The sequence below is a fragment of the Hyalella azteca genome, unplaced genomic scaffold, assembly GCF_000764305.2.
Source record: "Hyalella azteca isolate HAZT.00-mixed unplaced genomic scaffold, Hazt_2.0.2 contig11575, whole genome shotgun sequence".
Taxonomy (NCBI): domain Eukaryota; kingdom Metazoa; phylum Arthropoda; class Malacostraca; order Amphipoda; family Hyalellidae; genus Hyalella; species Hyalella azteca.
Window position 1 is genome coordinate 194935 of NW_025941568.1, and position 71736 is coordinate 266670.

Below are 71736 nucleotides of genomic sequence, written 5' to 3' on the forward strand. Positions count from 1 at the left end.
AACTAAAGTTCTGTAATCAATGGAGTCTGAAATGACAACATCGTTCAATTTAAAATTTTTAGCTATAAGAGTAAGATCGTCATTTGTCAATATGAGGAGCATTCATTCGTCATTCCTGAGGAGCTGTAAGAAAAAATTCGTTGTTTTTTATGTAAAAGAATTTTTTTCAATTAAAAGAAATGCAATACTTGATTTTTGGAAATACGATGCTAAAATTAATGATCCGTATAAGAATTCAATAGACGTTATGATTTCAGAATTATCTTCAAAAAGTTTGTTGTCGTTCGTTTGATCAGAAGTTTTCATTCGTTTGGTCAGAAGTTTTCGTTCGTTTGATCAGAAACAGAAAAGGTTTTTGTTTGTTTGATCAGAAACAACATAATTGTTCATTCTCTTACACTAAGTATACGAATGATTAGTTAATTTGTATACAATCGTATACAAATTAAGTATACGATTGATCAACCCAGTACCCACCCACTGTGCAGAGAGTGGATATATATATAGCAAGATCTTTGGCGACGCTTCAGTAGCCAAATTTTTGCCTTCAGAAGATCTTGCCGACACATTTAGATTGAAATTCTTGCATTTAATATATTTCTCAGTCTTCGGCCAACTATTTAGAAAAAAAGTAAGGTTTCCGGTACGTTGGATGGATTACGATGCAGGTAACACGTGCCTGCAACCTTTTAAATAAGTTTGTGGCTTGTAAATAGTTCGTCATTACTCAGCGTAAATGGCTTTTCATTAAAAATTACCCGGCGACACATCTTTAAAATGGCCGGCAACGCTTTGGGCTTAAAAATCCATATATTGGCGACGCTGCATCCACCCTCTGCATAGTGGGTACTCACTAGATTATGCACCGGCAGCGGGAAAGAAGCTAGGTACCTATTTAATTCAGTAGCACGTTAGCCAACGTGGTATGTAGTTCTGTTGGTCTGAACTCTGAATTGCGTGTTTAGTGTTGCATGATGGAAAACTGCTTTGCAGCGTAGTTATAATTACTAAATGAAGTTTAGTTCATTGCGGTCAACTTAAGAGACAAATTTTCAACTAACTAATACTTTTTTATATGTCTAATTTTAATTGTTGAGTGAAAGGTGCAGGTTTACAACTTCCAAGTGATTAGGTACTTTATAGAAACTGAGCAAGTTAGCGTACGTGTTTTAAGCCTTTAAGAAGTTCATTTTTTGCCTCAAATAACGATGTTGGATAGAAAAAGTGGTCTTGGTGGATCGAAATAATATATGAACCTTTGAAATTAGAATTCCATCCTGCCCCAAATAACTAATTTTACCATAAAAACAGTCTGATTGGCAATCGTACAGCAAGTGTCAACTGAACATGTGATGATGCAGCATGACCGCTCTAATGTGACCGCAACTACATTTTGTTTACATTTTTTTGGCGGGAACTCATTGCAACCAATTTCTGGACAAGCTTTACTGCATCCTGATCCATCTAACGTACTGGAAACCTTACTTTTTTTCTAAAGAGTGTGCCAAAGACTGACATATATATTAAATGCAAGAATTACAATCTAAATGTGTCGGCCACTGTGCAGAGAGTGGATGAATATTGCAAGATCTTTGGTGACGCTTCAGTAGCCAAATTTTCGCCTTCAGAAGATCTTGCTGACACATTTAGATTGAAATTCTTGCATTTAATATATTTCTCAGTCTTCAGCCAACTATTTAGAAAAAAAGTAAGGTTTCCGGTACGTTGGATGGATTACGATGCAGCGAAGCTTGTCCGGAAATCAGTTGTGATCATAGTGGCAAAGCAGAGAGTTTTTTAGACTCTGTCTCAAGTTCATTTTTGAGTCCTATAAGTAGACCAGTAAAGTATCATGGATACCCCACTATGCAGAGTGTGCAAGCAACGTCGCCAAGATACGAGTTTCCAGCCAACAACGTCGCCGGCATTACTCGATAGTTCTCGCCGTCGCCGCCAGAAGCCTTCAGGATGCGTCGCCGAGTAATTTTTCAACAATGAAGCTGCTAAAAGTTCAAAGAGTATATCCCCCACTCCCCAGGAACTACAGCAGTCAATGTGGCTTCCGCATCGCAACCGATTCCGCCATTTGCAGATTGTGATGCAGCTGTACATTCTCATCCGACAAACCGGAAAACAAAAAGTNTGAGGCAGCTCATTGGTGTTTTGTTCTTTCGTTTTTCTTCCGTTCTGCTTTTGCGGAAAACGTCGCCTCACAGAAAGCATCGTTGGCAGCATAGCCTAAGCTTCTGGAAGGTTGACTGCGTCGCCGAAGCTTCGGGAAGATCGGTAAATGGCGTCGGCAAGATCTTCAAAGAAGTAAATTTGTCTGCTAATTTGTCTCCGAATATCTTTCAAATCTTTATCACTCTCTGCATAGTGGTGGATACCAGCCTTATCTTACAACTTACATAAGAAATTGGTTTAAGTCTTGAGTAAATGAGGAAATTAAAAATGAATTGATTCTAAAAAAATCTCTGGTTTGTCACCATAGTGGCAAAGCAGAGAGTTTTTTAGACTCTCCCTCAAGGCTCAAGGCTCAAGTTCATTTTGGAGTCCTATAGTATAAGTAGACCAGTAAAGTATCCTGGATACCAGCATATCATGCATAAGAAATTGGTTTAAATCTTCAGAAAATTATGAAATTAAAAGTGAACTGATTCTTAAAAATCTCTGGTTTGTCACTATGTTTGTCACTATGAACTTAAAAAATTGGTTAAAATCTTAAGTAAATGAAGAAATAAAAAATGAACCGATTCTAAAAATTCTCTGGTTTGTCGCTATGCAGTGGGCTAGGGGCTACGTAACCTGCTTCTGCTAGGGGCCCTAGCCCTTAGGGTACTAAGGGTATCCAGTGGCAGTAGGTAGCTAGCCTACAACTTAGTACCTAGTACAAGACAAATATTTATATGTACTTGATAATTATCATCATGGTGGCAGGGAATTATTGTGAGTACTTATGCGTTTGCAAGAGCATCGCCCGGTCCGGCTCAGCGGGGGGGGGGGTAGGAAGGGAAATAGGATTTCAAGTGGATGCATTCAAATTCAAATTCGGTCCACCACGCCCCACGGCCAGTGTAGCGGTCAGCTGACTTTCTTCAGAAGTGCAAAAGCTTTTGCCGGTGAAGGTGTTTTACGATCGGTCCGTAAAGAAGCGTTGATCGGTTCAAAATGACATAAGAACAGGTTCTTTTGAATAACCTATGGATTGCCACCATGATTATCATACATAGAGATTGATTGAAATTTTTGATCAAATTATTATCAGGAAATTAGGTATAAGTGAATTAGTTAGTTTCTAAAAAAATCTCTCGTTTGCAACCAAATTGCAACTAGGTACGATTCTTCTTATCAAAAACATATGTTATCTGAAGATCATTTAGTTGCAAAACAGTATAAGTATTGCATAACCTAATTTCAAGAAAAGACAATTTAGACAAAGAATGTTTAGACAACATTTGATACGAGGCAACTCTGGGGCTTTCTCTAGCGTCAACAAAATAACTCATGCACAAACGTAATGTATCTGATGCAAAACTCAAGCCAGGGGCCAGGGCACGCCCATGAAATATACGCAATTACGCATCACCGGAACGGGCGACCTTTTAACGGAGTTCCAACTGCCACAATTCGATGTCCGTTAATTGATTGCAGGCCACTAAAATGACATTCTAAGCAATGTAGTATTCAAAAAAGTTACATACAACACCAGGAGTTCAAGATGTATGTAAATTATCAACTTATCATTCATCATATTATTCTCTCCATAAATTGATTGATATAGCAATGTATCCGTTTACAAATTGTCAAATTGCTGAGTATTTATCGGGTGAGAAATAACTTGAGCAATTTGGAAATTTTAAATAACCTAGGTTTGGAGTTCCCAACGGTACGGCGGTTGTCTTGATATAACATCCTTTAATATTAGGAATAAAAATGCATGTGCTCAAAATAAAATCAGAATTTTGCGAGCAAGAGTTTTTATATAGGAAATGCATTACAATTTGTCTGAGACTAATATCAAGACGGTTGCTTCTGAATCGCGAAAAAGCTTGAAACTTTGAGAGTGTGCATTAGATCTATCAATAAAATGAAACTTATCCTCTAAATTAGCATAAAATATCATAGCATAGTGATGTCGGCACTGAAGAGTAGGCCTGATGCCTATTCTTTTACTTTTCGTGCCTGGTTCACAGAATATCTAAAATCGTGTCATTTGACCGGATCTTTTCTGAACTAACGATAGTTTGAAATTGCTCCTAGACTTACACCGGGTTTGATATGGCGCTAGGCATTTCAAATCTGAACATATTCAAATATTCAAATCTGAATCTACTTCAAACTATCGCCAGTCATGAAAAGATCCGATCAAATGATACGAGTTTAGATCTATGAACAAGGCACGAAAAGGAAAAGAATCGGCGACAGGCCACATCAGGCCTACATTTCAGCGCCGACATCATTATGTTATGTTATGTTATATATATTTCCATAGCTTTATCTAGTTTGTTCTTGAACGCGTTCATACTCTGAGCGCCAACGATGTAATCGGTCAGACTGTTCCAAATGTCGGCGACTCGAAGCGAGAAGAAATGTTGTCGCGTGGATAAGTTGCAGCGCAGTTTTTTATTTTATAGCCGTGGCCCCTTGTGTTGGTTTTTGTTTCAAATTCTAGTAATTCTTCGGAGACCTTGTAAACACCATGAGTATACTTGTATACTTCAATGAGGTCTCCACGCAGACGTCGATAACTGAGGCTTGGAAGCTTCATAATTTTTAATCTTTCTTCATAGGACTTATCCTTCAAGCCTGGAATTGCCCTTGTTGCACGTCTATGAACACTCTCTATTAAATTTTAGTCCTTTTCAAATCTCGGTGACCACACAACTATGTGCAAGACTATGGAATGAAAACGACATTTTCAATCAATTGCTTGTGCACACTGAAATGTTGTAGCGATAGCTTGCGTAATATCTTTTGCCTAAATGAGTTTTTGTAGCACATCATGCTTACTGAAATAACAATATTCATGTGTAACGGTGTAAGCATTACAACGGAATTGTTCTCAAGCGTGATAACTAGAAAAGTTATTCGTTTAAATACCTTGGTTGAGCATCAGAGACTGTGAAAAAATAATCGAAAGATTTATTTTTTCGTATTTCATGCCAGTATAAAAATTCCTCTCTTGTTGGTAAATAATCTTCAAATTGACCATTTCTTCAGATTGGAATATATTCTCCCCGTCCATTGGCTATCCATCCTAGTTCACAAATACAATTGTGCACGATGCGCACCATCGTACGTCGATATAACTCCAATAAGAAACTAGAGGAGCATAAGAGAAGTTAGCAAACCGGAGATCAACTAGCACATCTTCCTCATTAGACAGTTTTAGAAACACAGAATATTTTACAAAAAATAAAAGTATGAATGTCGATTTCAGCTCTCATCGAAACTAAATTATAAATAGGTAGGTTAGTCTGCTTGTTGTCATTTTCATTTGTATTGTGGCTTGTATATTTAGGCTTGAATGTCGCTTCTGTGAATCCCAAATGAGCGTCATAGATAGTAATTGTCTTCTAGAATTTTGCTCCTGACATTTTATGTTGATTTCTGTTGAATTTCTGCGACATTTGCATCAAATTCTCAGTAAAGCAAAGGCGAAAATGAGACACGAATTTATTTGTACATAAAATTCAACAGCAACCTACAGAAATGGTCGCTGATGTGCAAGAAAATAACAACAACTATCATTGGCTGAAAATTATCAACTAAATTATAATACATGGTCTATTCAACTGAATGGATACACAAGATTCTATACAAAATTTTCACACAACAAAAATTTTACGGATGTAAAATACGAGAGAAATAAATGAAAAATATTCTGCACACGGTGAATGTATGTACAACTTCTTTATTATACAAGCGGATATACAAGGGCGGTACGAACTATAAGATCTACCGAACAAATATAGATTAGATTCATGTACACGCTGTATATCTATATCGTTTTAAAATGAACGTCAGCGTTTCAGAGACGACAAACATCATGATTTAACTGAACATACGACGTCACAACAGAAATAATAACAGTAATTGAGGGAAATGGGAAAAAGAATATCGTAGGTGGCGGAAAGACGGTGCCGCCATCTTGAACCAAACAGTGACTCGGCCGCATTGCAAATACGTGGCTTGTTTTTTTTTTTAAATTGATTTTAAGACTTCGGGTGTGAAGAGATCACACCTCCCAGTCTTTTTAACTGAGCCTTTGTCTCTTGCCACTCGTTGTTTCACAGTTTATTTTTACCTCACTCTCACCAGCCGGTGTTTTTTGTGTGAAAGAAGAGACAAAAGAATGAGTTACTGGGCCTGTGTCTTCGGCGTAGACCGTGTGCCTACGTCTTCGGCGTAGACCACGTGCCTACGTCTTCGGCGTAGACCACGTGCCTACGTCTTCGACACAGACCGCGTGCCTACGTCTTTGGTGTAGACCGCGTGCCTACGTCTTCGGCGTAGACCGCGTGCCTTAGACTTATATTTTGGGCGCTGCTCAGATATGTCCGGAATACAAAACTGCGCTGCATGCGAGCGACGCAGACTTAAGTTGATGACGTAAAGTTCACAATATCAAAATTAGGTGACGGATGAACAGCAATAATGGCTTGATGATCACTAGCGCTTGAGAAAAACTTATGTGGCACCGTAAGTCTCAAATTCTGGGGCCATACTTTCAAAACTCGCCAAGTGAACGTAAGTACTTACGACCTCTTTTCTTGACTATGATTGGTGGATTTTGCTCGATAGGCCGCAATGATTGGCGGATGAACTTACGATCTCTTTTAGTGTCTGTGATTGGTGGATTTTGCTCGATAGGCCGCAATTATTGGCTGATGAACTTACGATCTCTTAACTTTTTTTGAAAGTATAGGCCCAGGATGGTATTCAAGCTGTGGAAATGCTCTAGTCGAACTGGTAACTACTCAACCAAGGTCATGACCGTCCGCTACCGACCTATTCTACAGCACGGATATGAGATAAGGCACAGTTAAAGAAGGCTCCTACATCCAGCAGAAGTCGAGGAGAAGTAGGGTTTCATACACGGGTAACAGTTGTCATACTAGGTAAATTAACGTTCAAAGTTACGTTCAGTAGGTGAGGTAAGAGACACTAATAAATGATTATTATGCTGACGAGAAACATTCTATAATTATAGCAGTAGGATCTGGAAAGAAGACGTTATTTTATGAAAAATATGATAAAAATAACTACCGAATGTCCCATTCGTGATGCGTGGGGTAGAGGCTATGTCCGGACAATAGCACCTCAATACACATATATTTCTTTACCGTCGGCAGGCTTCAATCTCAGTCAACTATGTACGACAGGCAAAATGTCGGTCTGCTTGAAAACTAATGTTCTAATTATACGAGGAATTCAATTTCCTCGTTTGGAATGAACAACGTTAAAATCGAGCATTAATGTAATGTGAAAGAAAAAGAGGAAATGGGTGACGAAATTCATAACTAAAAATGGATCTATGATATGTTTTCTGAAGTGTCTTGAGATATGCAATAAGGTAGGGCGCTGGTTGGGCAGACAGGCATAGAGGCGCTACACTGCGCATTGATGTGCAAGATTTCTAATGAATTGTCGACAAAGAAGTTTCTCTTCAAACACCGTTGCCAGAATTTCTAAGAACAACATTAATTACAGATTTGTTACATTCATAACAAATCTACAATTTCTAACGGATTGATTTTCAATATTTGAATTCGGCAAGTGAATTTAGAATAATTAATCAATCAATTTTCTTCTCTGAAAACACGAAAATACCTAAAATTTTAGAAATTTTCATTTTCCAGAAATTCTATCTATAGTTTACTAACGCTAATAAAATAAATTTATTTTCATTTGTTGTCTCGGCAGAACAATCCTCTACCAGTTATCCGGACGACAACAGAAAACTGAAGTTCATGGTGCAACATTTCAAACTAACCAACAAAAATGCAAGCTAAAGTTAAGTTAAATCAAACAAACGTAGGAGTTAATTTAGTAAATCATCATTTGCCATCAAAAATAAGTAAAGAAACGGATTTTCTACTGTGGTACGGAATTTTGAATCTCAAGTCAGGAGTAACATTTAAGTTTAGGACCGATAGAGAACAACACAACATTCAACAGCGTGCAGGGAACATACGATAAGGTTCCACATGATCAGTATTTTGAAAAAAAAAAACAATACCAAAAAAATGAGAAAAAAATTAATCATGAAATTGCAATCCAAGTATATTATTTCGAAGAGGTAGTCCGGAAAAAATTACTCTTGGAATGAACCAGTTCATTATCTATAATTTGTAACAACCACCAGCAGAGCGTCTCTCGTCGCTATTCACCCTTAATTTTGGCGAAGAGCATGACGAAAACGTATGCAATTGGCGATAAAAGCGTTATTATCGTCACATCAGCGATATTAAATACAGTTACAGCCGTGCCAGAGAAGACAAGCGGAAAAATATTATGCATGAGTAACTGGAAAAAAAACCGCGCTTCGATCACAATGATTGCTTGCCTGTAGCCATACGAGAATTCTCATGCGGTGAGAACTGAAAACGGTTATGGCCCAGAAAACGATGGAGCTTCGTAATGAATGCTAATAATGCAATGAGTGGCACATAAGAACGATAGGATTCGCATCGTACAGGGATACTGAAGGTCTACAGATTGCTATGTGCAGGAATCTTTACCTCCAGTTACATGGAGTATTGAGGGAGCTCGTAGACCGGTAATGAATGATAACAATTCAATGGATTGGGTGGCACATAAGAAGAACGATTCGCATCGTACAGGGATACTGAAGGTATACAGATTAATATGTGCAGGAATCTTTGCCTCCAGTTACACGGAGTTATTGAGTGAGCTCGTAGGCCGTGCACAATATACATAGGTTAAACGAGCATTTAATTGAACAATTACACAATTAGGATATCGTACAAATGAGCTTAAGAGTATAAATCTAGAGAAAATATTTCTTTCTGGCTACGTATTTTCTAATTAGGCTAACGAGAGGGAATGTCTATGCCGTTATATTAGCGCAGTACACGAGTTGGCATGAGAATATACAGCCGTGGTACTGAAAACATTGCAGGTACGAGAACAGGACATAGAGAAAACAACGACAACAGTGAAGACAGTTCTATGACGAACGGACAATAAAACTTGTCCACAAAAATTTTGACTTTCCCAAGTGATTCATTTGAGTAGCACAAATAGTCGAGGAACGTGGCAATACAGCGAGCGAGGAACCAAATTAGAAATTAGGATTGACTCGTTGCAACTGCGGCTCATTAATTAAAATCACCAATAAAACAGAGGCAAAAAGTAACTTCCCCAAATGATTGTTGTGGTGGTGCCTGCATCTTGGTAATAGTCATAGTCACAAAAAAAAACAACCAACTACCTACTAACAAAAAATAACTACCAAAAAATAACTACCAACTCTGCATCAGTTGGGACCGATTCATCGATAGGTAGGAGCCAATATGAACTCTGAATAGTAGAATAATTATATAATAAATTTACGCATTCTGAACATTAATAAACGGGAGCAGTTTGGTTGCGAACGAGTTTCGAACTTGCTGCACGTGATAAATGGTATTTTGTCAGCTTGTAATATTTGAATGTAAGGACATTCCTACACTGTCAATGCTTAAGTATAATTTGAATAATAAATTACCCACGCAGAGAAAATTGTCACAGAAATAACCCTTGCAACAAAAACTGTGAAATATTAAATAATAGCCGCGGTTATAACCATCAACAGCGAAATTATAATCGTTAATTCAATTCAACATGGAGCTTTAATTTTCACCCGTAGATTTGGCCTGGGACAGCGAGGCGCCATTTAATTTGCCGCCGAAACAAAAAATTACGCTAACACTTGAGGCACTGCCAGAACGCTGATCTAGAGCCTCAGAACCTGTACAGATTTAGGAAAGTCTACGGTCCAGTCTTTCTTTTCATGGTGGGGCTACTTGGAGAGCTGAATGTGCTGACATTGTGTACGCGAGGGATCTGCTATTCTCACATGACACCTAAAGGAGCGTAGCCAATATGAGTCGAACGGGTGTATCATTACTAGTTCAATTCCATCCCCATTCATGACAGCCTTGAAGCATATAAAAAACTATATACTTTGCCGATATAATGCATCCTGAACTTAGTGACTTACAAGGTGTTTTTGTAATAAAACATCTTTCCAAGTGACAATTTTTTCTATGTCGAGGTTGTGGATATGACGTGGCAGACGAAAATTTTCAGTGGAATGGAAATTATTGAAACAAAGCGATACCTAATAACGACGTGAGACGGAGATTTGTTAACCAAACCTGACGATCGTAAACTGAAACACGAATGTACGATCGTCGTACAACTTACGACAATTGTTACACCCGTTAACTCCCCCAATGAATTACTGGGCCGTTTGCAAGCGCTATGTGTACACTGTTAGAAAAATTATCGTTAACGGTATTACCGGCGTTTCAGTGGCCGGTCGGCAGGTGAAAAGAAACACTGTGTCGCCGTTTTTATTCTAATTTAACACTAGAAATCCGTAAAACATCTGATGAAAACGGCGAAACAGTTTATTTTCACGGGGCGACCGGCCACCAGAACGCCAGTGGGACCGTTTTTTCACCGTTTTCTCTAACAGTGTACGACACGAGTCGCACCACAAGAATGCGAGCCTCCCGAAAGACAGGCCTTAAAGGTAGATTAAAGAAGAATACTACTTGGAAAAGCTCGACTCGTCTTCCCTTCTCATTAAAATATCACACGTAAACGTACATCACGGTTTCGATGCCCCATTGACTTTATAAAGAAATGGAGGCAACTGAGCAGCAACCGATGATGGATCTGTTTCATACTTGGAATCTTTGGCATAAGTTTGGAGAGCTGAAGAGGCGGGCGTGGAGGCAGCTCACACCGCAGACACCTGCGCCTCATCTTCGTCTTCTGTAAATATAAAAAAATAACTACCAACTAGAAAAAAACCAACTAACTACCAAGTAACAAAAGCCAACTAACAAAAAAACCAACATACAAAAAAAAAAAACTAACTACCAACTAACAAAAAATAACTACCAAAAAATAACTACCAACTCTGCATCAGTTGGGACCGATTCATCGATAGGTAGGAGCCAATAGGAACTCGGAATAGTAGATTCATGACATGATAAATTTACGCATTCTGAACAACTGAATGCAAATATGACCGAAGGTGTCGAATAGTAAAAATTCAGTCACAGTAATATATTCACGAGTTTGTTACGCATTCTGAACAACTGAAAAATGAATTTAAAAGCAAAGAAAACGCCAAGAAAATTCACCATATCGATTTGAAAATATCGATATGGTGAAAATACGTTTTCAATATCGATATGGTGAATTTTCTTGGCGTTTTCTTTGCTTTTAAATTCCTTGTGAACTTGCGATATAAGCAGACTAATAATTTCAGAACTGAAAAATGAATACAAATATGGCCGAAGGTTTCGAATAGTAAGAATAGTAAGAAAGAGCATATGTTTAGTCTTAAAATGCCTCGTACCCTACGGAACAACTGATATCTAGAATCGATTTTAAATCTACCGTCCGTTGAAAAGATCTGATCTAAAGGCCAGTCTAGTCAAGAAAAGCACAAGAATCGGCGACAGGCCTATCCAGGCCTACTCTTTAATGCCGAAGATACTATACTATACTAAGAATTCAGTCAGAGTAATATATTCACGAGTTAGCCACCATTTCTAACCATGTTGTGGAGCAGTAGCAGTTCTGTGTGGAGGCTGCGGGGCAGTGTTGTGGTAGTACTGCACCGCAGCGTCCTGGGACATGGCACGCCCCATCTGCTGCAGTTGACGCATCTGAGTGTGCGGGTAGTCTGGTGGCGCTACAGCGCTCACGCCCCGACGCCGCGGGGGACAACCTGGTCCATGAAAACGTCATCATCACCAATACTTAATATAATATATACTGTGGGATGAAACAATGAATTTTAGCGATGATCGGAAGAATTCTTCAGTATTAGAAGACATAGAAAACATGGGCTAGCCGCTAGCGTATCATGATTTACATTCAACACAAAATGAATAACGAATAATTTTCAAACTCCATGTAATATTCGACAGTTACCGAACCGTGGTCAATAATTTTGCGATGCACATTTGAACAAATCTAAAAATTTAGAGCGACACTAATAAATTAAAAAATATATGTAACTGCACTCCATGCGAAAAAGACCAAGAAAAAGAAGACTTAAGCATATAAGAATATAATGAAATCGTATGATCAGCCAACACAAGCACAAAAAAAAAAATTCAAGACAATGCCAACGATATATAATCTGAATAAGCGTAAAATGATTAACATGGTTGGTGGCCTACGGATAAGCGTAAAATAAGGGCGTTCAATAGCAAACATTTTCAAGTGTACGACACGCAAGAACAGAACACGACCGATTAAGAAAAACAAAAAGGCTGAACCATACAAGTAACCAGAACGAAGTTGGTCATGAGAATCAAGGAACGAATGATTGAACGGAGCAAAATTAGACGAAGTGAAAGGAAATTATCGTGAATAGACAAAATAACGGACATACAATAGAGATTAAAGAATTATTTAGGAAACGTAGGCCGTAGCTTACGTCGCACTAATGTCCTAGCTCACCTGTGGAGGATTTGTAGCGAGAGGAAGAGGAGGAAGAACCTGAGGTCTCAGAAGTCCTAGCTTACCTGGAGGATATGTAGCGAGAGGAAGAGGAGGAAGAACCTGAGGTCTCAGAAGTCCTAGCTTACCCGGAGGATTTGTAGCGAGAGGAAGAGGAGGAAGAACCTGAGGTCTCAGAAGTCCTAGCTTACCCGGAGGATTTGTAGCGAGAGGAAGAGGAGGAAGAACAGCTACAGCATTCAGGAAAGGCGGCCTTTCTCTCCGTGCATCTGAGAAGACCCGTGCATTGTTCACTAAAAGTTCGTAATAATTACCAGGCTTATCGTCCATTGTAGCTTAATACGTTCAAAACATTTCATCCACCACGTTATATGAACAAGCAACGACAAAACTGCTAAACAAGCAACAAAATAAAGCAAACTTGAAGTTTACAATTACAATTCCCACTGAAAATCAATCAAGATAAACAATAAATATTAATACTTGGAAAATTCTAGACATGAAGAAAAAAAATGTATGATGAAAAAGAATACACAAAAATATACAAACATAAAACGGTGGTTTTCTGCACGTCACATTAAGTATTTTAACGAGAATCAAGTTGTACCGAGATAAGTTTAAAGAAAAAGATAATAAAATAATTTCGAAGTATTGACTGAAAAATTCTGTAAAATCAAATCGCGATTTCAACATTAAAATTGTACCAAAACAAACAACGGACGTGACACTGTTACGCAGTGAGAAAATCATAATCATTCCATAAAGAAAGTTTCTACTTGAGCTATACATTATATAAGAAATATATACTTGAGCTATAGAAGATTATATAAGAAATGCAGCGTGTATGGCTGAGTCGCTTCTTTGGTATCCTGATCTGGGCAAGTCATTCATAACAAAATATACAGACAAACACAAATATACAGACAAAACATAGCATACCAGGTGCTACTATACTAGGTGCATGATAACTATTAAAAAGTAGATTTTTTGGTTACAGGAGAATATTTGACAGGAGTATGAACAAACATACATGGATTGAATACGACATACCAAGCGAACAATAAATAAAGTAGGGTTAACATACGACATGTATACAGATGCCAACACACTGTTTGCACGACATGTACTGATGATAACACACTTGTCGTATAATAAGGTACATGTATTGGTCCCAAAACAAGGAGCAAACAACGCCTGTACCAGTGATGCAGGTATCAGCACCAGTATAGGTACCAGATGCAGGTATCAGTACCAGCACAGTACCAGATGCAGGTACCAGTACTACACCAACGATGCAGGTACCACTATAGCACAACTCACCAGGTTGCTGCGAGTATCTCCTGTGATGTGGGGGCGGTGAGGGGGGCGGTAGGAAGGGAGCGGTGGAGTGCGTTGGGTCGTCCAGGGAGTTGGAGCTCTGGCAGTCATACTGCGTCGAGATGCCAGAGTCTGTCTCGCACTGACTTACTGCCGCACTCTCTCCTGTCATCGAGCCTAGATAGTATATCATAGTGTTATATTACTATAGTCTATGTGTTAGTACAGCATAGTTATATTACTATGGTATACTGGCAGTCATACTGCGTCGAGATGCCAGAGTCTGTCTCGCACTGACTTACTGCTGCGCTCTCGCCTGTCATCGAGCCTAGATAGTATATCATAGTGTTATATTACTATAGTCTATGTGTTAGTATATCATACATAAAGTTATATTAATATGGTATAATGGTATTATATGCTGCGTCGAGATGCCAGAGTCTGTCTCGCACTGACTTACTGCCGCGCTCTCTCCTGTCATCGAGCCTGGACATGTTAGTCTATGCGTTAGTGCATCATAGTTTTATAAATATGGTATACTGGTATTATGCAATACAATAGCCGGTACAATTATATTGTTGCATATATGAATTACGGATTAGAAAGGATTAGCTCTAAAAAGTAGTCGTTCTACAAAAGAAATAAAGGTGAAAAGAGTGTAATTAATAAGTAAAAAATTAATATAACTACAAAAGCAAATCGAAACAAATAGTTAGGTGTAATTTTACAGTCATTTTCAGTGGTTACAAGCATTCAACAGAATCCATTACCTACAGCTAACGCCATCTATGTAAAAAATTAGAACTTACAAAAGCTATAACAGCTAAAAAGATTTGTTAATACATATTACATATTAGTAATATTTTACTGGTCACATAGTCTAAAATTCAAAGGCAAAACTGTAGATTACAAGATATAATTTCTGTAAATTGTTTCAGCATGCAAAGTCATCCTGTTCTGGGCCTATACTTTCAATAAAAGTTAAGAGATCGTAAGTTCATCAGCCAATCATTGACGGCCTTTCAAGCAAAATCCACCAATCATAGGCAAGAAAATAGAGCGTAAGTACTTACGTTCACTTAGCGAGTTTTGAAAGTATGGCCCCTGGAGCTCTTATTGATCGAAGCAGTAAACATTGCCTACCACTTTATCTTCGAAATTACCAGGTTGAAGAAGTTCAAGAACATATCAATATTAATTCCAATTATTTCTAATTAAATTGGGAGGATATACATAAAAAATTATTTTAGAGTAGGGAAATAGTAAACTATTATTCGCCTCACATTTAGAAATTTGAAATGAAGGACCTGCCGGGGTGGAAAATTGGCCCGTGAAATCAAGAGCGGAGAATTTCAAAATTAAAATAATTGATTCAATTAATTAATTTATTAATAACTAAAAATAATTGATGAATAGAAAAAAAGAGTTAAAATAATGATTTACAAAAAACGATCCCAAGTGAAGCACATCGAACGGTTCAAGCTTCTATCTTCGATTTGAACAATCCCGACACTGAGGCATCATATTTGTACGAAAATAAAAATGTTAGCTTAAACAAAATTATAATCACCTTATCACAATCCTGACAGCAAACAGAAAGTCGCATTGTTCTTGAGTTATTAGAGAAGTGGTTTTGCGTAGCATAAATCGATGAATTACGTAGCTAGATTTGAGGACTTGAAAGCTTTGTTAAAAGCACGAGACAAACTTTCAAATACATTCAACAGCGACTACGCAAAAAATCTCATCCCACGTATTTATTTATTTATTAATACGTAATTAATATTAATAATATTAATAAAAATTAATATTATTTATTAATCCCACGTTAGCGCTCGATTCAAGCTAACAAATTAATATTAAAAACAGCCCCCATGCAGTGATATTTATATACGACTACGGAGATCAAGATCAAGGCTAATTGTAAAGCTTACATAACGTATTCTCGAGAACTGAGAGACTAGAGTATTGTTCTGTAGAGAAGTTGGTTTCATAAGTTTAGCCGCAATAAATTCAGTAGCGAAAAGAATACTTATACGTTGAGTTAAAAAAAAAATCTGGCTTTTAAAAAAGCCTTTAAAAACCCCACGATTGAGCTGTGATATTTCAATATACGATAAAATGTTAGAAGTTCAGCCTATATTATTTATCAGCCGATAAATATTCCTATCGCACGTAAACTTTATCATAACAAATGATATAGAAAAACCTTGTACATATATGAAAGTGTTATTTCTTGCAGCGCAATCTACATTAATTTCTATTAAAACTTGACCAGTTGGTTAACGTCCCGGAAAAGTATAAAAATGAATGAAACATCAACTACTGCATTGCACAGCAATTCTTCCACGATGAAAAAACTGATCAGAAATACGTACGAAGATCCTGTTGAGTTTCGTGGGCCATAACTTGATTCAATTTACAGTTAGAAGCCACATTTCCGAACTCAAACGTGTAATTGTCAGGCTCTTCATCGGCGATGAAAACATTTTCCGGCATCGGGCTCGCACAAAAACTTGGAAATTCGTCAGCTGAACTGTTTTGTTTGGCAGGCTCGGTATTGCAATGCATTAACTTGCGTCCTTCGTAGTTATTCGAGTAGCGAAAGTTTCCATCAACGCTGTCACGAAAACTCGGTTCAAAGCTATGGCTGGGACAGCGATTACGATGTCCGATGTCTTCCGACAGACTGTTCTGAGACGTACGAGAGCAGCGAATGTTTCCATCAACGCTGTCACGAAAGCTCGGTTCAAAGCTATGGCTGGGACAGCGATTACGATGACTGATGTCTTCCGACAGACTGTTCTGAGACGTACGAGAGTGGTACTTATTCCTGACTCTGGTAGTGATGGATAGCAGATGAGAAGAAAAATATCGTTTCGGTGCGCTTTGTCTCCGTTTAACTTTTGACCCATTACCTCCCAGTTCTCCCTTCGTGTTCAGCTTTCCAATAGGTACTACTGATTGGTCTCGGGACACAGTCATGTTCTTGGCAATATTTCGCTCAGAGTTACAGTCATCTTCTTCTTCTTCATCCACGGAAGAAAATTCGGAAGTTGACCGAAGGTTCCCAAGAGATTTGCGATCGGTTATCACATTCTTCATCGTCCCTGTTTCAGTGACCAAAAGAGAGTGTTGTGGACACGGTGAATTGAGTACGTTACCAACATTATCAACGATAGAAATCTCCCTGAAGGGGAATTGTTCGGGTATTTTATTCGACAACATCGAATCATATTTACTACGACTTGCCTTATCTAACCCATTTCCATAGATAACGTGACTACCTTCTAGAATTGTATTAAAACTCGAATTATCTCCGCATAAATTTGAAATGCATCCATCAGAGGCAGCAGAATGCTTAATCATGGAATCATTTGCACATAAACTGACACCAGAGTCACCATATGAAGACGACACATCATATTCGCTATTAAAAATCGTTGCGCTTGCAAACGGCTCAGACAGTACAGAAGTTACGGCACGATCAGTGGTACTGTAAACGTATTTAAGAGACGCGTCCGCTGGTGAAGAAAAGTATAAGTGAACACCGCCATCGCAAGAAGAAAATTCGACGTCCGCATGGTTACCAACACCCTCAGCCTCACCTCCGGCAGAGAAACATTCAGGAAGAGTGGAAAATTCAAATCTGGAAGTCTCAAGAGTCGAGCACGGGATATCGCGAGTAGGAGGGAAGCATGAGAGCCCAAGCTTATAATCATTGCAATTAACTTTGTTGCTACTGAGCTTTGGTTCAATAACATCATTGGAATAACAATTTCGTTCAGTCCGCGTTGACGCACGAGAAATAATAGGTTTACGAGAGAAATGCGATCGGTTTGTAAGATTGTTTTTGGTTGTGTGAGCAGTTCGACGTTTTTTAACAGACTCTTTGGGTTCCGAACTCGCATCGTCATCAGAAGAACAACCACATAACTTGTCATCAATCATGCGTAAAGATGATGCTAATAACTCCTTAATTTTCGCTCTGAACTTCAACTTTCCACTAAATTTAGAACTTGAGAACTCATTGGTTCCGTCCTTAGGGAAAATTTCGAAGGATTCACTACTAACACAGAGAGACTTGGAATGACAACACGGCTGGTCAGACTTGTGTGACTTAGGTGTACGTTCTGCGTCAGTAAAATCAAGTGAAGTCGATCTAATGAAGTTATTATGAACCGATTTGGGGGCAATTTCGTCGCTTAGAATGCAAGGTACCGGTAACGAGAAAAAAGAGCCTCCAAAATTAGGCAGGAAATATGTGTGTTCCTCATCGGTGTCGATGTTCCTCGGTGAAGAGCGAACACTAGCGGACGGTAAAGAGCCAACACTAGCGGACGGTGAAGAGCGAACACTAGCGGACGGTAAAGAGCCAACACTAGCGGACGGTAAAGAGCCATCACCAGCGGACGGTAAAGAGCCATCACTAGCGGACGGTAAAGAGCCATCACTAGCGGACGGTAAAGAGCCAACACTAGCGGACGGTAAAGAGCCAACACTAGCGGACGGTAAAGAGCCATCATTATCAAGGTTTAAATAAGGCATAGCGGGACCATATACCAATGGGCAACATGTTTCACTGCAGCAAAGCGACGGAGCTTCAGAGCATAACACAGGTTCAGCACAAATAAATTTGGTTATGGACTCGCTAGTGAAGGGAATTATCTCTAAATTAGATCTCTCATCATCGGAAGGTATGACAAGTTTCTGAAAACAATGAAAGGAGTTAAGACTAGAAACAGTATTAGACTTATTTGTGAGGTATTGATCAAACAAATTAGAAGAACATAGGCTGGGTCTAGCGGGTTTACCTTGGGTTTGCAACGTACTAGCGGGTTTACCTTGGGTATGCAACTTTCTATCAGGTTTACCTTGAGTATGCAACGTTCTAGCGGGTTTACCTTGGCTATGCAACGTTCTAGCGGGTTTACCTTGGGTATGCGACGTTCTAGCGGGTTTACCTTGGGTTTGCAACGTTCTAGCGGGTTTACCTTGGGTATGCAACTTTCTAGCGGGTTTACCTTGGGTATGCAACGTTCTAGCGGGTTTACCTTGGCTATGCAACGTTCTAGCGGAATTACCTTGGGTATGCAACGTTCTAGCGGGTTTACCTTGGGTATGCAACGTTCTAGCGGGTTTACCTTGGGTATGCAACTTTCTAGCGGGTTTACCTTGGATATGCGACTTTCTAGCGGGTTTACCTTGGGTATGCAACTTTCTAGCGGATTTACCTTGGGTATGCAACTTTCTAGCGGGTTTACCTTGGGTATGTGACTTTCTAGCTGGTTTACCTTGGGTTTGCAATGTTCTAGCGGGTTTACCTTTGGTTCTAGCGGGTTTACCTTGGGTTTGCAACGTTCTAGCGGGTTTACCTTGGGTATGCGACTTTCTAATATTGGAGAGGGTTGTTACAGAGGAGCTCTCAGCACTGAGGTCTACAGGTACAGCAGGGGTGTCAGAGTGTGAGCGTTCGTGGTTAGGACGAGCGTTGATGGAGAGGTTGGAGGCGGCGTTAAGATGAGAGGTTGTGATGGTTGCTAGGCCACCGGCGAGCGCCCCTGAGATTAGGTCCCAACATCGGTTAATTTGCCAGATAGATTTGTTTTTGTTACAGTCGACGGTTAATAGGTCATTTTTTTTATTACAGTCGTCGGTTAATAGGTATTTTTTTATTACAGCCGACGGTTAATAGGTCTTTTTTTTTATTACAGTCGACGGTTAATAGGTCAATTATTTTGTTATTACAGTCGAAAAACGTCAGCGAGGTAAACAAGTAAATGAATTAATATCAAGGTTGTTGATTAGCAAGTTTATCATTGTGAAGTGATTCGTATTTCATCAACAAAAATGAATTCTAAACATTTTAAATAAATTTTTTATGATGATGTACTAGGTTTGATCAATCCGAACCGAGATTGAGGAAAAATATTAATTATGAAGCGTAAGACTAAAGCACACGTGTGAAGTCAGAGTCGCAGATGGTCAGTAAGTTTAGCTGTCAACATTATTTCAATTTGCCCATGCGTGCCAAATACATTTAATTCAATCATCAATCATTGTTGTGGTCTTAATTAAACATAATGATGATATCACATCCCTTGAGTTTAAATGAAAATTAGAAATTGTTTCGCACAACAAGAAGCTCAAAAATTATTAAAATTCTGATATAACTTCAAAGTAAATTAAAAGATTAAGTGTGGAGATTTTCTATATATAATTAATTTATTTTGTGAAAATGTGTACATATACTATATTAGTATGACAAACTATATTTAAGACCTACCAGTGGGGCCCCGTCTGGTGATACGAGGGGAGGGGCCAGGGGACAGACTAGCCCCAGTCAGAGCCAGGGGGTTGGATGCGGGTCGGGGGCCGTGGTAGGGCTTAGTTTTGGCCTCAGCCAGCGCCAGGATCTTGCGCATGGATTGTGGAGACCCAGCGCCTGCCCGGGACAATAGTGTCATGGTGTCAAGCAACCTTAGCTGGGCAGCGCTACTTTGAAATGTAGCGGCCGCTACCGCTAGATGCTCTAAATGTAGCGGGCGCTACCGCTACATGCTTTAAATGTAGCAGCCGCTACCGCTACCGCTAGATGCTCTAAATGTAGCGGGCGCTACCGCTACCGCTACATGCTCTAAATGTAGCGGGCGCTACTGCTACCGCTACATGCTCTAAATGTAGCGTCCGCTACCGCAACCGCTACATGCTCTAAATGTAGCGGGCGCTACCGCTACCGATACAATTGCTTAAATGTAGCGCCGCTACCACTACCGCTACTGAAAATGCAGCGCGCTACTGCCCACCTCTGGAAGCAACTGAACAACAAACATTATATGGGCCACTATGTAAATCAACAAGCAAAATATATAGAATGTAAATGAACGAGACCGTGGTAAGCTGTAAAAAATGCTAAGCATTGTGGCAACGATTAACGTTATAATCAAGGTAAGTTTTTTCTTTTAATTCAAATGTGTCTATGATTTTATGAAGTGTGTGAGATGGCCAGAGAATAGAATGAATTTTTATTGCTACTTTGTTTGATTTATATAGCGGTTGCGAAATTTTAACTAATGTTTTGCACATTAAACTGATTGTAAGAAAAAATTATTATTTTTATTATTTTATTATTATAAAATTATTAAATGTTCTAATTGGCGGGTGAAATAAACTGACCACTTTAGAAGAAAGCAATTTTTTAGTCAAACAATTTGTATAAAATGATTAATGAATTAGGAGTGAATTTAGAGAATAGGACAATTTTTAGCGAATTAGGATAAATTTAGTGAGTTAAGAAAAATTAGGTAAATTTAGTGAGTTAGGATAAATTTAGCGAATTATGATAAATTGATTGAATTAGGATGCTATTCTAGTGGATTAGAAATTTTTTTAGTGACTTAGGATGAATTAGGACAAAGTTATTACCGAATTTGACAGGCTTCCTGCCGTCAGAAGCATGGGATGTGGATGAGGTGGAAGAAGTGGTGGAGGGCGTGGGGGAGTGCGGTCTCCTGCGCTGGGGATTAGAGGAGGAGGGAGCGCTGCTGCTGCTCGTGTTGCTGCTCGTGTTGCTGCTCGCTTGACTGCTCATGCTGCTGCCTGATGCTACTCCGCTGCTCGTACTTGATGTCGCTCCTAAGAAAAAGCGCAAAAAAAAATTTTAATAATAATTCCTAAGAAAATATAATTTTTTAGATAATAGTTGAAGAAATTTAGGACGAGAGAAAATATTCGTAAAAAAGAAAAAGCGATACTCGATGTCACTCCTAAGAGAAAATAATTTTTTAATAATAGAAAAAGCGAAAAAATAATGTTTAATAATGATTGAAGAAATAAAGGAAGAGAGAAAAAATAATCTTTAATAATAATTGAAGAAATACAGGAAGAGAGAAAATATTTGTAAAAAAGAAAAAACTAAAAAATAATTTTTAATAATGATTGAAGAAATAAAGGACGAGAGAAAATAATTGTAAAAAAGAAAAAGCGAAAAAATAATTGTTAATAATGATTGAAGAAATAGAGGAAGAGAGAAAATATTTGTAAAAAAGAAAAAGCGATACTCAATGTCGCTCCTAAGAAAAAATATTTTTTAATAATAATTGAAGACATACAGGAAGAGAGACAATATTTGTAAAAAAGAAAAAGCGAAAAAATAATATTTAATAATAATTGAAGAAATAAAGGAAGAGAGAAAAAATAATCTTTAATAATAATTGAAGAAATACAGGAAGAGAGAAAATATTTGTACAAAACAATTTTTTTGATAATAATAATAATTAATTGAGTCGCTCCTAAGAAAAATATTTTTTAATAATAATTGAAGAAATTTCGGACGTTAGAAGATATTTTTAAGAAACAAATTTTTTAATAATGATAATAATTAAATGAATATAAGAAGAGAAAAAATATTTTTACGTTCACAAAATTTTGGATGTTTCCTGATAAGAAAAAATAAATGAGCATACACGTATTTTAGTTCCTAAATTTAAGCACAAGATCAACAGTTAGAGTGCCAAATTTGCCAGCATTTCGAATAAAACTTGACAAAAAATTTGCTAAGATCTTTTGCACAAATCACAAGAGAAAATTTGTAAAATTCTGAGAGAAATTGGTAAAATTCTAAGAGAAATTTGCAAAATTATGAGAGAAATTTGTAAAATTGTGTGTGTGAAGACCTGAAGAAGTGGCAGTAGGAGCGGTGCTGTGGCTGGCGCCAGGCTCGCAGAGGTAAGACTTCTTCTCGAGCTCGTCCTCGTCAGTAGTGACCGAGAGCTTAGCGAGGTACGCCTTCACGCGCCGTACCATCTGAGCCTGGACATGCGATATATATTTCATTAACAACAACATTTCAAAAAAATATATATATATGAAAATGAAATTCAACTACCTGGACAAACGATATGTTTCACCAACAACAATATTTAAATAAAATAGTTGGCCATAAAAACTAAATTCGACTAGGTGGATATGAAAAGAATCAACTAGTTGGATATGAAGAAAATATTCAACTAGTTGGATATGAAAAAAATCAACTTGTTGGATGAGAACAAAATATTCAACCAGTTTGTTATGGAAAAATCAACTAGTTGGATGTGAACAATATATTAAAATAGTCGGATATGAAAAAATTAACTGGTTAGATGTGAACAAATATTCAACTAGTTAGATAAAGTGAGTACTAGTACTTCTATTTCATAATTTAATTAGATCCCCAACCGTACGAGCTCTAATGAGCGTACTACAATACAACCATTCAAAGACAACTAACTCACTTTACTTTACTTTAGCAACGTAATTTAAATACCGTAACTCAACTAATTATGGCACAATGTGTTCGTAGTTTATAAAATTACCGAAACACCAGCTATCAAGAATTTCTAATAAGAATATAACAAATGTCAGTCTTCTTCGTTAAATTAATAAACACTAAATAATGTCTTGTTTAGAAGTTGTTTATATTAATAGGAGATCACAAATATTTTTCTTCCATGTTAACACGTATTTTTCGACAAAAGCAAACTTGTTTCATTTTTCTCTCTCATCAGTTACTCAAAACTATACGTCACAATCGACTAAATTTCAAGGTTTAAAATCAGTACAAAACTAAATTTAAAAAACGCACAATATCATTTATCTTTAACGCAGTTAAATAATATTGTCGAACGCAGTCTAAAATTATGAAGAAAATTTAAAAACCCAACAGATTTTGCACAAGGAAGCCCATTTCAAAATAGAACGTCTTCATTTAACATGTCAAGAGTTTTCATATTCATAGTATATACCACTCATACTAGAGCTTTTTATGAAACCCCAAGTCAGTTACCCCACATAAAACGAGCTTCAGTTCACTAATTCAAACAAGTATTTCGTTACTGAGAGACAACATCCAAATGAAACTAAATACCACAACGATATAAATCTGTACTCATCTGCTTAGATTTATTAGTAAGATTGATTTAAAAATTTTGGAAGCTCTGGCACACATCATAGTAAACAAAATATAGAAAGACTTTTTTTTAGCCACATTGATATTTCGTCAAATTCCATTTGAGTGCTAATGGTGGAATCCAGTTTACAGGAAACCTACTCGTAATTAAGTACTAAATTTCAAATTTTGACAATTTTTCACTTTTCACTTCCAGATTTTCACAAATTTTGACAAGTTTTGACTTTTCACTTCCAGATTTTCACAAATTTTGACAAGTTTTGACTTTTCACTTCCAGATTTTCACAAATACTTTGTAATAGAGAGTTATTTTCTGACCTCTTCGAACATTTTCTTCTTGTCGTGCGTGGTGGCAGACTTGTTCCTCCTCTTGACTGTGTTGTGATGTTGTCCGGCGCTCATCTGGTTCATGGCGAACATGGCGGTGCTCACGGGCTGCCCTCCGCTCTCAACCATGCTCACCAGGTCCTGTGATAACATATAAATTTGCTTTATATTAACACTTTTAAAATTAACACATGCTCACTAGGTCCGGTGGTAACACATAAATATGCTTTATATTACAACTTATTTATTAAAACTTTATGTGTAGCGAACATGGCTGTGCTCACAGCTGGCCTCCGCTCTCAACCATGCTCACCAGGTCCTAAGGTAACACGTAAATTGGCTTTATATAAGCATTTTTAAAATTAACACATGCTCACCAGGTCCTTAACACATAAATTTGCTTTATATTACAATTTTTCATTAAAACTTCATTTATACATTTACTTTACTCTCGTTATAACACTTTAATAGTGTTGCTGAAAACTTCACTCTCAATCATGCTTACCAGGTCCTGGTATAACGCATAAATTTCCTTTATATTACGACTTTCTCATTAAAACTTTATGTATACACTTACTTTAGTCTCGTTATAACACTTTAATGGTCTTGCTGAATAGTTGACCTTAACTAGTCCCTAATCATTTAATAGAGAGTCAACATCCATAAATAGAAAGTTGACAACAATTACACTGATGAAAATTATTTGAATAGATATTGACAATTAATGTAAGGTATTTTTGAACAGATATTGCATATATAAAAGTTCAAGGGTCATTAATGGCCATAAAGCATGTAGAGGTACAGCACACATTACAACATTGTAGTCAACATATCTCTTACATATGGACAAGTCAAAAATATCTCTTACATATGGACAAGTCAACAATATCTCTTACATATGGACAAATCAACATATCTCTTACATATGGACAAGTCAACAATATCTCTTACATATGGACAAGTCAACAATATCTCTTACATATGGACAAGTCAACATATCTCTTACATATGGACAAGTCAACATGTCTCTTACATATGGAGTCGAACACATGCTCTGAAGGTCTCTGATGTAGCGGGAAATCATGCGCAGAGTTTCGAAGTTTATGAGACCTTTAGAACTTTCTTCGTTGCCGTCGTGTGCAAAGCGTAGATCTTTGGCCACCACGGGGTAAAATGGAATCTGTACAGAACAAAAATAAATGTCGGGTGCATTAGTACAATTGCCTCACATTTCAATCGTTTCTTTTTCTTCAATAGTTTTTCATTTTTTGAAATTTGAACGCTTCGTGAGAAAGCATCGTCCTAGGCACAAATTTATTTATGTTGTTACCTTCGATCTGAAGATATTGGAATGATTGAATAGTTTTTATTGTTAATTATTAAAGTTGTTAATTATTTCAAGGTAGTTAACCCATATTGCTCAACCGCTTAAGACTGATATGAGGACATGAGCTGACGGTCAAAAACCTATACGACCAAGTGAAATAAAAAAATAAATTAGTAAACTATAAACAATAAATGGCGTAACACAAAATAGTCAATGCAACACCTAACAATGAACAGACAATTCAAATATTACTCAGCAACGATGCATCCCATACTGCGATAAAAGATATGAATTTGATAATTGTAACAAAATGTAATTATAACGCAATAGCCACAAAAATATGAGCTTGCATAATAACGTACACAGGGCGGTTGCGTAGCATCATCGTGAATAAGGTTCCTATATTTGCTACAAATATGAGCTTGCATATGTACACCGTTAGAAAAAGGACCGTAAACGGTAATACCGGCGTTTCAGTGGCCGGTCGGCACGTGAAAAGAAACACTGTTTCACCGTTTTTATTCCAATTTAACACCAGAAATCCGTAAAATATCTGATAAAAACGGCGAAACAGTTTATTTTCACGGGGCGACCGGCCACTAGGATGCCGGTGGGACCGTTTTTTCACCGTTTTTTCTAACAGTGTAATAACGTACACAGGGCGGTTGCGTGGCATCATCGTGAATAAGGTTCCTATATTTGCTCATATTCCTGCTGGGGTCCATGAGATCCTGCAGGTCTTGAAACAATCGATGATATTTGCCGGGCAGACGTTCCCAGGTGGCGCGCAGTCTGCTCACGCTGCGGTGGCCCAGGCCCGACAAAATAGCGAACATCGAGTTGAAGTTCTTGCATTCTTTGCATTGTCCTGGAAAATAATGAATGATTTTGATGAAATCTGGTCTGAAAAACATAAGTAACGAGTTGAAGTTCTTGCATTCTTTGCATTGTCCTGGAAAAGAAAGAATGATTTTGATGAACTGTGATAAAAAAACATAAATAACGAGTTGAAGTTCTTGCATTCTTTGCATTGTCCTGGAAAATAATGAATGATTTTGATGAACTGTGATAAAAAAAAGATGAATAACGAGTTGAAGGCCATGTGTTGTAATGGAGACCGAGCAATATATATTTATTTTAATAATATATTTAGAAAATGTAAAAATTATTTCGAGGGGTAAACGAAAATCTTGTAAACTTTTGTTGATCAGACGATATTCCAGAAATAATTACGAAAAAATTTAAAAGGAAATAAAATTGATCATATATAGCAGCAACAAAATGATAAGCTCTGGTAGTGAACAATGTTAAGTGCTTTCCAAGAACTTACTTGCTACTTTGATGAACTGCTTGATGATTTTAGAGCGCTTGACTATATTGAGCTCGGAGCAAACCTCGGTGACTACCCAGAACATTTCTCTGTTGACCAGCTGAGGGGAACGAAACATGTTAGGCTATGTTTTATACATGTTAGGTTATGTTATACATGTTACGCATGTTGAACATGTTAGGTTATGTTATACATGTCACGCATGTTGAACATGGTATGTTATGTTAAACATGTTATGTTATGTTATCCATGTTACGCATGTTGAACATGGTATGTTATGTTAAACATGTTATGTTATGTTATGTTAAACATGTTGGGTTATGTTAAACATGGTATGTTATGCTAAACATGTTAGGTTATGTTAAACATGTTACGTATGTTGAACATGGTATGTTATGTTAAACATGTTCTGTTATGTTGAACATGCTATGTTAAGGAAGAGACATTAAGAAGGGGACTGAAGGAAATGCACGGAGCTGTCAAACACTGTTAAGTTTTACTTATATACGATCTGACAGATTGAATTTTTTCTTCCGCGTCCGATCTCTCTAAGAACCTCTGGAATCAAAGTAAAAGATCTTTTCCAGCGGCCACCAGGGCAATTCCAAAATATGATTATAATATTACATGCACATGATAATATTCCCCAGGAATTTAAAAGTAAAGAAAATAGCCAAAAAGTTCACCATTTCTTATAAGAGAAAACGTTTCGGAGTCCAGCTCCATCGTCAGTTCAAAACCTAGAACACAGGTAAACATGTTACGCATGTTGAACATGGTATGTTATGTTAAACATGTTATGTTAAACATGTTATGTTATACATGTTACGCATGTTGAACATGGTATGTTCAAAACCTAGAACACAGGTATGTACCTGTGTTCTAGGTTTTGAACTGACGATGGAGCTGGACTCCGAAACGTTTTCTCTTATAAGAAATAGTGAACTTATTGGCTATTTTCTTTACTTTTAAATTCCTGGTAAATTTGCGACTTAAGCAGCCAAGTGATTTTAATACTGATAATATTCATATTGATCACACAATTCTAACAAAACTCACCTCCGCAAACTGTGACAGCGCCGGAGTGCCGTACTTGGACTTGAGTTCGAACAGATGATCGATATATTCCGTGGGTTCAATTTGTCGGAAGATGGCGAAGTCTTCGAGTGTTAATTGTATGGCCAACTCAACTGAATTGAGCTGTAGGAATGTCACCTGAGACTCTTTGATGAGCTCGTGAACGATCTCGTCAGGCACCAAATTCTGCGAGCTGGCGATGTTCTTCAGGTAATAGCGGCTGCTTAGACCTGTACGAACATTAAAAAAATATAATAGTCAACTTCCGGCACAGAGATCATGATAATAGTATTTTTATAACTAGGTATTATATTGTATAAACATAATCGTCAACTTAAGACGTTAAGACAACTTACGGCACTGATATCATGATTCGTCAGAGATAATAGTATTTTTACAACTATTATATTGTATAAACATAATCGTCAACTTGAGACGTTGAGATCATGACCACCTCAGCGCAATGGTATGAACAAAACAATTACATTGTTCAAATTGGTATGTGAAATCATACGGATTCAAGCGACCCAATAACAATTTAGCCTCGTGTATCATTTCTACCTGGTGTTTAGCAGGCAAACTAAATTGTTTCAACTTCTATGTACAAGAATTAAATTTAGTTTGATTGATTATCTGACTCTTTCGAATTTTGATTAAGGGTTTATCAATAGGGAATGGTTCATTCTGATATTATTATAGTATTTCAATTTGACCATTGGTTCAGAACTAAGAAACGCTTCTCGTCCAGAAGGAAGGAGCCATTTCATGATAACGCTTGCAAAAATCATGGGAAACACTCACACTTCTTCTATTGTTCTACCAAACCAACGAGCAAAAACTCATATGGAACGAAAACAATTCTTCTATTCACAGTCGCGGCCCAAAATTTACAAATTCATTTATATTAATTGAACAGTTGTTACAATAAATATTTTCAGACATCTATCCAATCACTGAAATATTTGCTATATTGAATACGTACCGATTCTTTCCGCAAGGTTCTGTAATCTTTCAGGCAATCGCTTTTGTTTACGAATACTCATTTGGAACGAAAACCGATTTTCTGTTCACAGTCGCGGCACAAAATTTACAAATTAATTCATGTTACGGTAATTGAAAAGGTTACATAAAATATTTTCAGACATCTATCCAACCACTTAAATATTTGCTAAATTGAATACGTACCGATTCTTTCCGCAAGGTTCTGTAGTCTATCAGGCAATCGCTTTTGTTTACGAATGCCTTCTTCCGTAACCGTGACCTCATAGAGCGCGTAATTAGAAGATCCTGCCTGGTCGTTAATATTAAATATCTGTAGCGCTAACATGACGACTTCTCGCGCCGTTGTTTCTTGGTGTACGGGCAGAAATTTGGCTGATTGATCTGAAGCTCGGTATACCTGCGGTAAAAAGATGAACCTGTTAATAGACTGAACAATTTAGATGTAAAGGAAAATGTTCGTACAAGAGCAGAGATGGTAGTATTTTAATAGGAGTATCAGGAGGTTTTCCAGCGCAGCAAAAAACAATCTTTTTTGCACCGCGGTATTGGAGGATGACCCATTTACGGTGTTCACCATCGAGGATGACACATTTACGGTGTTCAATCTTTAATTGAATCGAAACTGCCAAAATAAAACCTTAAAAACAATCGATTCTCAAAGGAAAGTAACATATCAAGACGTAATTGACCTTTGAAAACGGTATACCTAAATACTTAAAACAGTCAATGCATATGAAATAACACCTGAACAGTATAACTCATTAAGAAATCGTCAATGCTTCCAAAAATTACACCACAAGCCACGAACAGGTAAGAGAACACCCCAGAAGAACAAGAGAAGACCTTAAGGACGTGTTAAAAGTAAGAGAACACCCCTACAAGAACAAGAGAACACCCTAATGAACAAGAGAACACCCTAAAGAACAAGAGAAGACCTTCAGGACGTGTTACAAGTAAGAGAACACCCCTACAAGAACAAGAGAACACCCTTAAGAACAAGAGAAGACCTTCAGGACGTGTTACAAGAACAAGAGAACACCCCTACAAGAACAAGAGAAGGCCTTAAGGACGTGTTACAAAAAAGAGAACACCTCTACAAGAACAAGAGAACACCCTAAAGAACAAGAGAAGACCTTCAAGACGTATGACAAGTAAGAACACCCTATAATGAAGAACAAGAGAACACCTTCAGGACGTGTTACAAGTAAGAGAACACCCCTACAAGAACAAGAGAACACCCTTAAGAACAAGAGAACACCCCTTAAGAACAAGAGAACACCCTAAAGAACAAGACATCACCTTGAGGACGTGTTCAGGGAACTCCTGGCGGGTCTCCTCGTAAGAACAAGAGAACACCCCTAAAGAACAAGAGAACACCCTACAAGAACAAGACATCACCTTGAGGACGTGTTCAGGGAACTCCTGGCGTGTCTCCTCGTAAGAACAAGAGAACACCCTACAAGAACAAGAGTACACCCTTAAGAACAAGACATCACCTTAAGGACGTGTTCAGGGAACTCCTGGCGTGTCTCCTCGTAAGGACAAGAGACCACCCTTAAGAAGAACAAGAGAACACCCCTAAAGAACAAGAAAGCACCTTAAGGACGTATGACCAGTAAGAGAACACCCCTACAAGAACAAGAGAACACCTTCAGGACATGTTACAAGTAGGAGAACACCCTAATGAACAACAGACCACCCTTAAGAACAAGAGAACACCCTTAAGAACAAGACATCACCTTAAGGACGTGTTCAGGGAACTCCTGACGTGTCTCCTCGTAAGGACAAGAGAACACCCCTACAAGAACAAGAGAACACCCAGAAGAACAAGACATCACCTTGAGGACGTGTTCAGGGAACTCCTGGCGTGTCTCCTCGTAAGGTATGGCCGTGAGGTCAGGGTTGCTGTGGCTGTGGAACGCAGCGCCCCCCACACTGGATGACTGCGACGATACGCTCTCATCGCTGTGTGCTCCAGACTCCCTTGTGTTAATACCATCATAGTATCAGCGTAATATTAGATTATATAATAAAATATAATAAATAGAAATATATTATTATCGTAAATATGTTAATAACCGTAATAACAATTATTACTATAATAATTATAATATCAGCGTAATAATTTGGCATATTATTATCATTAGTTATAATATTTAAAACTAGTAACGTCAATGTAATCTCCCAGACATAATTGGTAAGTTTATTTGTAACCAGCAATATCAAATGTATGGCATTGCAAGCATTGTCACCTGAAGTATATTTCTTACAACATAAATTCTTTAATTACTACTAAAATTAAGCCTTTTAATATCCCAGCTCTGCTATGTTCTGTCGAACTATCCATATAATAGTAAAATACAAATATTATAATAATGTAATAATCTTAAATATTTTTTTTTTATGAGAGATATGAAAGATTCAATATGACTGCTCACAATAGATTCTTTCCATTGCATTAACACACAAATTTTCATTTCATAAATACACATCCAATATATAATTATACAGCCAATGTGTATTTTTAAACACACAGCCACACAATAAAAAAAGTCATTTGCTGTCACTTACAATTGACTGTTCTTGGGGAGAAGATTCTTGATAGCATCTTTAAGCCAGTGAGCTTTAAGCGTCATGAAGGCAGCCTTATGGTTATTAGGATCCTTCTTAGAGCGAGGGGACGCGAGGGTGTTGACCAGGTTGAGGGTAGACGCAAACTCTGCAGAGACGCTCTTGTTGCTGTGACCGCTGCCACTGCTCACGTCTGATGTCTTGCGGTGGTGTACACGAGGGGACGTGTTCGGGGTCTGCAGCATCTCTTTGAACGCTGCGTGGGTGAATTGTATGTCAATAAATGAATAGTGGAGTGAATACATGAATAGCAGAGTGTTAGACGAGAGGGGACGTGTTGGGGGTCTGCAGCATCTCTTTGAACGCTGCATGAGTAAAGTATATTTGAATAAATGAATAGCAGGGTGAATAAATGGATAGGGGACTAGAAAAAAGGATACGATAGTAAATAAATGAATAGCAAAGTGGTGCACGCGAGGGGACGTGTCGGGGGTCTGCAGCATCTCTTTGAACGCCGCACGTATGAGTTATATGTGAATAAATGAATGGCAGAGTGAATACATGTGTACGAGAGTGAATAAATGGATACGAGAGTAAATTACGTCTGATGTCTTGCGGTGGTGTACGCGAGGGGACTTGTTGGGTGTCTGCAGCATTTCTTTGAACGCTGCGTGAGTGAATTATATGTGAATAAATGAATGGCAGAGTGAATACGTGGATAAGAGAGTGAATACATGAATAGGGGACTAGATAAAAGGATAGGAGAGTGAATAAATGAATAGGGGACTAGATAAAAGGATAGGAGAGTGAATAAATGAATGGCAGAGTGAATAAATGTGTACGAGAGTGAATAAATGAATACGAGGGTGAATAGGAGGGTGGTGGACGCGAGGGGACGTGTTCGGGGTCTGCAGCATCTCTTTGAACGCTGCATGAGTCAAGTATATGTGAATAAATGAATGTCAGAGTAAAAGGTTGCAAGCTTTGGACCTGAACAAATATTATGGAAAACAGTGCATGGCAGCGTAAAACACGTTGATAAGAACAGGCAGCACAAGCATATCGCCATCATAAGTTTTAAAGTATTTTCAATCTCGCCACCTGCCACTAACTCGAACGATCAGCGACCATATGACACATAAATGAAAGAGAACGAATAAAAATTACAAATTATAATCCTATAATAATAAATTATAATAGAAAAAGTTGAAAATATGACGTGAACATCGCTGACCTAGAAGATTATCACCCACTCACCCAGCAGATTGTCACCACTCACCCAGCAGATTGTCACCACTCACCCAGCAGATTGTCACCACTCACCCAGTAGATTGCCACCACTCACCCAGCAGATTGCTCTTAACAGTTATCGCGAGATGACACGTAGATCGCAGTATCTCGAGTGCGCGCGCGTGTTCGATTTGCTCGAAGCTTTGGCCGTTCACTTCCAGGATTTGGTCCCCGCGTTTCAGTCCGACTTCTTCAGCTTTGCTGCCTTTCTCAACCTGACAGAAATGTTTACAAGTTATTCATGGTCCAGGTATGTTTATTCTTACTCATACTTGCTGCCTTTCTCAACCTGGAAATGTTTATAAGTTATTCGTGGTCCAGGTATGTTTACTCTTATTTAAACTTAAAATGTTCATGTTTCTTGGTCAAAGATATTCTAGGAGTAGGTATCAAATGCGTTAAAAGATTTATGTTTAATATTCATGGTACAGGTAGATTTATTCTTATTTAAACTTAAAATGTTCATGTTTCTTGGTCTAAGATATTCTAGGTCCAGGTATCAAATGCTTTAAAAGAATTGTACCGGCATCAGCTTTATAGTTGATGGTCAATGTGTGTAGAACGGCATGCGGGACAGACGGGAGAGATTCGTCATGTTATACGATAAGGTTAAAGGCACTTTAATGCAAGTTACCTTAGAGATAAATATTCCATAAGGCTTCTTCAAGCCTCCTAGTGACGGGAGAGATTTGCCATGTTATACGAAAGGTTAAAGGCACTTTAATGCAAGTTACCTTCGAGATAAATATCCCATAAGGCTTCTTCAAGCCTCCTAGTGACGGGAGAGATTGATCATGTTATAAGATAAGGTTAAAGGCACTTCAATGCAAGTTACCTTAGAGATAAATATTCCATAAGGCTTCTTCAAGCCTCCTAGTATGGAGAAATGCAGGATCTCGTCTCTAGAAGGACGCGTGAGTGTTACGGTGCGAGATCTTGCCTTCGCTGCGCACGCAAAATCCAACAGACGAAGCTGGCCTTCCATCTTGCTGCGTTCCAAGCCTTCCTCGAACTGTACGAGAAAATGAAGCGATTCAACAGTTAAATCATACTAATCATGTTCCAAGCCTTCCTCAAACCTGTCTCTTATACACATCTAGATGTGTATAAGAGACAGCTTCAAGCCTCCTAGTGACGGGAGAGAATTGTCATGTTATACGATAAGGTTAAAGGCACTTTAATGCAAGTTACCTTAGAGATAAATATCCCATAAGGCTTCTTCAAGCCTCCTAGTATGGAGAAATGCAGGATCTCGTCTCTAGAAGGACGCGTGAGTGTTACGGTGCGAGATCTTGCCTTCGCTGCGCACGCAAAATCCAACAGACGAAGCTGGCCTTCCATCTTGCTGCGTTCCAAGCCTTCCTCAAACTGTACGAGAAAATGAAGCGATTCAACAGTTAAATCATACTAATCATGTTCCAAGCCTTCCTCAAACTGTACGAGAAAATGAAGCGATTCAACAGTTAAATCATACTAATCATGTTCCAAGCCTTCCTCAAACTGTGCAGGGGTCCAGAAAATTCAACATTCAAATCATACTGATCATGTTCTAAGCCTTCCTCAAACTGTGCGAGGGTCGAGAAAATGAAGCGATTCAACATTCAAATTGTACTAATCATGCTTCTCTTACATACTCCTATAGTAAGATAATGTATTAATATAGTAATCGAAATTCTGCTTTAAACTTTGTGAACCTTGACTAACTCCGACTAAGGTTATCCTCTATTATCGTTACAGAAAATTTGATACTTTTAATCTTTGAAGAATAAATTTGGCATCCGATAGTTATCATTAACAGGACGCTAGTAACAACGTTAATAAGCCAAATGTGAATATTTTTCACAATATTTTACGGTCGTCTTTAAGATTTAGTCTGGTCAACAGAAATGGAATCGATGAAAAAATTATATGTTCCATGTCAGAAAAATTTATAAAATAATCAGTAGAATGACAAGATGCTCGAAAATCGTCAGCCTGTAACACTAAAAATTTAAATAAACTTCTTACGATAGGAGTTAAATGAGGCTAAAAAAGTTTAAAAAAAAACTTTTTAACGTCCTCAAAAAAAAAAAAAACTTTTAACCTGACGAGGTTTAAAAAATCTGGCCATACTGATAAGACTGGCGCACCTGCTCCAAGAAGTTCATCATGACGTACCTGCTCCAAGAAGTTCATCATGACGTACCTGCTCCAAGAAGTTCATCATGACGGGGTCCATCTCGAAGTCAGTGAAGTGGTTGTTCACCCACAGCAGAACCACCCGCGTCACCAGGTTGCGCAGCGACTGGTTCTCGAACCTGCAAACATTGAATTGAATTTTTGTTCTCGAACCTGCAAACATTGAAGAATTTTTCAACGTCAGCTTTTTGAAGCAGAACTAAAAAACTTACAGACTGGTTCTCGAACCTGCAAACATTGAAGAATTTTTCAACGTCCGCTCTTTGGAATAAAAGTAAAAAACTTTCAGATTCACCAAACATTGACCATTGACCAATTTTTCAACGTCAGCTCTTTTAAGCAGAACTAAAAAAACTTACAGATTCACCTAATCTAGGGCCATACTTTCTCAAAACTCGCTAAGTGAACGTAAGTACTTACGCTCTATTTTCTTGTCTATGATTGGTGGATTTTGCTAAAATGGCCGTCAATGATTGGCTGATGAACTTACGATCTCTTAACTTTTTTTTAAAGCATAGGCCCTAGACATTATCGTATTGCTACGAGTTACAAAAATATCTCAAGCACTCGCCACTGTAAAAGTTATTCAATCACCCTACTAGTTAACGATTACTATGTCAAATTTGTCGCATGTAAAAGTTATTCAATCACTATACTAGTTAACAATCACTATACTAGGTAACAATCACCCTACTAGTTAACGATTACAATGTCAAACTTGTCGCATGTAAAAGTTATTCAACCACCCTACCTACTAGTTAACTTATACTAGTTAACGATTACAATGTCAGACTTGTCGCATGTAAAAGGTATTCAATCACTATACCTACTAGTTAACAATCACTATACTAATTAACAATTACAATGTCAAACTTGTCGCACGAGTGGCACTCACCACTGCAGGAGTTTCTCAGCCACGACCAAAGGACTCTTAAGGAAGGTTCTGTGCGTGAGCAAGAAGTCCTCCACGTAGGTAGGATCTATGCAGTTCTCGACCTCGATCAGCTGCAGCATCAGGCGCTCAGGAGTGCCCTGTGAACATTACAATTAAATTTAAGTCATTTCTAATTGATCCTACTGATATGAGTACTAAATACATATTAATTTATGTCATTTCTAAGATTCCAATGATACCTATGACATATGAGTACTAAATACATATTAATATAGGTAAGTCATTTCTAAGATCCCACTGATATGAGATATAAATAGTAAATACATACGTATTAATTTAAGTCATTTTTAAGATTCCACTAATAAGAGTACTAAATACATATTAAATTCAAGTCATTTCTAAGATCACTCTGATATGACATATGAGTACTAAATACATATTAATTTAAGTCATTTCTAAGATCCCACTGATACGAGTACTAAATACATATTAATTCAAGTCATTTCTAAGATTCCAATGATACCTATGACATATGAGTAGTAAATACATATTAATATGAGTCATTTCTAAGATCCCACTGATATGAATATGAGTACTAAATACATATAAATTTAAGTCATTTCTAAGATCCCACTGATATGACGTATGAGTACTAAATACATATTAATATAAGTCATTTCTAAGATCCCACTGATATGAATATGAGTACTAAATACATATTAATATAAGTCATTTCTAAGATCCCACTGATATGACATAGGAGTACTAAATACATATTAATTTAAGTCATTTCTAAGATCCCACTGATATGAGTACTAAATACATATCAATTTAAGTCATTTCTAAGATCCCACTGATATCAGTATTAAATACATATTAATTTTAATCATTTCTAAGATCCCACTGATATCAGTATACTAAATACATACAAGATAGCATCAGACATACACTTTAAAACAATTATTTTCATGCATAGAATAATTTCAGCTCAATTGCAAAGGCCCGGACTTTGTGTAATACGTGCGATTAATTCAAATTTCAAATGAGCTCAGCTTTAGTTAATGATTATATGTTAAAAAATTAATTGTTTTGGCAGTGAATCAAAGCATAAATAATATGAACTGGATTTGAAAGCAATAGTGATGGAACTAGTGGGTATTTTGCAGAAGAAATAACACCATGAGTTATATTACAGCTTCTTCTATGGTCGTGCTAGCGACAACGAGACTCGTTGAGATGGAACCGAGAAAAGAGCGCTTGTTACAATACATTGAATTAAGTACAGTACCTATATTGTACTGTACTGTGCATTAAACTCAGTACAGTATATTGTACTGTGCATAAAACTAAGTACAGTATAAGTTTTCAATCTTACTGTGCATTAAACTAAGTACAGTATATTGTACTGTAGTGTGCATTAAACTAAGTAAAGTATATTGTACTGTAGTGTACAGTAAACTCAGTACAGTATATTGTACTGTGCATAAAACTAAGTACAGTATATTGTACTGTGCATAAAACTAAGTATATTGTACTGTACTGTGCATTAAACTCAATACATTTTATTGGTTTTGTCCACGCCAGTTGAGTCAAAGCAGCTACCATCACACGGTATTAACATGACTTAGAATAACACAAGGGCGGATAGAAATAAATAACATGCCATATTCTAAGATTATACTTTTCAAGTGCAAAATCCTTAAGGTCTTAAAAATAACTGGTCGTCTTCATACATAAAGTCTTTACCATTTCACTCCATGATTTTGCTGGTCCGCAAATAAAGTATCCTCGAAAAACTCAAGTTTTATCGAAAAGCATTTCACAATCGTTGCACAATAACGGCATACCTTAATTACGATATTGCCTTGAAAAGCTCACTTTTTATCGAAAATCATTTTAGAACCATTGCATATAAAACGGCGTACCTTAATTACGATGTTGCCTTTTCTGTTCATAGCTTCGATATGTCGCTGTTCCATGACCAGCACGAGCTTGCCGTCTTCTTCCACCTTCTGCGTGTTTTCTTCCCCCTGATGCAGGATGCTGTAGTAATCGCTCTGTCTGATGCACACGAACTGACAGTCATCCACCATGCTTCTCATGACGCCAACGTGGTGCAGCTTGTCCATTGTTGGAGGGATGCCGAAACTGTAGGATAAGATAAATAAGTTATACGTTTACAAGCCATCTTGGCTTATTTAATTTAATAACAGTCATCTACCATACTTCTCATCACGCCAACGTGGTGCAGCTTGTCCATTGTTGGAGGGATGCCGAAACTGTAGGATAAGATAAATAAATTATACGTTTACAAGCCATCTTGGCTTATTTAATTTAATAACAGTCATCTACCATACTTCTCATGACGCCAACGTGGTGCAGCTTGTCCATTGTTGGAGGGATGCCGAAACTGTAAAGCAAGATAAATAAATTATACGTTTACAAGTCATCTTGGCTTATTTAATTTAATAACGGTCATCTACCATACTTCTCATCACGCCAACGTGGTGCAGCTTGTCCATTGTTGGTGGGATGCCGAAACTGCGAAGCAAGATAACTAGATTTTGCGCTTCATACGCTAAATTATACGTAAGTCATCTTGGCTTATTTAATTTCACAGTCATTCGCTTATAACCTGTCATCTTTCCTATGCCGAAACTGCGAGGTAAGATAAAAAGATTATACGCTTGTCAGTCAGCATGGCTTATTTAATTTTAAATTGTACGCTTATAACCTGTCATCTTTCCAAATTTACGTTTACTCCTATACGTTTTCAGTAACTTATTGACGTCATTTGTGAATGCGAAGTCTAAAATTTATCGATTAATAAGTTTTTTTTTTTAATTTCGTATTTCCTAACACGTCCTGCGTCGACTAAATTTTAATCAAGACAGTACAATTGATCGCCGTGATTCGCTATTAAGCTTACAAACAGAACAACGTTATTCAAAGCTATCCTTCACTAGAATCGAACTAAATGAATCACGTTGGGAACGAATGAGATATAATTTAGTGAACGACACTTTTAGCGCGACTGTACGTAGAAAATCTCGTGCCCGACGAGTGAATGTTCGCAGTACATCGCGTGTTTATCACGTCTAAATGCACACGACACATCGCGTGTATCACGTCTTTGCATCAGTATTTTTAAAATATTGTTACTGTTAGACAAATATATTCGGGTATAAACGTGTACGTATCACGTTTTGATGTGACATCATCAAGCAACAGCATCAGAAGCAACATCAAGCAACATGTTGCTTGACAGAAGCAAGCAACAGCATCGTACATCAGGTTGCCCAAATGAGGGCGGATGAACGATAACCAAAGGCGGCAATCCATCGTGGCCTGGGACTGCTACGTCCCAAACAAATACTAAGGATACTAAGGCATCAAAAAAACCATGTCGTGTGCATAATGAAATGCACACGTAGCCTCACGTGCCCCACGTAGCCTCACGTGCCCCACGTGCCCCACCTGTCGCCGAGATGCAGCTCGTAGGAGCCTGTGCTCGTCATGACCTGGACGTGGCCGTTGATGATGACGCTCCACGAGTCCAGCTCCTCGCCGTCGTTCATAAGAACCGTGCCGGCGTCCTCGACCACCGCGAACACCTACAACAAATGGTGCCGTTACAAACAACCATAGGTTATGTTCACAACTTAAAAACAACCATATGTTATGTTCAAAACTTAAAAACAACAATATGTTATGTTCAAAACTTAAAAACAACCATACATTATGTTCAAAACTTTGAGATCTCGACCAATGCAAACACCTGCCATCCAATGGTGCCGTTAACAACTAGCATAGGTTATGTTCACAACTTAAAAACAATCATACGTTATGTTCAAAACTTTGAGATCTCGGACCAATGCCAACACCTGACAACGAATGGTACCGTTAAAAACAACCATACATTATGGTGCCGTTAAAAATAATCATGCGTTATGTTCAAAACTTTGAGATTTCGACCAATGCCCACACGTGCCAACAAATTGTACCGTTCAAACCAACCTCATGGTTTATTTAAGCTTTTGAAAAAGCGAACCACCAAATTGTACCGTTAAAAACATACGTTATGTTCAAGATTTTTAAAATGCAAACGCCGTAATGGTCGCTCAGGTTTGTTGAAACAATTGCTATATTGTCTTTTAGACTATGAACAATTGACGCATATTTATTCTGAAATATATTCCTTTTGACAGCTAGACTCTTCCAGAAGAAAAAAACGTTTTAATAAACGGTAGAAAAATGTTTTTTCATACAAATTTTTTCATCTCAAATGAAATGATAATCGCGACGACATATCATGGATACCAGCAACCAAAGTGTCATCACTGATCAATACAATTGGCACATGACTCCTCTGACAGCCTAAGTCTTGTCGGGAAAGGCAAGGAGTTGTTGGGTGGAGAGATTTACATAAACGTGACACTCAAGGAAGTGGATTGATGTCACTTAAAGAAGTGATTCAATGACACTCAAAGAAGGGAACCGAAGCCATCCAAAGAAGTGAACCGAAGCCATCCAAAGAAGTGAACCGAAGCCATCCAAAGCAGTGAACCGAAGCCATCCAAAGCAGTGAACCGAAGCACTCAAAGCAGTGAAGCGATGCTACCCAAAAAAGTGATTAAATGCCACTTAGAAAAAAGAATGCCTTACTAACCATTGCTTGACACACTCCCTTACTAACCATAGCTTGACACATGGCTCTTCTGACAGCCAAAGTCTTGTCAGCGAAGGCCTTAAGTCGCTGTGTAAACTCCAGCAGAACTTTGATGTCGTCTTCTGTTCGCTCGCTGGGATCCTTCTCCAGACACTCACGTACAGCGTCGCGCACGGCCATCGTCTGGGCAAACAGTACATTCTTTATAATTTGCAATACATTTTAATTGATAAAGCTTTATTAAAACAACGTCTGGGAAAAAAGTACATTTTTTGTAACGTGCAATACATTTTAATTCATAAAGCTTTATTAAAACATCGTCTGGGCAAACAGAACATTTTTTTATAATATGCAATACATTTTTATTAATAAAGCTTTATTAAAACATCGTCTAGGCAAACAGTACATTTTTTATAACGTGCAATACATTTTAATTAATAAAGCTTTATTAAAACGTCGTCTGGGCAAACCGTACAATCTTGATAACGTGCAATCCATTTTTATTCATAAAGCTTTATTAAAACTATAATATGAAGTGAAATGTCCTTCAGCAAGATAAGTATTTGAAGGCAGCAATGCACGCCACGCTCGATAATTTAGCAAGGATGGACGAACCAATGAAGATTTTATAGAACATCTTGACGCCTTTATAATAAATTAACTTAAAAGCGCAGATTAAATTACGGTTTAAGCCTGCAATTAATATAACTAATACCTCAATCTCCTCTGCTGAAAGAACAAATAATTGAAATGAGTAAATCACTAGGCCTTTTTTCGATAAGTCTAACTATTTCAAGAAGAATATAGTACCTGTATTTTTATCAAAAACTAAGAATTTCTTAAAGCATATGCTTGACATTCCATGAAAATTCTACTTTTGTTTATTGAAAGTAATATTTCGCTAATTACCTAAGTATTCTATCAGCAGTTCCCATAATTTCTCTTAACTCTGAGGCTACACAGTGCATATTTATAAACTTTTATAAATATATGCTTCTCTGTTAGAAAAATTACCGTTAACGGTATTACCGGCGTTTCAGTGGCCGGTCGGCAGGTGAAAAGAAACACCGTGTGGCCGTTTTTATTCTAATTTAACACTAGAAATCCGTAAAACATCTGATAAAAACGGCGAAACTGTTTATTTTCACGGGGCGACCGGCCACTAGAACGCCAGTGGAACCGTTTTTTCACCGTTATTTCTAACAGTGTGCTTCTCCGTTCTCACCTCAATGGTTTCTGCGAGATCTTCTTCGTCCGAGTCTACGACGCTCTCCATGAGCCCCGAGAGATCGACATCATCATGGTCGAGAGAGTGTACCGAGTGGCACATTGTATCTGACCCTGAGTACGCACTCGAAGTATCACTTCCTTCACGCCCTCCACTCGCAAGACTGCCCCGAGACCGGACACCGCGCACCAGGTCCGGTAAATAAGACTCTGAAGACTGCGAAGAGTTCCCAGTCATAGCTGGACCGGGACTGGTTGATGATACGTGTATGGGTTGTTGGTGTAATGTGTGCTCTGTGTTAATGGGAACGGATTGTGTGTGTGGTGCAGCACCACAATGGGGGTCATACTGATGATTGTTGTGGTGCATAGCACGATGCTGAGATGGGATATGTTGTTGCAGGGGAGGCGGCTCGTGGCTATGGGGTATAGGAGGTGGATTAGAACTTGACCGAGCCACGGCGCCATTAGAGGTGTGACGTTGTTGTGGTCCATAGTGCTGTTGGTGACGCGAGTTATTGTGCTGTTGGTGGTGTTGATGATGGTGGTGGTGCTGTTGAGTATGCATGTTTATATTATGGTAGTTGTTGCCGTAATGTTGTCTGTGTTGAGTTTTGTTGTCAGGATCCAAGGCTAAAAGTCGGTCTACGTTGAAGGGATTGGAGCCCGACCGAGCCTGATGTTGCTGCTGCTGCTGCTGGATGCCGATCCCAGGCCGCATAATCTGAACATCAGGGTAGTCGATCTGGAAAACAACGGAGAGTCAATGATATTGAAATTATTTCGTTATCAGTGAGTTCCTAGAGAGGAATAGACGAATTTTTTGGCAAATTGAAGAGAAAAAGCAGTCAATCTGTGGTGTCTGAACATTAAAGTACTTAAGATAAACTTCATACCTTAATTTATGAAAATTATTATAACAATGTCGTTAACAATGATGATTAATACACAATTATTAAATTCCCAAATACTGATGTAGAAGGCAGATCTGAAAATAATTAGGATTTTCAAAAGCTCCTATAAAAATAAAAAGGTGCTAATTCAAGGACTCTGTCGTTGTCTGCCAAGAGAACGACATCCTGCGAGGAGAGAGAACCGTATCCTGCTATAGGAATGTATCCGAAAAATAATGTTGAGCGCAAATTTCAATTAAAAGCCGTTTATTTCCACATTCATATAACCCGCCGTAATCTATCGTTGGCATACGTTAGTGCATATATAAATCCTTCAAAATCTTTAATAATAAAAACTTTGCGAACGCTCTTGAATGGAAAATAAAAATAATCGCATTAAATTTTTTCTCGATTCTTCCACCGATATAAAGTTAGTTAAAAATTGTCTTCCAGAAATGCACCTCCATACAACCAAACAAGATGGATACCGAAAAAATATAATGACTTATAAAAAAAGCAACATTTAGCTTGTCGTAAATAGGGAAGCAGCATTAAATTGACTTTTATTATGTATTAAACGTAAGCCTCGTCGTGAGCTGTCACACACACGCAGCAAGGCCGACCTGAGGGCCGCCCTGCTGTCCTGAGCAACATCGATCTCGAGGGCAGGTATACTGAGGGTAGCGACTCTTGTAAACCAATTGATGGTCAGCAGCATTAGTGGTAGAAGAGGCAGTGGTGGTGGTAGCTGGTATTGGTAGTCGTGGTACTAGTGGTATGGGTGGTAGTGGTGGTAGTAGTAGAGGTATGGGTGGTAGTAGAGGTATGGGTAGTAGCGGCAGGTCAATAGTATTCAGAGAGTCTATGTCAGTAGAATGAGTAAGTATATGGTAAAAGTGTCAGGTATGCTGTAAGCAAAAATGGTATATATAGAGGCGAGATTTGCAAAATAGCGGTAAAAGTATTGATACATATATAGATGTACTCACACACTAAATTACAGATACACAAACGAATTGATGCATAGAAGAACTGATGCATAGAAGAACTGATGCATAGAAGAACTGATGCATAGAAGAACTGATGCATAGAAGAACTGATGCATAGAAGAACTGATGCATAGAAGAACTGATGCATGGAAGCATCGATAGAGGAAGTCGGACTTTGTTATTTTATGAGTGCAGCAAGATGTGACGGCGAATAACGATGTCTCGTTGCATACGTTGGTCACAGAGCATTGGGGACAAATGTTTTACAGTTAGAGAAGCAGCGCAAATTTCGGTACCATTTAATTATCAGTGATGGTAATTAATCCATTAAAATGTGTAGGGTTCAGTATAATTCGAAGCAATTCAGTAGGTATCGGCGCTTCGCACATACCACTTCCTTAATTTCAGCGAACTTCCGGCGACGCAGTCTAGAAAAAATTGATGTTTTCAAGTTCAACAAACTCGAAGTTGAGAGAGTTGGACGGCTTCAACAACACATGAATACTGAAATGAAAAAATAATATACGAGAGGTTAGGATCAAATAATTGGGAATGATAAGACTTAGAACTTCAGTAAAGATCTTGCATCGAAGTCTTTAATACAAAAATAATAATAACAAAAAGAAGCCTAAATATATTTTGAAAATTTTACATAAAAACGAGACATTACAGCGTGTACAAAACCGAATAAGCTACTGTAGAACTGGTGCAAGAGTCTTGGTAGAATAAATACAGTAAACAACAGAAATTTAGAAAGTTTTAAAGGGCCAAAGACTGTCAAAAGACACCATGGGAGCGGGTAAGACTAGAGAACTTCAGTAAGACAATCCGACTGACACAGAATCACTTAAATGGAGGAAAACATTTAAAAATCTTCGAGCGGCGATTTTAAGCTGCCATTTGTACGTTTACGACTATTTTTTGGTAACATATGATTAACATGATAGACATAGTTAGGGCGCTCAAATGGCAAAGAATTATATACATTTTTGACAACCTGAATTCGAGTACGCTCATATCTACGATCACTGCAGAAGCCGTTGAAAATCGAATAAGCTTAAAACTGAAAAGAATTTTGCTATGAATTTATGTTTTCTCTTAGTGAAAATGATTGATTTTAACGCAGTTAACACTTAATTGATGTTAAATTACTGAGTTGTTATGTAGTTTGACAAAATGATTGATGTTAACGCAGTTAACAGTTAAGTGATGTTAAATTAGTGAGTTGTTATGTAGTCTGACAAAATGATTGATGTTAACGCTTTTAACAGCTAAGTGATGTTAAATTAGCGAGTTGTTATGTAGTTAGACAAAATGATTGATGTTAACGCTTTTAACACTTAATTGATGTTAAATTTGTTAGTTGTTATGTAGTTTGACAAAATGATTGATGTTAATTGAGTTAACAGTTAAGTGATGTTAAATTTGTGAGTTGTTATGCAGTTTGACAAGTATACATATTCTAACTACATAAAAAGCACTGCTATACGTTGCTATTTGACCTGGTGACCTTTGCTGGAGTGTAAGGCTGCGCACTAAAGAGGCTATGCGCGCTTGCTGGTCTCTCGCAAAATGCTGCCGCTTTTCGATTTGTGAGCCGCAGTTGTATATATATATCACTTGACAATATTAAAGAAAGTTTTTAAATTAAAATTGTAATTTTATATAAAGGGCATTTCCATTCGAGGTAAGTAATGCTAGGTGGCATTACGGGATTTGCGATATAACTTTATGAATACAGCATAAGCTTGACGAAAGTAATACGGCACCAGTACGACTATGCTAAACTGGCGTCAAAGAGACAACAATGTGTCACCAAAAAGGTGACGATGTGGCACCAACACGTCGACAATACGGCACCAGTCGACAACAATAAAACCTCTTATCAATACAGTTTTAGCATGGCAACAAAAATGCGGAAACAGTATTAATTCTAAAATATTTATAGACGACAGTAATACGGAAAACAAACAATGACAACAGTTCAAAATAGCAATTTGTTCATATACGTTTGGGTCATTCGAATTAATTCTGTTAAAAACGTCAAGCCGAGCAATCAAATTCTGTGACATCGCTGAAATGAATAAAAACCAATAAAACGATCACGAATAATTTTTGCACCGAAGCATTACCATGTGCAAAATTGTATGCGGTTATTCGTCATCGGTCGATATAGCACAGCATCTAAAAAATTATATTTGGGTAAAGGTTGCATGTAACATCAATAAGGAGGAAAAATTTACAATATTATGATTTTTAATTAAAAACGTACCTTAGATTTGCCGTGTTAAAAGAGACATATACTGCAACTGGATGGTCTTTGGTTTTGTCAAACTTAAGGTCTCATTCCCTTCGGCTTCATTCTCATCGATTTTAATTACTAATTCATCAAAAATTCAAGAGCGCTTAGATTTTATACACTCAGTCAAGTGTGTCAAAAGCAGGCCTCATTTTGTGGGCTTTCTAACATAAGTTTCAATTTCAAATGCACGCACCTTTCGTACGAATTAAGTAACACTTTTAACTACATACGAAATCTAAGTCGGAAGCCTCATATGCACAGACATGGAATTTTGTGAACAGTATCATTCCTGTCTACCTCATATAGCCGATAATTGCTCGTAGAGCTTCGTTGCATTCTTAAACTTGAAAAATAAAAAATCTTATCGTCAAGCTTTGGGCCCATACCTTCAAAAAAAGTTAAGAGATCGTAAGTTCATCAGCCAATCATTGACGGCCTTTCAAGCAAAATCCACCAATCATAGACAAGAAAATAGAGCGTAAGTACTTACGTTCACTTAGCGAGTTTTGAAAGTATGGCCCCATGCCCATAGAATCCAACAACATCTGATTGTAAAATTGTCATGTTTCTTACAAAAGTAACATAATCGTGAAGCTTCGTGGTTGATACAATACTTGATCTTAAAGCATACCGTACATATAAACCACAGCGGTAAAATCAAGGCTATGAAAACCGCATACCGTACAGAGACAAATTAAAAGCAGAGTAAAAATATCGATGGCGAACACTTTGGCAGCCAGAGGCCTCGTAATGTAGTCCTAAATTTCCAGCATGATAGAACAGAAAAACTTATCAACACTTTAAGAGTGAATCGCTATCAGATGATAAGTTATTCGTATTTATATCGCCATATATATGGTGTTAGGCACTGTAATCTAAATCCGTCTATATTAGTAATTTTAGAATTCGTAAAGTACTTCATTATTCGAATTAAGATACTGAATTACATGTCATTACAACCGTTGAATGAATGAAGAAAAATCTCTAAATGAATTCACCGACATTGAAAACAAAAGTCGATATATATCTTATATACCTAGTAAATAAAATTCGAATGCTAAGCGATTGTTTCACCGAAACTAAGAGTACCAAATTAAAGGATGCACGAAGAACTGATAAGAGAACTACACAGAAAAAAAGGGGAGTGCCAACACACAATTCCAGTGCCTGTTTTGGGACAAAAAAAAAAACGGAATACCTATATGCACAAATGCAGAGCGCTCAAATGTCAAATACAGATAACAAAGTTAAATACGACAATAAAGAGACAATAAAACGAGAAAGTGAAAACACGAAGTCCCGTTCACATAACAATCCTCTGTTCACCGCGGACACTATTTGAGGGCAAAACTCACCATAACCATTAGTGGCACACTTTTAATTGAAATAAGAGTGAGTAATTCATGGATAAAATACAACCAAAATACATTCTAGGCACTGAATTCTCTGTATAAAATCCCATGACTGGCACTCCGATGTAATGGCTGACGTACGCAACAAGAAACGCATACACATACATCCACCACACACATACACACGTACATCCACCACAGACGCAGCGCTACTGATGAACTTCCCTCAGTCTGACCCTCACTTCAGCGTACAGTAGAACGGAGGACAGCGATAACGGGGAGGCAGATATATAAGCGCGAAAAGAGAGCTGGGTCTCTCTTCCGCTCTCGCTCGTCGAACCTCAGCAAACGTTGCTTTCGGTTCATTCAACGCTCCATGTATTCAATTCATTTTAAAGATAGCGTCACAAACTTAATGTGGTTTCAATTGAAATACGTAAGAAAATATTGTCAACAGACAGGAGTGGTTACTCGTACTAATATATTAATTAGAGTTACACTAGGACTGGCCAAGAGCAAGCACAAGTCTCAAAGGACACGTCTCCTTCAATTGGACGCCTGATAGCGAGTGCAACATCAACAAGTATCGATCAGAAATTTCGACACCTACGAAGAATACGCCTACGCAATTTATACGGTCACGCGAATCTAACATTTTATCAAGAACTTCGTTTAGGCTCTTGAACAGAGGTAATTCAAGGTCTTCGTAATTTGTTATACGACAATTTTTAACACAGCACATCGCCTACAGATGTATCGATGGTTTCCAGTTCTTTAGACATTAATATAATTCCAGGCTTGCATATATGCTCAAGCTGGAAGCACAAGTACAATGGAAAGAAAAAAAATATAACTAAGTACTCACTGCAGTGAGTGACAGAGAGCGCATTTTCTCGTCGACGAAAACTTGAGGTCACGGACGGACGGGCGGACGGACAGACAGACAGACGGACGGACAGACGGACAGACAGACAGACGGACATGGCGAGCCCAATAGTGCATTTTTTCTATAAATGAGAAAATGCGCTAAGAACATACAATTCAAGTTAAGCTCCGTTCTTCGTTAACAAATTTGCTAGTATAAGGAGGCGTTACATAGGCAATTGCTTATGCAATAACCAGGTTTACCTCATTTGGAAGCGTTTAGCAACAATCATGCATTTGTTTTAATGAGAATATACATGGGCTTTATTCTTCCTGACCTTACTGTTCTCAAGCGCTGGACGTGCAACACATGTAGCATACGCTAGAGTGTGTATATAATACGCATATAAAATTTATGGAGACTTGAGGGAGGGTAATTTTCGACACAATCCCTGAACTGTAATCCACAATACCCAAGAGTAAGGGTACGCACACAGTGAAAGCAGGTTGCCAGCGTGCTGGTTACCTGCACAGGCTGGCGCCTGAAGCCATAGACTACAGAAGCCTATTCGTACAGGTTTTCACTGTGAATACTTACATTATTATCCTATGTTCATTCTTGTGGCAGGTTGGAGCAGGTTGCCCGCGCTGGCAAACCTGCTTCCACTGTGTGGGTACCCTAACGCTGGGATAATTCTAAGAAGATCAATTCGGTCGCTGACCTCGACAAAGAGGTAAATGGCACTTTAAGAGCTACGTAGCTATGAAGACAGGTAATTATGAAGAATTAACAGTGATCTTCTAGAATGTAAGATGAAAATCGTTAAGATTATGCTCCGCGCACAAAGGCTAAAGACAATCACGAAGAATAAGCAATAGTTCGTGGGATTTTGAGCAATCACGTTTCTGAAGATGCGGTTTTACCTTATCGTCACCTCATCCGATGGCAGGAGGGGGAGAAGAGAGCTCGGCCGCACCCACGCGTATAAGAGAACAACCTGGGCCCATACTTTCAAAAAAAGTTAAGAGATCGTAAGTTCATCAGCCAATCATTGACGGCCTTTCATGCAAAATCCACCAATCATAGACAAGAAAATAGAGCGTAAGTACTTACGTTCACTTAGCGAATTTTGAAAGTATGGCCCCTGGTAACTTAGGAAATTGCAGAGAGCAAACAAGTAATCTCGGTAAGTTTCAGTGAACGAAGAGGCGATATCAGGAATTGTAGAGAGCAATCTAGGAATCTTCGGAATCATGTGAACAAACTCAAAATCCCAGGAACAAAATAAAAAAAACTGCCCGAAATTGAGGAAATTGCAAAAAAGAAACCAGCAAAGTTTAAAATCTCAAAAGGAAAACAGCGAGCTCGACAAATTGCAAAGAAATACCTATAATAATTCTGGAGATTGTGTAGAAAAAAAAACGTTGTATATCATGCAAACTGAGGTCGATTTAAGCATCCATCCTTCTGTTATTTTTTTGTACGCAAGCAAAAACTAGCAAGATAAAGAATAATTTTTTGGAAACAATTCTAAATGAAAATAATACAAAAAACATCATATTTTATTAAATAATTGAATTTTGTGATTGCCAACGTATTAAACAAAGTGATAATGCAAAATAATACATTTTAACAAAACACGAGCAACAATATTAATACCGGTATATATTAAATTAACTATAATCAATCAAATTGCATTCAGGAATGTGACATGAATTGAACACATCACTCGCAAGAGTCAGAGAAAGCAGAACTAATCAATCAAATTGCATTCAAGAATGAGACATAAAATGAATACAATAATACATCAAGTTTCATTCAAGAATGTGACATAAATTGAATACATTACTCGTAGGAGTCAGAGAAAGCAGAACTAATCAATCAAATTGCATTCAAGAATGAGACATAAAATGAATACAATAATACATCAAGTTTCATTCAAGAATGTGACATAAATTGAACACATTACTCGTATAGGAGTCAGAGAAAGCAGAACTAATCAATCAAATTGCATTCAAGAATGAGACATAAAATGAATATAATAATACATCAAGTTTCATTCAAGAATGTGACATAAATTGAACACATTACTCGTATAGGAGTCAGAGAAAGCAGAACACGCACGACAGAGCAGGGACATATTCCACATGAGCGATCGTCAAGGCCAGCACAGGAGCGAGGGCTGGTCGGGAGGTGTAGGCCTGAGACGTGGCATCTGCATGACATCACGTGGACGACGACGCACGTGACCACGAGCACCGCAACGACGCACGTGCTCGATCACGAAAAGCGGAATGACGCACGTGGTCGATCACGAAAAGCGGAACGATGCACGTGGTCGATCACGAAAAGCGGAACGACGCACGTGCTCGATCACGAAAAGCGGAACGACGCACGTGCTCGATCACGAAAAGTGGAATGACGCACGTGATATACCAGCACGGAGCACATGAATCGTGTCACTCGTGCTAGTCGCCTACACATGGATTCAACATATTGCTGACGAATTCGTACGAATTCGTTGTGTAGCAGACGAATTCACATGAATCATATCATATCTTTTCGGACACGATCACATTATCAGTAGCGCATCTACGTCGCCTCTCCTTTTAATATGAGTAAGACAATCTGACCTCATACACGCGTATCATTTTGTTTACAGCTACAAATCCTAGACATATAGTGAAGCCAGCGTTGATGATTAACTTGTTCCAACCAGCAGGGCCAACTCTCTGATTTCGACCACAATTTTCACGACTAGCAGAAGGTCTGGAACTTGCAACTCGCTGCTCCAATGTTGGCTATCTTAACCAGTGGGCTACCCCATATAAATGACGTCATGAACATTTTAAACAAATACATCAATTTGATATGGTAACCTTTATTCTCTATTAACACTAGTAGAAGCGATCGAATGGCTACATAGCAGGTTACATAATCCATTATCTTCTTTGGGCAAACGAGTAGAATTCAAGTTGAAAACAAAGTTAACAGAAAAAGGGCACACAAGTTAAAATACAAACGAAACCTAGGGTAAACATTTCATTCCAAGAGTAAACAAGGAACTATTGCGATTTTTTTTCTCTCACCGAAAATACATTTAACTGTGGTGTGGTCAGATGTAAATGGGTCGTAACAAGGAGTGCATTTAATTTTGCATTCACAAATCAATGTTTCTATAATCGCTCAAGTATTGTTAGGGTAAGATTCTTAGTTCAAAGTGGATGTTGGCCTGAAGAATGAAGAAAAGAACGAAATAACTGGTTACTCTGCACAACAATGATATAATAAATAAATAGATGAATAAATTGCATGCATACATTGATCAATAAATAAAAGATGAAGTCTAGACGATGCAAGCACAACAATTATATAGTAAATCCAGCAAAGTGTAAATTTGATACATTGATCATTAAATAAAAGATGAAGTCTAGGCGATGCAACTCACCGCGATGACGGACGAGGTCTCCAGAATGAGGCACTCGTTAGTGCGTCGGCGACCGCCTCCAGAGGGCTTCCCGAAACTGCAATGAAAAATGGAATGCGTTGAAATTTTTTTACAAAGTTTTGTTGAAGGGAAAACTGCGCAATTTTTGTTACAAAAAATAATGCATAGAAATTTGATCCAGGATAAAAAAAAAACAAGAAAGAAGCCATATACTTACAGATGGAATGGCAGAGGGAATGGAAAGACGTTGGAAATTCGAAAAATCAGATCGATATGTGCCTAAATATGACGTTGTCTTTCTCCAATCGTTAGCGCGATTTTTTTTCATTGTTAGCTTAATAACAAAGTAAAATATAATGTCATGGCTTTGGTATGCATCAAAAGGTTCTTTATATGGGATACCCGTGAATAAATACCACTATAAAGTAGATTGCGAATAGAAAATTAAATACATCAGTGTCGAATATTACATTTTAAGCGCCATAATAAAATGACAAATAAATGCTCGACATCCGAAAGCGATACAGTGTATATAAGGAAGACTGTTATTTTCTCCTTGCACTTTTCGAATTTAGTTAAGACGCGTGTTTGTGAATAGATCCAGTGGGAACAGCGTCATATTTTCAACATAAGATTAGCGACTGAGTCATTCTAAACAATAATGATTTAATGAACGATAATGATAATAATGAACAACATCATACCAAAATTTTTGAGAATAATTCTATTGAGCAACGTACTTTCTTTCTAGTAATAATTTTTATTCCTGTATTGATCCCTCGCTGGAAGATTGGAACCCATCGCTATCAATAGGCAACAGTTTCTAAAATTCTGCGGACAATATCACAGTTACCCCAAAAGTCGCTAGTTTTCTATAGGTCGCGCTTGGCCCCCGCCTCTCCTCACCCCTACAGCTTCACTACGCCCGAACGCACACTCTTTTCTTAAACTCTTCATGGAAATAATCTAAAAAAGCAATTCTGATAATAAGATAAATTTAAAAGAATCACGGCATTTCATAGATCAAACTAAAGAATGAGGAAAATAAATTGAATTATTGAATTGAAGCTCTGACAATTGAAAATGAGTTGAAACAAATGAGGTTGGGGGTTGGCGCCTACGCATGGCCTCCCTCATCTGGAGCCCTGCGCATGCAGAGCGACGCTGGCTTGTGCTCCGGAGTATAGAGGATTTAAATCTTCCATGAAGGATCGCTCCAGGCTTACGCAGGGTCTTGTCATCCGCTTTTATTAGCTTACAGAAAAACACACTCATCAAAATAATAACTTAGAAAATATCTATAAAGTAAACAATATGATATTTGAACTTAATTCAAGGTAGATGCGGAGTTAAAATCAATAATAAATGATATTCCAACGTTAACTTATCATGAAATTCGCGTAAAAATATAATGACAACAACATATAAATTTTTTAGAGCAAAAAACATGATGGTAAATAAAATGTAGCTCATTAATATTCAACTTTTAGTGCTCACGTTCATTTTGAACACGAGTCATGATCATGAGTATTTGCCTGCATGAAATCTATGGGGGTATCAGTCGAATTATTAATATATACAAACACGATGTTAAACAAATCAATTTAACGGGATGCGTAGCTCGAATGAATTGATGCTATTGTTGGAAGATGTGATGATGTTACACGCGGAAATGATGCTGCAAGTTGTGGTGATGTTGCAAGTGGTGGTAACGATGTTCCACGTAACGGCGATGTTACAAGTGATGCAAAGATGGTTTTACAACAATTGCAGGGGTTACAACGTATTCTGTGTTACGAGGTTACAAGTCATTACACTTGTTATTATTGTTGAAATGTGCCTTTAACTTGCAAGGTTATGTAAAACTTGATATACGGTAATCCAAGTCAAAATACATTCAATTAAACCCGATCAATAACTGCAGAATGCATTGCATGATTTACATTGCATGATCGTGTGAATTTCGTGATCACAACTGTAGAAGCAAGTGTCAAGGGATCGAAGTTTGACGGCTGAAAGTTCAACCATGGTTGAACTTTAACTCTACTTTAAAATTCCCAACCACGTACTGCACCACTTCTTCTGAAACAACGTATTTCTGTACCAACGCGTACGTTGTTCCAAACCCAAGGGCAAAAGGAAGATACAATCAACGGAGTGATGTTATCTAAGGCGAGGTGTTGTCAAACGGCAGATATACACTACTAAAAAACTAAATCTAATGTACATAACTAACATTAACTAGTCTATGGCTTTGAACGTACCGGAAAAGAGCGAAATCTCCATATGAAAGATATCATCATAACATAAATGCAGTCATGGTCACTACGTTTTCTGCGAAGCTGCGCAAGGGAAAATGCATGGGTGTATCGTATCGCCTATAGTGGCCGAGGCCACGATTGTCAAAGATGTTTAAAAATCATACTAAAGTGTACAATTTTTAAATTCCGAATAACAATCGTAGGCAGGGATGTACGTATATCTGCATATCAGTGCACAATGTTACCTTAGCTAAAGTCTAAGTAAATAGTACTAGACTGGAGTGCACTGGGGTAAATTACCAGTATATGGGGTAATATTTGCCTGTTAAATTATCCTGGCAAATTGCCGTAACCCTGCGTTAACAGAGGGGTATCGGAGAGAATTAACTATCGCGATCATTTTTAATCTAGCCACAATTATAACTTTTGACCATTTAACGTGCAGAATTTTACTTGCTGCATGCGGAATTTTGAGACAACCTAAAAGATTTCCAGTCACCGTAGCTAGAGACAGCAGTTTAGAGCAGTGTAGAACAGTACAGTTCTACAATAAAGAAAATTGTAGCTGAAATATACAAACGGAAACACAATTAAACTGATTAGAATTTGCACCATTAACCAATATGGTTGATGCCATGCCAACCAATGATGGAACAATAACTATTAGATATCAGTCATGGTAGATCAGGCAGCTTTATTAGTAGCGTCGTATTTTTTGGCATTGGCACTATCAAGATCACTAGTAGGTTCAGCGTTAAAAGAATAGAAAAAATAGTGATACTTATTACTTATTATACACTACGTCACCATGAGAGCGTCGGCTGAGGTTCTACCTCGTGCATTAACAAATATAACAAAATAAGGGTAAAAATATCAACATCATCAGTACTTTCACGAACAGTAAGCCAGCTTTAGCATCAGCACTGCAGCTAAAATAACTCACGAGGCCGCTCTTCGGGGTATGGGATGTGAATGTGGTGATACAAGGAACTATAAGGATGGCCTGAGACCCGGAGCAGGATGAGGAGGATGAAGGGATGAGGGAGGGGAAGCGATTATGGGATGTGAATGTGGTGATACAAGGAACTATAAGGATGGCATGAGACCACATGAGACCCGGTGCAGGATGAGGAGGATGAAGGGATGAGGGAGGGGAAGCGATTATGGGATGTGAATGTGGTGATACAAGGAACTATAAGGATGACATGAGACCCGGAGCAGGATGAGGAGGATGAAGGGATGAGGGGGGGAAGCGATTACGAGGGCAGGGCACATTAAAGGGAAAGTACGCAACTGCAGCGAGATTTGCACCACGAAGCAGCAACAGGTATCCTTGCCGCTCGCGCCTCATGGAAGTAACGGCGCTAAGATATTGAATATTCAAAAGTTCCAAGATCTGAATATTGATATTGCCTGTAGATGTAATTATACTAGTTAAAACATAGCGGCAAACAGGGTTTGATTTATAACGTTCAAACCATAACATTCGTTGTCAGTGAAACGAATTTCAAATATCCAAGGAATATCGATACCACTTACCAGATATTAATACATAAAATATTAAAAATGGCATTCATATGATATTAGCTAGAAAGAATATGAACATCTTTTAAATGATCCCCGGGGCCGATGCCATAGATTTATTGCACGACGCCCGCTTCTTCCGAGCCTGGGCCCATACTTTCAAAACTCGCTAAGTGAACGCAAGTACTTACGCTCTATTTTCTTGTCTATGATTGGTGGATTTGGCTTGAAAGGCCGTCAATGATTGGCTGATGAACTTACGATCTCTTAACTTTTTTTGAAAGTACTCAAAGATAAGAGCGTATCCTCAGCCTGAGCTCCATGTGATGGACGTTTTCGGCCGTGAGAACATTCCATCTGATATACGGTGACAGTAGTGAGATATAACGCTGAGATTATGCTCATATCACTCAAATTAATCGTAAATATTTTGAACTCTTGTCAACGGACATTGCGTTAGACATTCGAAATTTAACAATCGTCAGCAATTTCAGGTCCTGCGTGTCAAATTTTTGATAAATGGCAATTATGCATCTGCAATATTAACGAAATTATTCATCCATAGAAGAATAATTTTAATTCAAAGAAATTAAAAAAAGTATTAAAATGAATAAAATATTTATCATTTGAATTTTCATTTCATTCAAATGAATTGACCAGGCGAAAAAAAAATCAAACAAAAAGCGAGTGGTTTCCACTGATTTTATATCCAGCGTTAATTTTTCAACGTCTCTTCATTCAAATGGCTTGGCCTGGAAAAAAATATGATTCAAACAAAAAGCGAGAGGTTTCCACCGATTTTATATTTAGCGTTTATTTCGATTCTAAGTCAATGTCTCTTGTATTACCTGGAAAACCGCATGTTCGCCGTATAATCCACCGTCATTTGAGCGACAAAACTTGCGACGCACCCTAAGCTCCGGGTACCCACTAAAAGTACAAGCAATATCAGAAAAAGTATCAAATAATATGTTATTCATTAGCACAACAATCGAGCGGTAACACCCACCACGAAGAGAATTTCCGAGAAACAGAGAAAGCCTCGTTGCTGGATGTAGAAGTAGGTAAACGATCAGGGGCATCGTTGGCGCTGAGTCTGCGTTCGCGGTGCGAGTTCCAGCGTTTCAAAATTGTGCTCACTCTGAGCGATGCGTCTCCTGAGACGCTGCTCGCGACGCTACCACTGCTGCTGCTACAACTGCTCACGTCGCTTACGGTCAAACGTGATTCAAAAACAACGTCAGTGCCGCTGGAAGGAGTTGAAGCACACCGGTCCCGGTACAATGACGAGGATTTCTCCTTCATACTGAAGTGCCGCATGCGTGAGAGACGCGGTACTTCAACTGCGTTGTCGGGTTCATCAGCGACCGTCGGAGTCGTGGCAGCTATAGCGAGCTCGGCGTCCCGTCGGCTCTGCAGCGCCGTGCAAGAATTCCGGCGACGCATGAACTTGGTCAAACTTCGGCATTTCTCGGCCGTCTTTTCTGGAGCGGCAGGCTCAGCCACTTCTTCCTGTTTCACAGAGATGGAAGGACAAACAACACTGTGTTTCATCATCGTGCCAAACTAAGACGTCAGTGAAACCAACTTCCTACATGATGAACAACAACAATGGAATGATTCGAGGTCAGCGGCGAAGGTAACTTCCAACACACCACAAGAAGATCTCCGCCCCAGCAGAAAGAAGGGCAGGCGGCGTCTAAACGACGCGGCAACATTGCAATCATTATATGCGTTTCACGGCACTAATTTGTCTTTGCACTCCACCATTTTCTACTTTGAATAGCAATTGTCAGTCAATTACGTAATTATCATCAATTATTATAAGTTTATAATTTTCTATATCTCGCGAATTACTCTGTTTGGAATAGATAGAAGATAGCATGATCTACATTGCAACATCGAATACTATATATTTATGTATATGGACTTACGCTAAACAACGTACCTATACAAAAATGAATATCGGTGATCTTAGTTAAAAACTCATGCACACTAATAGTCAAGTTATTTACCGTGAATGGTAAATTTTTTTTCCATTTATAATCTATAAAAAGAATAGATTTCATTCTTGTTAACATAGAGTTCGGGGGCCATAATTTCAAAACTGGTTAAGTGAACGTAAGTACTTACGCTCTATTTTCTTGTCTATGATTGGTGGATTTTGCTTGAAAGGCCGTCAATGATTGGCTGATGAACTAACGATCGCTTAACTTTTTTTGAAAGTATAGGCCCGGGGCTGCACGTTTTTTTTCCACTAAGCCGGTTTAATGACAAATTCTATTTACGTGCAGTTCATAAGCACAGTCAAACTCTGAACGTGAAGCGAAGAGTACAGAACGCTGGGAGAGATAATTTAATCCAAGAGAGGGCTCTCAGAGTAACATCGTTTGGGTCAGATAAATGGACGAAGTAAAACGACGGAATTGGTTGGTGTCAACGGGAGACTAAAACATTGGAACTTCTAAGCCATCTAGCGTGAATTATTAAGTGTCGAAAACAATAAAAATTCAACTAAATATTTGAATTTTCATTGAAATAATTATATTCATTTTCTATTTCCAAGTTTATTTTTTGGTCAACGATTTTTTTATCTTGTTCTTACCAACAATTTTGCTTTCCTGAATCGGAATTGAAGTCGACGATGAGTAAGTTTAAGAAAATGACATACAGCGGTATTAGATAAGTAGGTACAAATTTAAGGTGAGCGAGTATAACGCAATCTATTCTTAAACTAGGCAAGCGGACACATTTTTCAAGCGTCTTAATTATGGACATTTTTGCATGAAATTAAACATTATCATGATGTAAGAGCTTAACTAAAGAAATACATTAAACAAACCACGCAGAACGCAGTCATACGATCGTTATAAGTGGGAGTATGCAGTGCAATACCGCTCAATGTAATGCAATCACGGGATGAAAACAATATCACTTTTCTTTCTGCCTATCGTTCGATTAGATGGAAAAATATAATTCTGCTGACAATACACTTGTCTTGATATAAACGGCCATTATTCTGCGCTACTGTTTTTTTCAACTCTGTTTTTAGTTTTCAACAGAGTTTACTCAACAGAGTTCATTAGTTTTTTCAACTCTGTTAATATTAATTATAGATCAGGATGAATAATGGCCATGAAGTATCATGTATCAAGACATATCGATAGCTGTTCGTTTCCAATTGAAGTTCTTTGCAAGATGACGGTGCACAAGTTGAAGTATTCACCGCATTCAGCGCAGATGTTTGTGTTTTGACGTGACATCATCACATTAAAACTAAGAATGCGGAATGCGTTAAAAACATTCCAGGACAGGAAATAACGGAGAGACTGTTTAATTGATAGCTAGACTAGATCGTATCTCCTTATACTGTTGATCTCGCAATAGCTCAAAAAATATATAAAAACTATGCTTCTACTGTTGTAAATTTATATTCTGCCATCTATCTACTCTTGCTGTTTAATATGGCTCGAAGGCAATTGAGATAAGATCTTTGACAGCAGTAGCATAATAATTTAAAATTTAAGACTACAGCCAATCTTTGACAAATGTCATTGCCGAGAACACCAGATGCTGTGAAATCAATCGTTAAATTTCTTAATCACAATACATCAATCATTCTATTGCATGCTCATACTATGGTCGTTATCAAGGTCATAAAGTAGCAGAATAAAATTTATAAAAAGCTGTAAAATAAGAGTCAGGACACACGTTCATTCCGAGAACACCTGTTGCTGCAACGCACAGCTCGCCCTCATCATTCAGAGGCAAGTCATCACTTCTGCATCACACAAGTGATACATCACTTCTGCATCACGCAAGTGATACATCACTTCTGCATCACACAAGTGATTCATCACTTCTGCATCACGCAAGTGATACATCACTTCTGCATCACACAAGAGATACATCACTTCTGCATCACACAAGTGATACATCACTTCTGCATCACGCAAGTGATTCATCACTTCTGCATCACGCAAGTGATTCATCACTTCTGCATCACAAGTGATACATCACTTCTGCATCACGCAAGTGATACATCACTTCTGCACCGCGCAAGTGATACATCACTTCTGCATCATGCAAGTGATACATCACTTCTGCACCACGAGAGTGATACATCACTTCTGCATCACGCAAGTGATACATCACTTCTGCATCACGCAAGTGATACATCACTTCTGCATCACGCAAGTGACCACAGCCTGTACTTGTTTCATGCTCGGCCGACATGAAATGGCAGCTCAAATCTCAAAGAATGTTTGTCTTTATTTCAATCTTTTGTTTTGTTTTCAATCGAAATCTCAACGAATGTTGGTCTTTGTTTCAAAATTGAAACTTGGTTAATTTTATTGTTGAGTTTAGTGCTGTTAAATATTAGAGTAGTGCGAATTTATTGTTTAGTTTAGTACTGTTATATATTAATTAAGTGCCTGCAAACATTAACACCACAAACAATTGATGTTCATGAACACACACAAATGGTAACTGGCATAAGCGTTAATATGTCTCCCTTTAATTAGTACAATGTATAAATACTGATCACCCAGTTTACAGTACGCTTAATACAAAGACTATGCTTCCATCGAATCAAGAATACATATTTTACTAATATTTAACAGGTTTATTGCCTAATATTAATATTAACTATTAAATAAACATATATTTGATAAATATATTAAATTAATTAATTAATTATTATATTATAAATAAACATATATTAATATAAATAGTTAATCTTAATAAATTAATATTAACTATACGCAGGATACGCAGGTCAGACACAGATGTGTTCCAGACACAGGCCAGTTTATAGTACGTTTAATACATGACTATCTTTCTATATAATCAAGAATAGTTATTTCAGCAATATTTATACACGATTATTGCCTCTACTATAGTAAGGATACGCAGGTCAGACACAGATGAGTTCCAGACACCGGCGGGCGCAGGTCGTCCGGCGCGACCTCCGCTGTGAAGGAAACTCAGCCTCGCGGTTATGCGCTTCCTGCACTGAATAGCAGCGTGCACAACTGAATAGCAGCGTGCACAACTGAATAGCAGCGTGCACAACTGAATAGCAGCGTGCACAACTGAAATGCACAACTGAATAGCAGCGTGCACAATCATTCAGATACGTGCAATAAAGCATGTTCACCTAGGTTGCCCTGGATATAACTGTTATAAATAACTCAATAACTCACAGGGGCCATACTTTCAAAACTCGCTAAGTGAACGTAAGTAATTACGCTCTATTTTCTTGTCTCTGATTGGTGGATTTTGCTTGAAAGGCTGTCAATGATTGGCTGATGAACTTACGATCTCTTAACTTTTTTTGAAAGTATAGGCCAGGTGCAGTGAGTATGGGTACACATTTGTTTACCTGTATAGGTATACACCATGTGTAAACTTATTGGGCGTGTATTAAACGTACTGTAAACTGAGTGAACCGAATTTGTTGGTATAGTTAATTTTAAATGGTATATTTTGTTGCTTTTCTTCGACTTAATATAAAATATAGCTGAACATTTAAAGTTCATTGTTCATACATAAATTAGAATCGGATACACTTAGCTTGAATCCACTTCAACCTGCAAGGCCATTCAAAAATAACATAACGCAGTTTCAATAATACAAACTATGTATAACTTTTGCCTGTACAGTCATACATTCTCATGTAAACTTATTATTGATGTCATCACTACCACTGGAACGCTCAGTCAAGTGGTGAAGCTGGAAAAATCTAAAAATTGCTATATATCATAGCATGTTCTTGAATGAACACATATAAAATAAATTATAAGAACTAGAGATGATTGGTAAACAACACCGTCGAGTGCGTGGCATATTAAAAAGTAGACGGCACATGCAAAGAGAATGAAATAGCACGAAAAGAGAATGAAATAGCATGAAATAAATCGCACGCCTAACATCACGTAAAGCTCAACACGAAGCACCTGCATTCGAATAAGACACCACCACATCTCAACTAAATAAGAGTACAACGAACTGCATCAAGTTACATAGAAAAAACGTTGCCTGCAGACTACATTCCCACACTGCATGGCAGTGAACCCTAACCCTGCAGCTACAGCATGAGGCGATCAAGCGAACATCACAGCGCCAGACACCGCCAGCACACACGTCCGACCACGACGCGCGCAGCGGCAACACTGACGCGGCTTGTGGTGAGGTGCAAGCTCTCCAGCTGCAGGGATGGCAACACTGACGCGGCTTGTGGTGAGGTGCAAGCCTTCCAGCTGCAGGGATGGCAACACTGACGCGGCTTGTGGTGAGGTGCAAGCTCTCCAGCTGCAGGGATGGCAACACTGACGCAGCTTCAACTTGTGGTGAGGTGCAGGCTCTCCAGCTGCAGGGATGGCAACACTGACGCGGCTTGTGGTGAGGTGCAACTCCAGCTGCAGGGATGGCAACACTGACGCGGCTTATAGGGAAGCAACAGCAACACGAAAAGTGTTTTCACTTGTGAAAACACAGTTCGGACGCATGACAATTGCTAAAGAGACAGCCATCGTAGAAATATCGCTCGTCGACAGAATTATAGCATGTTTTCCATCAGGTAAATGAAGTTTAAAGAGCTTTTATGTGACATTGATTCATCGAAACTAAGTTTAATAGAATGTTTATTCAGTGTCAGATGTCTGGTGAGATTTTGTTCTACATTTGCAGTGATTGCTTCGGATTACATCAACGACTATACGTAGGCATCTACTCCTACTACTTCTTTATGGGCATCTACTCGTATTGTTTAGTACATAATGAATAATTTAATCAATTTTCATGATATGATGATGAGCAATTTAGCCTCATGGATGACAATAAACTAAGTTGACGAACTGATTAACCATCGTAAACTGTCAGGTTGAGAGGTTCTTGTTACTGGGCACAAATATCGGTTGGATATTTTAATAAGTCGAGGATATTCTTGTGACTGAGCTTAGATATTTTTACAGGTCGATGATATTTACCTGACACGTGTAGTGAAGTGAGCGGCCATCTGATATAATTACTTGTTGTCGGCAATTTCAATTGAAGAAACGTCGTCGTTTTATGATATTACAAAATAGATTTAAAATTCGACGATTTTGATCGAATTTCTGACGTGAGAAGAAAGTTAACATTTGGCATAGACGGTACTATATTTGTATATGTAATGAAATGTTGAAACAAAAATTCAGTGAATGAGCACACGCACATATAATATTGGAATTTGATTCTGGGGAACTTGACGCTAAAATTTAAGTTTTTTTTTTTTTTTTTTGAGGAGATCGAATTGCACTCTCAACTTGAATCTGCCACAGCTCTCGTAAGTGTATAAAAAGAACTTCCATATACACGTTTACGTCATTCACTTGTTTGATTTTTAACAACAGAGACGATATTTAGAATTCAAATCTTTGGGCTGAAATAACTCCCAGAAATATTTCTTCACACATTTGTAGAAATTACTCAACACTGACAATATGAACGTAACAGCAATGGCAGTATAAATATATATTTACAACATGAAAGAACATGAAAGTATCGACACGAACATAAAGTCCAACACACATGTTGACGTCCCGCGACACACTGCAGCGAAACACCTTCAACTACGCAAGTGAAACCACCAAAAGTGATCGCTTTTTTGACATCGCCGACCAGCAACGAAAGTGCCCCTCTGGTCCCACATCGCTGGACCGGAACCTGGTCAGCTGTTGTACTGTTGTCGCATTGCTGCACGGTGTGTACATACGCCAGAAAATTCACCATTTAAATAGCCATGAAAATAGCCAGAAAATTCACCATGTACATACGTGAGGTAACCAAAAACCATGATGGAGCTGGTCTCCGAAACGTTTTCCTTTTTAAGACATGGTGAATTTTCTGGCTATTTTCTTTACTTTTAAATTTTTGGTAAACTTGCGATTTAAGCAGTCAAGTGATTTTAATACTTATGTGTGAGGTATATTTATGTTGTATGGGTCAAGGACATGAACATTCTCATTATATGAACTCTCCCGCTCTCCCCTCTTTAACTCTTGGAGATAAAGAGCCGTGATATTTTTGGAAAATTAGTGCAACAATAACCGTTTCTCTCAAGCGTAGAGAATAATTGAATTAAATAATTCTAAGGTGTAATATTCTTCAAATTCCCGAAATAAAATAAGATAATCGCAAGTTTAGCAGCCCTTTAAAATTTAATCTATAACTAAAAACGTATTTTTTTTACTGTGAAGATAAATTGCAGTTCGAATAGCAGGTGTGATCACCAAACGTGTAACCTCACGGCTCAACAGCGCCGTAAGTTGATTACGAAATCCACACATAAAAACTCTTTCAGCCGCACATAAAATTCTCGAGATTGAGAGATTCAGATTAAAATCTTGCAGGTATCAAAAATTCTGCCATTCACTGGACTCAACACAAGACTTCTCACGTAAATTGACACTGACACGTTTTCCAATCCTTGAAGTTTTCGCATGGCTGAATAACCCGTTCCGTTCGAATTCAATTTTCTGTATAAGGTTAATTTATTTGCGAATTCCATGCAGGTCGGTTTAAATCCACACGGGTGATACATAATAACGATACACTTAGGTACACATACTGAATTTATAGAGAATATATAAGATTTGCTGTTGTGTTACTGATGTGAAAGACAGGAAGTTAAGGAATGAGGAAACTGCAGCGTAAAGTAAGGGTAATATGAACAATAAAAGAATGTGCCGCTCGGGCATTTAAATTAAGGCTCTAATTGATGCTGTTTGACATTATGATGTTTGTTGTACATACACAGTTGCATGTTCTACAATAATAGCCTGTAAAATATATCGAACTGTAAACAAACAAGTGCAAGCGCAGGCAAATAGTCAGTTATCAATACAAACAACAATAAATCAAGTCAGTTAAGCAGATCAATATAGGGAATCTCTCGAGTGTTAAATGCTTCAGACATTTGAGTAATTGCCTACAAGGTCGTGCACGATGCATCGGTTGTTGTACATTCAAATTGCTCGGTAGTTTTACATTCAAGTTGCTCGGTAGTTGTACATTCAAATTGCTCGGTAGTTTTACATTCAAGTTGCTCGGTAGTTGTACATTCAAGTTGCTCGGTAGTTTTACATTCAAGTTGCTCGGTAGTTGTACATTCAAGTTGCTCGGTAGTTGTACATTCAAGTTGCTCGGTAGTTGTACATTCAAGTTGCAAACCGCTGGTGCATGCGACGATAGCGCTGCACTTAGGATACAACAGCTCCACAGAATTGCAAGTAAGGCACAAAAGAGGCTCGCAGGCCTTCCATTGAGCCAATAAGAGAACTTTTTACGTCACTCAAGGACATCCGTTCATATATTGCCACTTAAACGTAGACAAGCTACCGAGTCCAACAACTGCAGAGATCTGCCAAATGCAAAGCGAAAGTCAACAAAACGTCAATTATAGTACAGTTGAAAATGTTCCTTTTGACTTTACATAAGGCCAAAAAGAAAAATAAACGCATAATTATAATTTTAACATAAAACAAATTCTTCAATTATTAATACATCTTTCCTATTGCGGCCAAGAATAATTTTTTACGCGGGCAACTTAGCAACAGCTTATAGTACTATATAGGAAACACGCAACAGTAGCGGGTTCGGGAAGCCATATCGCTATTATGTTGTAAGGGAGGCAGATGGCCCTCCATTATAACTACTTTCACTCTGTAATGACTTACCATGCTTCTACTTCAGTATACCGAAAGAAAATGTTTCCAACACAAGCTACATAGCAAGTGGCTTCGAAGTTTGCCCAAACGTCAATGCTACTTGAGTCGCCATTGCAATTTTTTCGCCGGCCTCCAATAAAAACGATATTTTTATTAACAACACTGGTCAACAACTTTCCAGCGATACCAAAACAGCTTTGTAGTCATCATGTGATAAACAAACCTTACCTAATTTAGTCATGCACAGTATTATACGTGTAAGAAGTTAAGTGCAGTAGGTAAGGTATCTGCTGAGTTGCGACTCGTATGTAATTGATGGTAGTCTATAACACATTTTGAATGGCTGTTATTAGAGCAGTATAACTCATAACCAAGTTTTGGCGCTAAATACCGGATCGAACTTAGAGCGCAATCAAATTTCAATAACTACAAACAGAATTCACTGCATTCAAATTTAACAATTAAATGCATTGGAATTGATAGATGAATCGAAAGGACTTTTTTGTGAGAATTTTAACAGATAGTAAGCAGTGCTGCAAACAAATTTTAGATAATAATTTTATAATTCGTCAAAATTGGAAGGGAAATGTATAAGAATTTCAACGCACATTGCATTAGAATTATCAGAATACTAATATTCAATATATAGAGGGGGAATTTTCATGAAACAAATGCTCTTATTTTTTGTTCACTATGAAACTTATGTGTAACGTGCCCTTGAAGTTCGGTTGAACCAGACGCCGCGACAATCACTACGTCTATAATACTGACAATAAGGGACGTACCGGTACACACTCACTGCTACTCGTAAGATTTAGTAATTCGTACAATAATATATAACAATAACACACATGCACACTCACTGCTACTCGTAAGATTTAGTAATTCGTACAATAATATATAACAATAACACACACACTCACTACTACTAGTAAGATTTAGTAATTCGTACAATAATATATAACAATAACACACACACTCACTATTACTAGTAAGATTTAGTAATTCGTACAATAATATATAACAATAACACACACACTCACTGCTACTCGTAAGATTTAGTAATATGCTGCATAGATTAGCAGTCATTGCTTGTAGTTTCACGTGATCGCGCGCAGTTGTTACAGCGAGAAAAGCAATGGTAGTTGACCTTAAACTTATATTGTGCCGCAATCTCCGCAGTTCTCCATGCAGTAAACCACTTTTTTAATGCTCGTTTAAATACCAGATTGATATCACAGAACACCTGAGAAACTGTTACTTATGACATATATAATTAATAGATAACAAAATGTCGAGATTTTTATATTTTTTGTTGGATTTCATGCATAATAATCTAACCCTCTAGTCTTTAGAAGACGTGTCAGTAAGTACTAATAAACACGAAGTATTGTTAGCTCATTAAAAAGCATTTATGCAACGTTTTATTATACCTAAACCAACCAACATAAAAATTTCTCCAATTCAAACATCAGTTCCGTGACAGGATTTGGTCGCACCTGAAAATACTTCCAATACAATGCGATGGTACATTTTTTCCGTTCTTTCTGTCTGAAACAACAAGCAAAAATTTACATTAGGACAAATTTCTAGTTTTAATGAAGGGAGTTCTCACCTCTCGATTAACATAATGGAATACAGCAGAAGAAATTTAGAATCTTGCGGACATTGTAGAGCAAGCAGCGAAGTTCCAACGAGTCCCAATTAAGTTTTTCACACGACGTGAAGCCATCGCGCTTTTTTGCACGATGAATGACGGAGCTGGAGAGGTGATCCAGAGCTCAGGGTCGAACGGGACTTAACAAAAGGTTCTCAACACATTTCTGATTACATTCTTGGCACCGAGAACATCTTCACTTTGTTTCGAGCAGTTACTTAGCAGCGTAGCAGTGCTCGAGGCAGTCATGCAGCAGCATGGCAGTCATGCAGCAGCATGGCAGTGCTAGAGGCAGTCATGCAGCAGCGTAGCAGTGCTAGAGGCAGTCATGCAGCAGCGTGGCAGTGCTAGAGGCAGTCATGCAGCAGCGTGGCAGTGCTAGAGGCAGTCATGCAGCAGCGTGGCAGTGCTAGAGGCAGTCATGCAGCAGCGTGGCAGTGATAGAGGCAGTCATGCAGCAGTGTGGCAGTCATGCAGCAGCGAGGCAGTCATTCAGTTTGAGACCAGCGTTCCACAGCAAAACATCGCTTGCATTGAATGAATTCTGTAATGTCAGCATTCCTTCCCAGAGTTGATAAACTGATAAACAGGGCAACGTTATCACTCATCTTGAAATGAATTTTACAACTTTAGATTTAGAGTAGTACTTTCAAGGCAACTAATGCACTAATGAATTTTCGAAATTTTGTACGTAATTATTCGATTCCGTGCAATTCTGCACGCTTGCATATCTTTCAATTTTATGCCATTGCTACTCTATACGCATTAGCTTTTCATATTCAATTTCATGCAAAATATCTGCAGTTACTTTGCATGTAATAAACTGAGACACTGATTTCAAACTAATTACCCGGACGAAATTTCTTACTGGCAATAACCAGAAAAATTCACACTGAAGTTGAAACATTTGGTGATGAATCAAACTTCAACATTGATTTTCATTTATTCTCGTAGAATACAACATGGAAGCGATGTTTATAGCGTCTCGCTGAATAATCTGATGAGATTATGAACACTTGCTCGGTATGAGTGTTGATTTTAGCCGATAGGAGGCATAGACCGAATTTAACACGTTAAGTGCGGCAACGACCCACAGCGCTGGCAGCTGGCCTAAAAACGGCCAAGTCCGCTGCTAAAAAGGCCTATAATTCAAAATATCGGTATACTAGTAAATTTGTGGGTTCAGGTGCAAAAATTATATTTTCCTTTTTTCGTAGAGCTTATATTTTAATGAGGCAGTACTGCCATCATAAATTTTTGTCGACAAACGCAATTGAAAAAAAACTAAATCGCGGAATTTATCCGGAAAAAAGACCCTGCCACCCACCCGTGGGTCGTCCCGCACTTAACGTGTTAAGCTGATAGGCTAATCATATTTGCATAAGAATTAGAAGTATTAACCTCGTTGCAGTCGACGAGTTGTGAGCTGGACGTTTACGAATTCATTGAAATAAGCTCGAAATGAAACAAAAAATTTTGTTTTATTTCATTATCTAACGTATCTATTTTTAGTGACTTCATTGGTCCGTTCTTTGGCCGTGGTCATAATATTTAAATCGAAGCTGGGAACCGAAAAAAAAGCTCAAGTATTTGAGAGTTATACGCGAGTTTGTTCTCAGCATCATTCTTTGATGTTAAATTAATGAAATTAATGTTTAAGATGGCGGAATGTTACTGTTAGTTTACACGCTGAGCACTATGTCAACGATATAACATAAATTACTTCCTTCTTGTAGCAGGAGTGTTTATACTACCAATAAGAAAGAGAAAACAACTTCATACATTATATGTAGGTATACATTTCAGACACTACTGAGATCGTCCTTAAATCTAGAAGAATCGTTCATCAAAATCTTATGGACCTCTACAGTGGCAAATCAAAGAGCAGATCCCGTGATTGTTAGATTGTCTCTACATATAAGGTACAAATTAGTAAAGGAACATTTAATAAAATATCAAGCGAACTGATTCCAATAGGTTACTAAAAGTTTGATTGCATGCCATTATCCCAGCTTCTAAATTTATTATTCTAAAAGTATTTGCAGAGCAACAAATGGATTGGACTGACGCGTAATTGGTTTCAATTCATTCCAGCGCTGGATGGAAGTATATCGTGTTTGGTCTTGAAGGAAAACTTTACATACGCAAAGCAGGTAAAAGATCTTCTCCTCGACATGTACTAAGGAGAATATATAATTTATTCGATCAATATATAAGGAAAACAGTGAATTTGAAGTGCCATGGCAATGGACCACGAACTATGGGGAGCGAAGACTTGGCAAGTAGGGTGGCATAACTAAAGGAAAACCTTTTTATAATTCAATTGCATCTCTTATGTTAATTGTTCAACATTGTAAACAGAGACAATTGCGGTAACCTGAAAAGAACAACAATTAGCATATCATCATGAGTCAGGCAATGGTTGTGCTCGTGGCTTATTGTTCACTTCAGGCGTAGTACAGCTAGGGTGAACCAGAATTAACTGACCCTTTTAATTTGTTAATAAATAAAAAACTAAGAACGTTATGAGGTTGAAACTTGTTTTATTTATAAGAAGAACATTTTTATGGTAATATTGTATCCTAGTTTTTAGGATACAATAACTAACTAGGATACAATATTACATACAATATTCTAACTAATACATATTATTAATATATAATAAATATTTTAACTAATACAATGATAAAATATTGTATTAGGATACAATATTACCATAAAAATGTTCTTCTTTTAAATAAAACAAGTTTCAACTTCATAACGTTCTTAGTTTTTTATTTATTAACAAATTAAAAGGGTCAGTTAATTCTGGTTCACCCTGTATAATTACAGTGGTATAACGCATTCACTTTGCAATTACAATTGCAAACTGATATTTGTATTACAACTGCAATACTTGATTGCAGTCACGACGAAGAGCACAAATTAAGATGGTATAAATACATCTGATTCCATCTTGTGATGATGTGGTTGACTTCTCAATTTCTCATGCATTGAGAGAACTCTTGATCATAATGTACAGGAGAGTTTTCCCTCATCGGGTCAAGTGATTTTAATACATATCGCTCCCCAATCCTTTTGTTAGCCGCATCGTAGCATTGTGGATATGCTTTTAAGCTTTAGCGTTTAGCATCTCTGCTCAAAATTGAGTATTATTTAAAGAGTGTCTGTACAGCCATCAAGTGAAATTTCAGTTGCTGTCTTAAACAGGGCCTATACTTTCAAAAAAAGTTAAGAGATCGTAAGTTCATCAGCCAATCATTGACGGCCTTTCAAGCAAAATCCACCAATCATAGACAAGAAAATAGAGCGTAAGTACTTACGTTCACTTAGCGAGTTTTGAAAGTATGGCCCCAGGCTCATTGCCGCCTTAATGTATGGGTATTCAGTATTTTTTATCTCTCTCACGGACTGCAAAGGAAACGCCGTATAGTGCATATTTGTCAACAGTAGATTACTTTTATTTTTAGTTAACGTGATGAAAGCGCAACAGCGCTTTCAATTTGATCGTCCTGAACTTCGCGTCATTTAATGTTACCGATTTAACTCATTCCAACGAATCCTCGTAGCCCGTGTTTGTAATATTAAATTTAATCATAAAATCGGTTCAATGTGACAATAATTGTCGAAAATTCCGAACCCACTGGATTAGGGAGTCGTGAACTACCGCATATTATATAGGAAATTTACTAAGTAATTTCTAAACGATTATGTCAAGCGGACATCGACAAGTTCATGATATTCCCAAGAAATATAGCTGGTTTTTTACCATCGTTTAGTACACTGTTAGAAAAAAAACGGTGAAAAAACGGTCCCACCGGCGTTCTAGTGGCCGGTCGCCCCGTGAAAATAAACTGTTTCGCCGTTTTTATCAGATGTTTTACGGATTTCTAGTGTTAAATTAGAATAAAAACGGTGATAAAGTGTTTCTTTTCACGTGCCGACCGGCCACTGAAACGCCGGTAATACCGTTAACGGTAATTTTTCTAACAGAGTATTGCTTCAAACGTTTATGTGAATCACACCTGCCTATTACACGGTACACGACACTTAATTTTATGTCTATGGATGATATCAGCCATTTTTGAATGAACGTGGATTCTATAGAGTCGACAATAGTGAATTTCTATATATGTAAGAGAAAGCGTTTCACGGGCTGGCACGGTCTAGCTGTTTGCTTTGATAAGGTCCCCGGGCCTATACTTTGAAAAAGTTAAGAGATCGTAAGTTCATCAGCCAATCATTGACGGCCTTTCAAGCAAAATCCACCAATCATAGACGAGAAAATAGAGCGTAAGTACTTACGTTCACTAAACAGTAAATCGCGCATATAGCAATCGCGCATTACATAGAACAGTAAATCGCGCATATAGCAATCGCGCATTACATAGAACAGTAAATCGCGCATTTAGTAATCGCGCATTACATAGAACAGTAAATCGCGCATTTAGTAATCGCGCATTACATACAATTAGCATTTTATAAGATTTTCTTTGCAAGTTATCCATTACCTTCGCTAATTAGTTAGTTAGTCATCCTTCGCTAAGTAAATATGCTCGTCCTCTGCATTATGGTAGCTACTGACACAATTCTATTCAGGATGTCAAATGATTTCAACAAAAATAAGCCGCTATAGTTCAATATAATACTGAATACAAGAGTGATGGAAAAATTCATGACAATTTTTGAACTTGCAATCATTTTTAAACATGCATTTATCGCTGAAAGTGTGATATTAGTTCAATCTTTAATGGTCATTAAATGTGCGATAATTTTATAACTTTTAAGCGTCATTGAACGTGCGATAACTTTATAACTGTTAAGCGTCATTGAACGTGCGATAACTTTATAACTGTTAA

The 71736-nt window shown here is 37.9% G+C and overlaps 1 protein-coding gene across 1 annotated transcript; it reads right to left on the reverse strand.

Annotated features, from left to right (window-relative positions):
* Nucleotides 1–10652: 10652 nt before the first annotated feature.
* Nucleotides 10653–51781, reverse strand: LOC108680204 (rap guanine nucleotide exchange factor 2). The gene is made up of 27 exons (XM_047882890.1): nt 51723–51781; nt 41872–42618; nt 40674–40829; nt 39455–39591; nt 37903–38125; nt 35978–36114; nt 35090–35201; nt 34096–34272; nt 32960–33119; nt 31615–31870; nt 30778–31026; nt 30343–30499; nt 29227–29440; nt 28024–28271; nt 26965–27064; nt 26291–26502; nt 25341–25487; nt 24299–24448; nt 22710–22845; nt 21460–21669; nt 20321–20479; nt 19410–19595; nt 16413–17144; nt 14038–14211; nt 12724–12986; nt 11804–11981; nt 10653–11010 (listed from the first exon to the last, which is right to left on the reverse strand). Exons 2-27 carry the CDS (start codon nt 42592–42594, stop codon nt 10976–10978), a joined length of 5631 nt encoding a protein of 1876 aa, XP_047738846.1. The 5' UTR covers nt 42595–42618; nt 51723–51781; the 3' UTR covers nt 10653–10975.
* Between the last annotated feature and the right edge of the window lie 19955 nt (nt 51782–71736).

Excerpts from the sequence above, each read along its gene's own strand:
- LOC108680204 (XM_047882890.1), bottom strand. The coding sequence starts at position 42,594 with ATGCGGCCTGGGATCGGCATCCAGCAGCAGCAGCAGCAACATCAGGCT. Across the intron at positions 28,272-29,226 it reads GAACCTTGCGGAAAGAATCG|GTCTAAGCAGCCGCTATTAC; the intron begins GTACGTATTCAA and ends ATGTTCGTACAG. Across the intron at positions 14,212-16,412 it reads CGAAACTCAACAGGATCTTC|GCTCGATGACAGGAGAGAGT; the intron begins GTACGTATTTCT and ends TATACTATCTAG.